Source organism: Thunnus albacares, chromosome 3 (genome assembly GCF_914725855.1).
Source record: "Thunnus albacares chromosome 3, fThuAlb1.1, whole genome shotgun sequence".
In the NCBI taxonomy this organism is placed as follows: Eukaryota; Metazoa; Chordata; class Actinopteri; order Scombriformes; family Scombridae; genus Thunnus; species Thunnus albacares.
Genome location: NC_058108.1, coordinates 4,643,744 through 4,704,691, shown reverse-complemented (window position 1 = coordinate 4,704,691; position 60,948 = coordinate 4,643,744). Strand labels below are relative to the sequence as shown.

At 38.4% G+C, this 60,948-nt stretch overlaps 3 protein-coding genes across 4 annotated transcripts; 2 read left to right on the top strand and 1 right to left on the bottom strand.

Moving 5' to 3' along the window:
* Positions 1-6,558: 6,558 nt before the first annotated feature.
* cusr (Copper-only SOD repeat protein) lies at positions 6,559-20,776 on the top strand. The gene is made up of 10 exons (XM_044345714.1): positions 6,559-6,773; positions 11,679-13,758; positions 14,386-14,485; positions 15,573-15,650; positions 16,380-16,484; positions 17,349-17,481; positions 17,711-17,825; positions 18,398-18,522; positions 19,809-19,889; positions 20,323-20,776. The coding sequence occupies exons 1-10, from the start codon at positions 6,734-6,736 to the stop codon at positions 20,412-20,414; spliced, it is 2,949 nt and encodes a 982-aa protein (XP_044201649.1). The 5' UTR covers positions 6,559-6,733; the 3' UTR covers positions 20,415-20,776.
* A 993-nt stretch (positions 20,777-21,769) lies between these two features.
* xpnpep1 (X-prolyl aminopeptidase (aminopeptidase P) 1, soluble) lies at positions 21,770-33,129 on the top strand. Of its 2 annotated transcripts, XM_044345950.1 has the most exons (21): positions 21,770-21,900; positions 22,591-22,705; positions 23,009-23,133; positions 23,525-23,588; positions 24,097-24,201; positions 24,634-24,726; positions 25,030-25,173; positions 25,456-25,551; positions 26,665-26,746; positions 27,157-27,367; positions 27,815-27,904; positions 28,011-28,061; positions 28,424-28,482; positions 28,727-28,804; positions 28,915-28,986; positions 29,268-29,328; positions 29,485-29,554; positions 31,579-31,752; positions 32,233-32,309; positions 32,410-32,508; positions 32,840-33,129. In XM_044345950.1, the coding sequence occupies exons 2-21, from the start codon at positions 22,687-22,689 to the stop codon at positions 32,957-32,959; spliced, it is 1,890 nt and encodes a 629-aa protein (XP_044201885.1). In that variant the 5' UTR covers positions 21,770-21,900; positions 22,591-22,686; the 3' UTR covers positions 32,960-33,129. The 2 variants fall into 2 exon arrangements, with proteins under 2 accessions (XP_044201885.1, XP_044201887.1); XM_044345952.1 differs by lacking the exon at positions 22,591-22,705.
* A 398-nt stretch (positions 33,130-33,527) lies between these two features.
* On the bottom strand, positions 33,528-35,120 carry si:dkey-246e1.3. The gene is made up of 3 exons (XM_044345953.1): positions 34,887-35,120; positions 34,576-34,672; positions 33,528-34,393 (listed from the first exon to the last, which is right to left on the bottom strand). The coding sequence occupies exons 1-3, from the start codon at positions 35,074-35,076 to the stop codon at positions 34,078-34,080; spliced, it is 603 nt and encodes a 200-aa protein (XP_044201888.1). The 5' UTR covers positions 35,077-35,120; the 3' UTR covers positions 33,528-34,077.
* Positions 35,121-60,948: the final 25,828 nt, after the last annotated feature.

Below are 60,948 nucleotides of genomic sequence, written 5' to 3'. Positions count from 1 at the left end.
GGAATGTTTGTTTGGGTTATCATAATATTTTCATATATATAGTGTATTTAACAGTCATATTTACAATGTGCATTATTGTCTTTTATGAACAAATCTGGAGACAGCTTTTACATCAAAAGACTACTGGAAAACACTATATAATTCATAATTTCACCTGAAAAAATCCATATATGGTTCTTATATGTCACATGCTGCATCATGTTGGATTACTGGAACACACTGAAGGACAAGTTCACAATTTTTCAAGTCTGTCCAAGAACAATATTCAGGTGCCAAAATGAACATTGACACATGTTTTTCTTCCTGTAATCATTCTTCCTGTTCAAGACTGACTGTGCCGCAATGTATTTAAAAGTTTATCTGAAGCTAATATGAAGCTTCAGGCGTCCAAATTTGTCAAATCAAGTCAACGTTTTTCAAAGTTAGTCTTTTTAGTGCAAAATTCCCTCTTTTTGTTGCTTTAATTTTACTGCAGATGAACAGGAAAACACTCTGTCCAGACACAAAGGGTTTTTTTTTTTTTTGCTAAACTATATTTAACTAACTCAGACGGCTGAAGCCTCATATTATCTTCAAATAAACTTTTTAAATATATTTTTGCTCAAAACGGGGACTGTGCATTTTGTCCTCAATCACTTACATTGTAAACATAGTTGGAGGTTATCTTCTCCAGTATGAACAGTATGTTCTTACAGTATGTTTAGTATGATCAGAAGGAATGATTACAGCAAGAAAAACCGGGTTGACTGTTCATATGGGCACCTGAGTGTTGTTTCATAAAACATAAATGACATTGAACTTGTCTTGAAAACAGGAAAACCGAAATGAAGCAAATTGTATTTGTGAACCAATATTATTGTAAAGAACCCCTCATACAGACTGTGTGGTGAATAAAACAGACTACGTGTTGAGTCTCTTCATACTGCAGTGTAATGAACACAAATAAATAGTTCCTACAAGGTAATAGACATTAAAAAATGATGGTTTGCAAAACAACAACAAAAAAACTGTTCGTGATATCATCAGGCTGCAAAATGTGTATTTCCTTATTATTCGTAATGACTTAACTGGTGAGCATTGTGTATTATGCATCATTTAAGGACTCTGTTGTGTTAACGCTGTTTTTATTATGTTATTATCAGCCCTTGTTGTTAATAGCTGCATATAAATCAGTTGCTACAGATAAAGGACATGTGCGTTATTATCAATAAAGACAATGAGGTCAACATGACTGAATCATTGTTGTTGACTTATATTTGGGTCAGATGCAAAAGCAAAGACAAAAGAAACAAAAGACAAGAAATCAACATGGAGCACTAGATGAATGGGACATATGATAGGGTCAGGGGTTAGTCTCTACTTCTCTAGCAGGAACAGACGCTAAGCTATCCACAGTCTGACCTACAGGCTGCTAGTTTCTGTGTTTACTTCCATTCAGAGTCAGAAAATTTCTTTTTGGAGCAATTCATGTAAAAATCACGTTTATATGGAAAGATATAGATCTCTATAATGGAGCTGGAGAGAGTAAAATTAGCATGACACATAGAGCCACAATGGCCATATTAACAGGAAATACATCAGGTTCAAATGAACCGAAATATTCCTTTAAGCTGACTCATGATTAATTGTCTCTGTTCTCTGGAATTTTTTATTGTTTTAGGTGACACCTACCCAACTGTTATTATTCATTATTTTTGTTTTGTTTTCATGCTTCGCGGAAATATGATAAAGCACCGACTAAAAGGAAAGCCATAACAGGACTCAGTGTAGATGATTGATTGGGTCTTGTGACAGCTTGAATTGAGTCAATAAGGCTTATAAGTAATTGGATGGGTTTCCTGCTCTTCCTCCTCGTGACTCTGAGGAAAGGACAAACTGGTCCTGAGTGCAGGATGTATGGAGACTATTCACACAGAGTATGTGTCATGTACTGTGAGAACCTTTATTATTCTATGGTATTTTTATCATATGAAATGCCCAGTATTCCAGTTTCCTCATTTAATTAAACCACTTATTATGGCATGTGATGTATTGATGAAATTAAATATGATCACCATTGATTACTGAGTATTTTTTTTTTTTTTTTCAAAGCCAGCAAGATTAATTGTTCTGTGAAACATCTGAACTATGCTGTTTGAGGACAAAGGATGCAAATTTATGTTTGTCATTTCCGTGTTTATAAGCACTGGCTGAAAAAAAATAATTGGATAATACAGTAAATTGTATATTTGTAAGTATGATATGCATGCAGAGACATTTTCTAAATTTCTTTTGAGTGTATACTGTTTACACTAATGTGGTCATCTGCAAAAAGCAACAACAACAACAACAAGAAAAAACAACATTTGTTGTAGATCAGAGGTTTTCAAAATGAGAGGCGGGCCTCAACAGGGGGGCTCCAAACAGTTTCAGGGGAGGCTCAGTGAATGGAACTGAAAAAATATTACATTAGTTATCAAAATGAGATCACATAGAATAGCCTAAATGTGTGTAATCTGGTTAAAGAGATAGTTAAGAGATACAATAGTTTAGGGGAATTTTTCTGTTTTTCCCACTTTCCCAGAGTCAGAAACAAATCATCATTTTTTCTCTACGACTGATTGCAATAATTGTTTTGTGGACAAAGTCATTGATATCAGAGCAAATATTCCCCCATACCATAATCAAACCAACATACCGTTGGTGTTTCCTGCTCCACAATCCTGAACTCATTTTCTCCTGATTCCTTAGAGGGCTGTTTTTCTATATTGCTGCACAAAATTAAACCTTCATCTGGTCCACTAGACATTCTTCCCTCATCCTTGTTTGAGCCATGATCAGTCTTTCCCTTTCAACTGGCTCTGTCCCTAGCCAGTTTAAACATGCTATAGTTTAGCCTTTGCTGAAAAAAACTAATTTAGACCCCACCCTTCCAATGAATTATAGGCCTTTATCCAAGCTGCCACTTAGATCCAAACTGCTGGAAAAAGTTGTCGCCCAGCAGCCAATGCTTGTTTCTAAAACACATAGCCTGTATGACTCATTTCAAACAGGTTTTTGTTAACTACATTCAACAGAAACGGCTCTTCTTAAAGTTAGTAATGACATTATGATGGCTGCAGCTGATGGCAAATGCTCATTATTGGTGTTATTTGACCTCAGCTCATGGTATTCTATTAAATAGGCTAAACTAGTTAGTGGGTATTTCCAGGTCTGCTTTGGATTGGTTCTCCTCCTACCTTGCTGTCATGCAGTGTCCCATAGGGTTCTGTCCTGGGTACTCTGTTTTTCTCTTTATATATACTGCCTCTTGGACAGATTATTAGCCATTATAGCGGCATCTCTTATCGTTTCTATGCCGATGATATTTCAGTTGATGAGAGCAACAGATTGTCCATTTTAAATGAATGTTTGGATGCCGTCAAGATTTGAATGGCTGACATCTGCTATCAGTTAAATGCATATCAGACAGAAGCTCTTATAATTGCTCCTGAAAACTTTATTCCAAACATCAAACAGCATATGGGGTCATTAAATGCTTGTGTTCAGCATAACCATCTTTGACCAGTCCCTGTCCTTTGATGATCATGTCAGTCAGCTTATGCGGTCATGCTTTTCCAGTTAAGCTAAATTAAGATTTGTGGTTACCAAGGTTGAGCTGGAGATGATTGTTCATGCTTTTATTTCTTCTTGTTTAGATTATGGTAATGCTTTTTTTCCCCCCCTGTCTCTCTGAACCGTCTCCAAACTGTCCAAAATGCAGCGGCTCAGCTTTTAACTAGAAATAACAAGCGCTAGCTCCCAATTAAATTTCACATCCATTTTAAAATACTGGTGCTAACCTATAGAGCCTTGCATGGTCAAACACCCCAGTATATTGCTGACCTCCTCCTCCCTTATTCGCCCAGTCAGGCTCTTAGGCCTGCTGAACAAAAATGACTGGCTGTCCCTCAAACCTGCTATAAAACCTGAGGTGACCATGCTTTTCAAGTTATGTGATGCTCTCCCCTTATCGCTGCAATCACTAGACTCCTGTAACTCCTGTGACATAATGTGACATCAAGCCTTTCTGAATAGTTGTTCCACATCTTTTTTGCCTTATTTCCTGGTTTGTGTTTTGGAACTTTTGTACTTCTTTATGTTTATCTTATCTCATTTGTTTTTTATCTGTGAAAGGTGCTATACAAATAAACTTTACTTACTTACTTACTAAATGTGACCTTACCAATAGACAACGGTGTCAATGGGTAATTTTTAATTTCCGTCATATTAGTCATTCTTGTTATATCTGCATCTCTGTCAAACACTTTTGACAACTTTGACGCATTTCCCAATGCTTCCATGACTTCACGATTGAATCCATTGTGATCTCAGCATGGTATGAAAATGATGATGGCATGAAATGATTTTTTTCAATGTTTATGTTTACACTGTTGTCACCTGTAATAACCCCGGATGTTTTTTAACAAGATATGAGTCAGTGGAGTACAAAATCACATTTCCTCATTCACAGAGAACTTAACCACCAGGTGCGACAAGATAAATTTGGTCTTATTAATCATTATTATTATATTAATATGTCACATCATATGTAAGTATACCACCCTCACCATTTCACCAGCAAAACTCTATTTTTTGGACATGTTTGAGTGTAGAAAACATCACATCCGCCCACAAGATTTCATACATTTTTTTGCACATTCTCTAGTAAATGCTTTCAACTTGAAATGCTGCCCACACCAAAACAAGTCATAAAACAATAATTCTGCATGCTTATCTGTTAAATTCCTTGAACTGTGATCTTACTGATTATCTTATCTCACCTACCGCAGATTGTTACTGGAAAGTCGAACATGCATGTCAAACATGCTCTCATGAGACAGTGGGGTTTTTTTTTATTCCTGTATAATTCAAAATGCACAGCGATACAACTATTGGTGTTGATGAAAGGGTGCAGAACATCTTTATTCTGGTGCTTCAGGTGCTTAATTATATTCACAACGTCACTTTATAAAACTGGTGTTAGTATTCCATACATTTTGAGACACTAGATGCTAAAAACACTCCCACATTCATCCTTTATAACACTGTGGTGGGGATCACCTCATTGAGAAAACTACCACTGTAGTGACTCTGCTCTTTCCAATTTCCTCTAGTCCTCTGCTGTCAGTGTGTATTTTCTGCATGTGTGTGTGCAAATAGCAAACCCTTGTGTACACACAGGGACGCAGACACGGTCAGGTCACAATTGCAGCTTCGCAATCAGTGATCTAAACAAGCCAAGTGAAGGACCTGACCCACTTCACAGGCTCTCTAAAATGTGTAAATAGCTGCGTGGCCTACCCCAAACAGCTCACAATGATGGGCCATCGGGCTGCTATTCTTAGAAACAAGTTACTATTTTCTCTTCGTCTTTTTTCCTTAACCCTGTTACAAGGACAGCTGAGAAATATTATGTGAGAAGAAAGAGGAAGAAGCAGAAAAAGGGTCTAAAAGAGGAAAGAAAACTATTGACCCTGGTACCACAAGAAATTTCAAAGAGCCACAGCAACAAAAAAAACCCTAAACTAAAAACATTACATTTTGATGTTCCTCTAGAAACTGGATTCTGACACCTTATACTTAATTATTCCTGTAAAGCAAACCCATGTATAATATGTATGCTCTCAATAATATTGATTACTTTGTTTTGCTTAACTACATAGAATAAAGCAATTTGGCTGGAAGGCTGAACCTTTTAATGTTATACAGATATTTGCACACCTGCACTTAATTAGAACTGCACTTCATTTGGCTCTATATTTGGCATTGGTCCTAATCTTAGATCTTACAATATTATTTTTTATAAACATATTTTTTGTTGTTTTTATGTCTTTGGCTATATGGTTGCTGTTGCCAACACTGTGTTCCTGTGACCTGTGTGTTTAATGCCTGTCTGTTTGCTTGCATTTATTAAGAAATTATTGAAACAATTGAACAACGACCAAAACAAGTAAAACTGAGAGATATTTTAGCAACACTTCGCAGCAGATAAGTATTTGAATTGTATAGTACAAAGTATTTCAGTGTAATCTTCTTTGACAAAGCAAATAGCCTTTGCTTGTAAAACTTGTAGAGAATTACTTCACTTTCAGTTCAACCAGATGAGGTCTGAAGTTGATTGAAGTTCACATTTACTAAATGAATGAAAGCTTGAACAAAGGATTGATATCTTGCTATATTTATACATTGTCAGAAAGTGTGCTCCGTGTCCAACTACTAAAGCTTTTCTTTGTGTTTTGAATTGATTGACATAGACTGTACTATGAACCCTTGAACACACGAACAATAGAATCAACAATACAATACAATCTTCTACCCACATTTTTTTCTCAAGCTGAGCATGACAACCTCCACCCATCCAGGCTCCAAATTATTCTTTTTCCCTCCCCTACCTCCATACATGAGACACTGTCACCCAGCTGGCCAATCACAGGCTGACACAGACAGACCGCGGCTGAAAAAGAAGCACAAGAGAGGCTGCACACTTCTGCAAACCAGTCATATATGACACAATCTTAGAGAACACATGATACACACACACACACACACACTCCATCATTTTGCAGTCACTAAACTTCTCATGCTGTAACTGAGCTGTTTTTTCCTTCTCATCTACACCTTCAGTGAGGATTTGCATGACTTCAGTTTTATTAAAGATAATTTTCTTTTATAAATTTTCTCTTCGCTGTCTGTCTTGCACACATCTCCCAACATGGGCCCTCTGACAGCTGCCCTGCTGTTTTCGTTACTTGGTGAGTACTTTGTAATTTTTAACTTTTGAATAAAGTGGATCTCATAGATGAGTCTAATGTTACTATGTGTCATGTAGGCGGAGAGGTTTTCTTCAACAACAGCTGGTAATTTCAGTGATTAGTTTCTCTTCTTTGGTTGATGTTGTATTTTTATGTGAAATCATCCCTTTCCCTTGGTTGGTAGTAAAACCTGCAGGCTCTCAATTACTCATAAGCATGTAGCTAATGATTCCTGGGTTAATCTTTCTTTATCATGTTTTACTTGTTCTGAAACCAGTTGTGCAGTAGTTTTACCAGCAGCTCAGTTTTATTGATATGAGCTTCTCAGGTTGCATCTCCCCCCTGAGAATCCCACGATGTTGTGGAAAGGCTTGAAACGATGTAAATGATAAAATTAGAAACATCTGATATTAGTAAGCACTCTAAGTGAATCCCAAACATTTGCAATTTGCTGAAAATATAAGAAACTGACAATGCAACCAACTGATGCCTGTAATGTATAACCTTTCAAACAGTCTGCTTTTTTATTGATCATTTTGTATTTCCCAGAGTTCAATAGGATTCAAAGAATCCTTAGTTTTATCTTGCACAGGCAATGAGATATTTTACCAGACATTTAGTACATCAGGGTGGTGAGGAGGATTACCAAATTAGTGGGATTAGTGTGATGTGTTACATTGAAATTCTGAGAAATCCAGGATTTTCTTTTCCCAAAAAATGGGGCTCACAGAAAAGGCTTTGATCCAGAATTCAGGTTTACTCAAAGTCTGTGTCTCAGAGGCAGATGATGCCCTGATACTAACCTGCTATATTAAATATTGGTCGTAGTCCAAGAAAACTTCTGAAGTTCCTTCTCTCAACAATCGAGATTGATCCATGTTACAACTTTCTGACTAGACCAAAACAGTGTTTTTTCCAAAGGTCTGCCTCACTAGTCCTTCATCTCATTTATACAATGGCCAGAGAATAATTTCTATTTGTCCTATTTATATATTTTAATAGAATTAAAATTGCAACTAAAATAGAGCTAATGATTTTACACCAGAACTGTGATCACATTGTGAAAGTAGCATTTCCACTATTGATTCTCACTTCAAGTGCCATACAGGCTGAATAACTTTACAGAAATGAAAGCGTCTACTATATTTAACTTCTTACTAATAGAAACCTGAGAGGGGTTACAAAGAAATTTAGATTTAGATGTATTTCCACCTGATGGTGGCTATTGTGCCACTTAACAACTTAATCTAACAACATATTTAAAGTATCTTGCCTAACAAAAGAATTGTTCAGAGTTATAGGTTATTTGAAACAACATTATGTGTAACTTAGTCAAGTAATATGTGTGATGTTTCTGTGATATAGCAGTTGTGTGTCTGGAATTTACAAATTCAAGTCTTTAAATAGGGACAACTGCAGGCTGACTTGTGACAGCTGTCTCATATGAAGAGGTCAGCGTGGTCAGTAGACCAGCACACCAACATCATGCAGGCTTCTCCTGTATAAAAATGATATAATTCTCAAAAACAATAAACAGATAAAAGTACATGTCAAATCATGTGCCTTTAATTGTCTCAACTTTCTCTCCCATCGGTGTGCTGCCACTGATGTGGCACCTAAGGCTGCATTAATAAACCAGTATCGCCAAATAAACAGATGACATGTTGAAACAGGTTTCATAAGTGTGCTCGCTTCAGGAATGCACTCTAAAACTATCTTTATATCTTTATTATTATTATTCCATTCCTTCTTTTGAACACTTTTTTTGAGATGCTCTAACTTCCTTATACAGACATTCTATTCACACGTCAACACATTTTCATATCATTCATACTTTTCACAATACAACTTTTTTGCATAATGAAATGAATGTTATTAATAAAAACTCCACTCAACTTTAAACCCTTTCAACTCCTCTTTTAACCCTTCATACTCACTCATACTTTCATTTAAAAACTTGATTCAGACTTTAAAGCAGTCTCCACCCTTTGTACTTTACTGTATTAGTTTAACATTTCCATCCCTTATATAGTTTTTCGTTAAACCCATTTCCAGGTTTATACTTATTTCACACCTTTTCCGATTTGTATGTTGAGAATGTTGAAACAGTGTGTGTGACATCATGTCACCTCAACTTTAACCACAACCTTTTTTCAGTATTTTAACTCTTTCAAATGTTTCAATGACAAAGTTTTAGCAGTGAGCATACATACATTCTCTTCATAAATGTTCTAGTTTGAAAGAATGTTGGCAGTAGCCCAAAAATTAGTTCACACCTGTGAGTTAGAGCTTGGTATGAATATCTCCGACAGAATGAGCATTAGGTTGTGAGGTGGTAGATATGTGAACTAGAGGTAAAAAGTTTGCAAGTAAGTGGATACCTCGATACCTGTGTGGGTATTACTGTGCAAATGAGGGCTGTGCACCTCATTGTGATAGTTAATCCTCACTGGCTCACAAGAATGCACATACTGTATATCATTTGAATTTATGATGTAGCTGTAAATAGAGATTGGGATTAAAAGTACTTAAATGTTTAACATAAAATGAGATTAAACTTCAAATTACCCTGAGAGGAAAGAAGATCACTGCGCAGTGGTATCCAGGACATTTTGACTGGGGTGGTCAAGATGGGACACAGAACTACAGTGTGGGGTAGCCATAGCATAGAAAACCATAATGAAGGGCTGGTGATCAAAATGTGTAAATACAGGTGTTCAATGCATCACATTGCTTCAACCTATAGACAGGTAAATCATAATTGAATTCCAAAACTTATGTTAGCATCCATTGTAATGTTTGTACTCAAGGCCAGGTTGTTGTTTTTGCATTTTATAATACAGCATTAAATTAAAGGTGCCATGCTGACCACTCACAACAACTAAAGTTCATATTACAACCAAGAACAGCACTAAGATGCAGCTACCATTCTATTCAGTTTTCTATTCCATGTACATCACATTTTCCATTTCCACATATCCCAGTCTCTGGGAAGCAGTGGTTATTTAAACATGTCTATTTTCAGTCAGTAATTATGTTCAGGATAGACTACACAAGAGCTGTTTCCCTGTAGTAGAGTTAATATGTTATATATTACAGGTTAAGAATGAAGCTCTCGGTCCAAACTGGTGAAACACATTTATTCACAGGGGTAACCCATGCAAAACATATTTAAAACAGTTGTCTGCAATGTTATTTATATCATTGTGGCATTAGCTCAGCTTGCATCAGCTCTACTATCTTTGAACTGTGAACTTTAACTTTAGCTTACAGTCCTGCTTTACAGTTCTCTTCATGTGTAAACTGCACCTTAACATTTGCATGAATAAAACTCTCTTATGTTCCATAGTTACCTCTTACTCAGTTTACCTTATTGAAAACATCACATTATACCTTTTACTGTCTTTACTGAATGACCTAAGCAGTCTAACAATGGTTGGGAAATACAATAAACCTCACTTTCCAGTTTACATCTCTACAGGCTCACAGGTTTACCTTGGCTGGCTAACTGTCTGTATTTTAGCAATATTCTCACTCTTACACACTCTAAGCACAGATAACATTACCTACATGAAAAATGCTATTAAACAAAACTGAACAAACTACAGTTGTGGGTGTACATAAACTAAATACGGGCTTTATTTTATCACAGTGGCTGTTAATGCTATCTATTAACACACATTAGACTGTAAATTTCATGTCAATCACTAATGCTAATCACTAGCGTGAGGTGCTAATGCTTGCAGCATATACACATATCCCGGCCCCACATGTACATTCAAATTCACATTGTATGCGACCCCAAACCAATGTCCACAACACTAACAGGAGCTAACTCTATTTTGCCACCTAAACAGTCCCATTATACTTTTCTTACCTGTGCAAAACATATATAAAGTAGTTGTCAGCACATTATTCATATCATCATGGCATTAGCTCAGTTTTTGGTCACTGTAACCAGAGTCCTGAGTCCTGGGCACGTGGATGCAGCCGTTTGCATGTTCCAGTACTTTCAATTTTGAGACCTGCTTTTTTGTGACTCATGGAGAAAAGTCCACTGACTAAAGATTGGCTGTCATGGCTTCAGTCCTACAATTACTATAGTAGTTGGAAATGGTAAACTGCCCTATATCAGCTAATCAGTTGTCATCATTGATTGACCAATGACCTATCAGATCTGGGTTGACCACTAGGGTGGCCAATGAGATTTCCTAAAATTGTCTCTGCAGCAGAAAAAGCCTCAACTTAACAAAGGGCACTCACAAGATGGGAAGTTAACAAAGGGAAGTCATGGACAGGAGATTGATACAGATCAACAAAAAAGGCAGATATCAACACATTGTAAGTTATGACACACTATTTCATAGGAAATGAAAAGACTTCCTTAAATATGTGGTACTCTATGTGTGTGTGTGTTCCTGTTGGAGCAAAAACTTCTCTAAAGAGATTAAGTTTATATTGGATGATACGTCAGCAAACGATTAATATTCAATGCCAATGGAGGGAAACATCTCTGTAGTGTGGGAAAAAGTAAGGGTGTGGAGGGTGTGGTGATAGTGGTGGATGCATGTATAAAGGATTCAGTTTTGAGCTGGAGACCAGAGTTCATGTTATGGACTCAAACCATTAATTTTGGATTTCTTTATCCATGATGGGAATCTTTCCCCAACATTAACTAACTGTTTTAATTGCCTAACATCAACCATACTGTAAATTGCAGAGATTATAGGAATGTTATTTTAACAACACATTGGCAATTGAACATTCAAAAACATCACTGAACACAAGTCAAGGTTTTGCAGGGTCATCCATTATCAGCCCTGTATTTGTTGGGGTGGGTTGTGCAAGAACAATTTGCAGGAACCCAGAATACTACCATCACCTCCTCCTTGTCGTCCTTTTCAGATTCCATCTCCTGCATTCAGTTTCTGGCACCTGTAAACATGGGAGGAGTCACAGGGCAGGTGCAGTTTGACTCTGCCTCCCAGCTGGCCACTGTCAACATATCCGGTGCTGGATCCTGTGGTTCCCTTAACTTTTCCGTCAACGAGTTTCCCGTCATGTACGGCCACTTTGATCAGCCCTGTTCTGAAGCAAACATTGGCTCTAGTGTCTTTACCTTCACAGCTGATTCCGTCTCAGACTCCATCAATGTGTCACACCTGTTTGAACAGAGATCAAACTTGGATGACTTCTCGCTGACTTTGCAGACCTGTAACAGCACCAAAGTATGCACAGTTGTAAGTCGAGGTCAAACGCTCTTGACACGTCAGGCCAGGTTCACCGGACCCATTGCGGGTAATGTTTATGTCCGCCTGAACACAGACCAGACCAACCCCAGGCTTCTTGCAGACCTAGTTACAATCGGTCAGGTCAATGCCTCCAAAACAAACATCACCATCTTTGGCTCAGTGAACACTGCTGCAAACTGTGATGTTCTTCTTGGAATATTAGATCCCTCAGCTTTGATCCGTCTGGGAGTCATAAAGGTTGGAACCCCTTTACAACCTGAGAAGTCCCGTCTGGACCTCACTAGCTTCAATATCAACACTGCCTTTCTTCTCCTCCCTATGGGGTCAAGTTACATGTGTGCTCAGATCTATAATGTGCCAGAGAAACAGGTGAGAGCCGTTGTGAATATGAGAGGGATCAAAGGATACTTCAGTTTCCATCAGGCTTCCCCGTTTGATGTGACAGAGTTGAGGGTGAACCTGAGTAACTTAGAGAGCAGAGTTGGCCCTTACCATGTCCACAATTTCCCTGTCCCTTCAGTCAGGTCACATCCCTCAAGCTTGTGCTCAAATGATAATGTGGGTGGTCACTGGAATCCATTTGGTGTCAGCCAAAGTGACCCAACATACCCCAAAGTGCCTGGATCAACACATGACAAGTATGAGATCGGTGACCTCAGCAACAAGCATATGTCCCTTGCAGGTAAAAACAATTCGGACATGGTGTTCACGGACTTCAATCTCCCTTTGTTTGGACAAAACTCCATTGTAGGTCGGTCAGTTGTGATTCACCAAACAGATGGTGCAAGGTATGTTTGCGCCAGCATTGGCTATCCTGGTGAAGTGACTGTTGCCAGAGCTAGATTCCAGAGCCCTGTGATTGGTGAGATCTGGTTCACCCAACTGAACGAATACCCTCTGTCTGATGTATCCATATTCATGGATTTATCATATGGAAACCCCACAATGAGTGAAACCAGAAACCACAACTGGCACATTCACACCTACCCCATCAGCTCAGAGAGGGATGATGATACTAGGCGCTGCAGCACGACAGGAGGTCACTGGAACCCCATGAACATTACCACAGGAGACAGCAGTTATGCCCTCCATTGTGGCTCCTCCAGTCCCTTGTCCTGCGAAGTGGGAGACCTCTCCAGCAAACACAGCACGATCAACCTTGACTCCAGAGTGGGTGGAGTGGAAGGAAAAAACTTCTTCACTGATGTAACTTCCTGGTTGCCAGGGTCAGGCATTATTGGTCGTTCTGTGGTAATCCATCAAGCAGAAAGAGGAGGGCAAAGGATTGCTTGTGCCAACGTTACAATGGTGCGGGTCCCAAAAGCAAGCTCAGGTACTTGGTTTGGCCCTGGGATATCCAGTGGGCAGGTTCGGTTCTCCCAGTCCATCCCACAAGGCCCCACACAGATAAACATATCCCTAATGAACCTGAACGCCTTAGCTGGGGGTTACCATGTTCACATACTGCCCATTGAATCTGACAGCGTGGAGCCCTGCTCGGGAGCAAACATTATGGGCCACTTCAATCCACTGGCCTGGAACGCATCAAACTCCCCTGCACCTGGAGATGGCACCTTTGACCAGTATGAGATTGGAGACATTAGTGGGAAGTTTGGGATGCTGAATGGCCTTGACCAGTCTCAGGATGTATACATGGATGCAACCTTACCATTAACGGGGCCCTATAGCATTGTGGGGAGGTCCCTGGTTGTTCATTACAGCAACGGATCAAGGTGAGAACCTGTGTGCAAAAATGCATGTCTTTGTTTTAGTGGTAGAATGCTTATTAGATGGAGAGAAAAAATCAGAGAGAGTGAAAATGAAAGAGAGACAGGAGATATAGTATGAGAAAATACTCATAGGATGGCCACAGCTTCCTATATCTAAAGAAGAAATGGTGAGCATTGTAACCACCGATCTGTAAACCCCAACTTTTTTCATAGACCATGATCCTATTTGTCATTTCATGTGCATATTATATGATACAATACATATCATAGTGTACTATATAAATACTATATGATATATAGCAGTTTGAGTAGTCATTGATGATTTTGCAGCATGTGTAGACATCCAAGCTTTACTACTCTGAGCTGCTCTCTGGCACAATAACAGATTTAAACAGGCTACTGAGGACAATTACAGGTGTAGGATGTCATAGACACTGTGCCGTATCCTCCTCATGTTTTTTATTATAACACACAGATAATCTTCTTCATTCATTGAGAGTGACTCAACAAAATATTGTGAAGGAGAAAATCCTAAAGGTTATCCCTGCAGGATTTGGATATGTTTTGCTCATCTTGTTTGTGTTTTTGTGTCTTCCTATACATGTCCATGCATGTTTGTATTCTCTACAGAATGCGGTGTGCGGACATTTCTGCTGACAGAGATCCAGATGGACAATGGACTATTGCCAAGGCTGTTTTCAGTGGCACCTTGACTGGGACAGTCAGACTGGTAAAAACAGCAGCCAAAGTCTTCCATCCATTCAATTCATTGTTTCCACTAATGCCAATTTATTTGAAACACTTACATTACAATGTACATCTGTATATAGTTTTATTTATTTTATGAATTGTGCAAAATTGTGCAAGAACTAACAATGCAAAATACAAAGTTTAATTTATTTGTTGCAGTGATACTAAATGAAATACTGGCTCTTCTCATCTCATACACCGCCTTTAAAAGATTGCATTTTTGTCTGGTGGATCACAGCTATAACTACTAACTATAGTAATCTGATGAGCACATAGCTACCCACTTTTTATTGCACAAGTTCAAGTTGCTAAACTATGCAGCGGTGGAACATTTCAAAACATTTCATTAGTGATTACAATCCATTTTTAGCATCATGAAATGGATTTTGAGTATTTCTCAAATTATTCTGAAGAAAATAGTTTTACCTAGGAGGAGTTACAAGATTTCCACATAGAAACAGAAAAAGATTTCAACAGAACATATGCAAGATATTTTTCTTGCGAATTTATTAGGAACCAAGCTGCCACAAAAACATGACAGGGTATTTCTGCTGTGCTGGACAGACAGTGAATTAATTATGCCTGTGGTGGGTTGTATCAGGGAGGTATGGGAAGCTGGGGCAAGATCATTAGCTTAGCTTAGCATCCGTCTGCTGGCTAGTAGAACCTACAGGCTCCCTGATCTAGGAAGCTCACTGAGGGAACAGCTGTGTCTGTCAGCTGCCCTCCAGAGACCCCATACTGAGCTCTGCTGCACCACATCTATGGATAAGAGGTAGTAATACAGCATCTCCTAAGAGGCAATATTAGCAAAGAAAAAAAATGGAAATGACAGTCTGGGGAATATATGTGTCCCTTTAACTTCAATCTGCTAGTTTTGTTCAGGCAGATTGAGCACAAAGTCACAGAATGGCATAACAATGCTGTATGTATGCCATATCCACAAATCCCCACTGGTGTCCATTTGAACTGCCTATGTATTTTAGAAAAGACAATCTGGTTGAAGATCAATTCAGTCCTTTTACATGTTCACTGATATTGGATATTTTGGTTTTCCTCTCTTCCAGCACCAGCAGATGTTTCCTGATGGGAGTAGCAGCGATACCACACTGGAGGTGAACCTTCAATCTGCAAAAAGGCAAAATGTAAGCATGTAACATAGGGACACACACTTTTAAACACTAATGCACCTTCAATTATTTATATAGATTTATAACAGTTCTCAAAGAACGTCTTCATGAGGAGGAAACAAGGAAACAAAAATTCAATGGAAGGTGACAATCAATGACAAACATGAGTGCATATACATATTGTGCCAACGCCCTGAAAACCTTTCAGCATACTATGAAAAACTTACAAGGAAATCGTGCATAATAGGTGAGACACCTGAATGGCTTAGTGTGCAACTGTTCCCAGAGTAGTAAAATGGACAATAACATGGAAAATGATCATGAAATAAGAGTGCACTCATGCACAATGCCAAGTAGAAACAGGTAGAAATACTGTGTAAGGGGTGGGACTCACCTAGCACCCACAACTGCTGCCATGTATAAGTCAGTGACCAGTGTCTGAGAGGGAGGAAATACTTGCAACACACAGATCCAAATTGGCAGTCCCTGTAATTTGAGGACATGAGGTTGTGTGGTCAGACACCATGGATAAATAACATGGTGCAAGCCGATTTAAGTTCCCAGACACTTATTGTTATTCAGTAAGTTAATTTCTTTGCCTTTGGTTGCAGCAGGATTTGAAAGAGATTGTAAATGTGTATCTGAAATATGTGTTCAGTGTTAACATGTATGTGTGTTACTTTGTATTTTTGTGTGATTGTGACTAATTAAAATCAAACTCTCACACTTCCATTTACTTCTCAGACTACTGAGGCATCCTTGTTCATCACAAACGACCGCGCGGGTGCCAACAACAGACAGTGCAATGGTGTTGGAGAGACGTATAATCCTTTCAACATGACATCAATGGTGAGACTGCACTGTCAACAGTTCATCAACTGATTCGGTTCATTATTATGCTGGCACTACTACATTTTTAGTTTCTTGCTTTTTCAGAATTTATAATAGCACTTATAAATCTACCTCCTGAGCCACGACCACCACGTTCAGATTCTCTACTCAGATTTTTGTTGATTTTAAGGATGGAAGATAATCTGAAACAAATTTCAGTGAACACAAGGTGCTAAAAACTTCATACTGGCTTGTTACATTTTTAAAGTTCCTCTGATACTATATGGTCATGTTCTGTATGATTTACATGTTCTGTGAGGTACTGTATGTACTTTGTATAAAAGACAAAAACCAAGAGTCAAGATAACCAACATGTTGTCCTCTACAAATACAACAGCTACAGTTGGAAATTTCAACTTTTTTATCAAATTACTTTTATTAGGCCAGTAATTTATTTATTTTGTAATTACTAGAAAAAATTGCAAAAAGATGTAAATTCTCCAAGATTGTGCTCCAAATGTGCTGTAATTAAATTTGAGCTTTAATTATACTACCATAATCAGCCTAGTCAGTGTAATTTGCAAAACTAGGCCATTTATATGTTTAAAGTTAGAAAGTTTGAGATTTTAAGATATTCTGTGCAAAGGTTTTTGTTATTAATTAATGCACTATGATGTTTCAATGACAATTGTATTCACGTCAATTAAGCATTCAATTGTAAATTCAAGCAATGATCCTTTTTCCTTTTTTTCTTTTTCACTTAACAGAAAACATGACCATTAAAGGTCAAAACATTTGCATAAACAGCTGCAATTATAGTGTCAAAATCGTGCTTGTGTGGTTCATGTGAAATGCACTTCCTTCTTTCTCTTCCTCCTTCAGACTTCCAGCTGTTCACTCGAAAACCCTCTGAGCTGTGTGGTGGGAGAGTTCTCCGCAAGAAATGGCCCAATCAGCCTGACTGTGAGACAGCTCTACACTGATAGCATCATTCAGCTCTCTGGAGACAACACAGGTACCCCCATACATGGTTCTAATAGTTACAGTCACAGTCATAAATTTGTAATTCTCTCATTTTCTATTGAAATGAGGGAAAATGTGTTTTTATTTAGAAAAGGTAAAAATCAAATAATTAAATCAAACTTACAAGTACCCGTTAATGCTAGTTCAGGATAGCTTTAGTTGAGTGCCATAACGGAAAAAAAGAACATGTGGTTTATGTTTTCTATTTTCTGTGTTTATAGTGGTCCACAGATCTCTAGTACTGAAGAATGGAGACAGTATCATCGCATGTGCTGAGATCCTCCCAGAATCTCCTTCAGCAGATCAGACCTTTCCCACTGTGACCACCTTCAGCAGGTTGAGTGTGAAAAAGAAAACCTCATACAGCATGATTCATAACCTGTCATTTGAATTTTACCTTTATCTTCTTGGCAAACTTTGATTACTCATGAACAGACGCTGTTGTTGTATGAGTGCTACCATGGTTTACGTGGTTCTTAAATTGGTCGGTGTCTTTGAGTGGACAGAATAGTTTTCAGACGTGTGGGGTCCCCGCTTGCCAGCTGAGTCAGACTCATCACAACTAAATGTCTGAAAATAATCTTTTGGTCTGAGCTCCAGTTTGCAGGATTTGTTTTGACATTGGGCCAATGTTGGCACTTTGTTTTAGTACAGTTAGGCTGACTCTGAAATGCCATTTATGACAAATCTGGCATCAATCATGTTGTGCCTACCTGGATGATTCCTACACTCGGGGGAGTAAATTCATTCATATTTCAAATGATTTCTTATTCATTTTTGAAGGAAACACTTTAACTGCATCAGTTACCTTAGTTTGCTAATATCTGTGATTGATTATAGGAATTACACTGAAAAAAATCTGAGTATCGAGCTACTATAAAGTCGATGTTTTATGTCTGTTTTTTCAGATATGACTTCCGTAGGAGGGTTGCTGATGTCCTTCAGTTGGAAGTAGCAAGAGTCACCATCCTGCCCAGATCTCCCATGTCTGCAGCTGAAGGAAGGTGCCAGAAAGTCAACTTCATGGTGTCTGGTATGCACTCCAGCTCTTAATGCTTTCCCTGAAACACCCTCTCAAAGAGAATATTCCCCTAACGATACAACAACCGAACAGTAACGCTTGAAACATGAGGAAAGATGATTTGAGGGTGTGAGTGAGTGAATGTTCTCTCTCTTTATTAATTACTTTAAGTAATTAATCATGTTAGGTAAATAAGAAGTAGACATTTCAGTGTAAACATGACTCATGTTCAATTCTTAGAAGAGGTGTTGTCCCAGTGGTATGTGAGACCATAAATTATAATGACTATAACTATGGCAACACCCAAGTTTGATCTGACACCGCAACAATTAAAATCAGCAGGTTGCAGACACACATCACCTGGTTCAGTGATGCGAGTATGAAAATATTGGTTGAATCATGTAACCTCCTCAAGGAAGCTGTCGGTATTGTTTAAATGAGGGTTGTATCACAGTTTAAGTTCACACTTCACTTCACTTCACAGTTAAGAAGCAATTATGTGCCTTCAGAGAATGTAAACTTTCTCTGGAAATGAAAAAACAACATGGGAGTGCCAAGGAGGGGAAAACCATCAGTCTCATTTGAATATTTATCTATAAACATCAAAAGAGAATCTGTACATAATAAAAGGAGGAATTAAACATTGGAAAAGCAGATTTAGCAGCACACAGGACAATGCCTTAAATAATAGGTTTTATATCTACAAACATGGCTTTGCTAGTGAAATTAGGTTTGTCTGTGTGATATCAGACTGCATGTACAACATGTAAGTCTATACAGTAAATACATAAATCAAACACATGGCTCAGATTCTTCCTCTCTAGGAGGAGATTTTTTTTTTTTTACAGCCGTGCAGGGCCTAGCTGGGCAAGCTGTGTGCCCAGGCTGTGTTCATCAGGACAATGAACAATTACGGGCATTGAAAATCTTTAGAAAACCTGAAAAATTGCTCAGTAACCTGATGCTGCAGTTGAGTGTCCGTGTGTCTCCTTTTCAGTCCCTTCCTCTGTCCCAGGGGGGAACAGAGAGGTATCTGTAGAGAGGTTTCACACAGTATAGCACAGGATGGGCATTTATGCCCTCAGACATATCCCACAAGCTAGAAAGTTTACTATGCAATCATCATCAAAAGTTGATGTAATAGAAGTTACTATTTCTGGAACATTAGAAATACACTGTAACAAGTCCATATCTGCCTTTAGACTCAAATACAGTAATTATCAAGTATAAGAAACAGTAATTGTGGCTTGGACAGTCTATTTGTAATTAAGCATTGCCACATTGTCTGTATCTTAAAGGGGATGTCAACGCAGAACTTCTGAAGTCTGTCAAAACCAGTGAGAAGATGGGCAACTTCAAAGAGTCTGACCGATGTTCCAGTAAGTATGCTGCTTACTGTAATCATTGTCTTCACTGCACCTTAGGTGCATAACTGGAAGAAATGAATGAATAACTGGAAATTGTTCATACCCTTCATTAAAGGGAGAATGGCATTCAGAACTACTACATTCTTGGAACACTTGTATTTGTATATATGAGCAGCTCTCTATAATTAACATTTCTTGTTCAACCATACACTGACATGAGATGTGTGATGTTTACAACCTGGAGAGCATGGAAGTCGTGCCAACCACTGATAAAATAAACAATTCAACTAAAACATTAATTTCATACCCAGGGCCATGCTTTTAAAGATTACTAATTTACACAATGTTAGGTTACTGTTTCAGAGTGTAAAAATAGCATATTTTAACAGAGTTTCATTTCTCATTTGAATAACCTATGGAAACATTTCTGGTCTGATGCCTTCAGGGAATAAAGGTGTGCTGCTGGTGCCGGGAAGCTTTCTTCTTGGCTTGATGTCTGTTGCTGCATACCTGCTGCCTTCTACAACCCACGTATAGTTCAGAGATTCAGCCACACCATGCATCATAACTGGGTATACATGGATCCTCAAACTGTGAACATGATTATGAAATGTAGCCCACCAAGTGATATAATGGTCATCTGATTTACTATCCAGCAAAATAATAACTGTGTCTCTTTGTACAACTTTTGTCAACCAATAAAGATCTTTCTATTTTACTATTTGATTTTTTGCAAATACCATATTAAATGCTCAATGTAGCCTTTAGAAACTTATTTTTTTCCACAACAAATATTGCTCATATTTCATTCATTTGAAATGTTAAATGGTTGGGTGAAGTCAATGCTGTACTTTTTCAGATCTCCAGATGTTTGCCTTTATGTATGCACTATCAATTTCCTTGTCAACTTTTGTGTAAAAATTGTGAATAAAATGCGATATTTGTATGCTGTGTGCCAGTAATTATTGAGATTTACACAATGACTGTGGGAGATGCTATTCAAATACCGAAATGATTAAATAATAGGCTATTCATATACTAATTCGGTACCACTTTCTAAAAAAGGCACCCTTTATGAGAGGCATGTAATTGTAATTACTTTATTAATGGTTTCAAATTGACTAGCTAATTCTTCATAGATCAGTTACAAGCCTTTAATATGAGCAAATTTTGGGTTGCCTGGTGTTTATCCTCCTCCTTTTTTTTTAGTTTTTGAGTTCTTTAGTATTGCTTCAGAGCATATGAACGAAAATGAATTTATTAACTTATTAACATTTACAACTAAGGACAAGGACTTCATGGATAGTTGTAAAAACACTTTATTATTAACTGGTAGATAACTGACCTATAAAGTATTAGTTAAAGCATAAGCTATCAATTATAAATTATAAAGCCTTTTCAGGGTTCTTCATTAGACAGTGGTACATTTTGGCAAACAAGGAGCCACAAATGTAACAAAAGGCAGTAAAAGGTTATCAGATAAAAAATTATAACAGATTACATTACTAAATAAAACTGTTAATAATTAAAATGGAGTGCAAAAAAGAAAGCCAGTGGCGGTAACTTTTATCAACAGACATTAGATGCTTTTTGCATTTATTATAAACCGATTGGAGGTTAATGGAAACGTTTAAATGTTTTATTTAAATTTATTTAACACTCCATTTGAATGATTTATTAACGGTGGTAGCTGATGGGATCACTTGTATTTTTGACTTTCCTGTGGGCGCCGTATGATCACTAATGTCGGGTTGATGCACTCGAGCACAGTGACTTGATTAATATGTGTATATTTAGTGAATGTATTCATGTGTTCATACAGGCTGAAGCGAGTGTATGTATGGATTAATAACAGGGAAAGAGGCGAGTCTGGATCCCTCTGCGTCTACTGGAAGAAACTGCAGTCATGTGACCGCAAACGTCAACATCGAAATGGCAGCCTCGTGTTGAGGTGCGAGCTGTTAACGTGAAACGCTTTGTTTTCTCAACGCAAGACTCACATTTACGAGGCGAAACGACCCGGGTATGTCTCCAGCATTTCATTGGCTGCATGTGGGGAAACTTCACTGTTAGACTGAGGAGCGTCGAGACGTTGACTGTGTTTCAACTGAAGGAAACGGTTGTGTCTGTTAGCGCATTGTCTGTGACAGAAACTGAGGCCGAAACATTTGTTCTCCCAGTTGTGAAATTGGTTAAATTGGCAAGCAACTGCAAACATCCTCCTGACGCGCTACCGTTTGCTACCACATCCACTGCCAAACAGCAACGGCGACACAATGAATGAAGCAGTTATTGTATGTTATGGTTGGCCTGTTGATAACGATGTATGAAATACAAAAAAAAGACTCCCGACCACACAGCTAAACTCTGTCTCCGTCGTAGTGTCTTTTCATAATACCGGAAGCATTTTTGCTGTAGCTAGTAGCTAGCTAGTCGGTTAAGATATTGAACCAATGGATACCAAATTGTAAACAACAATCGCATGCGGAGCGGTTAGCCAATGAGAGAGCTCCTCGATGAAGAAGACTGCAACCTGATTGGTCGGTTGGTTTCACATCGAGTTAAATTGCACTACTATTATAGGAACACTACAGCACATAAAAGTCACTTGTGTTTTGAATTTACTGCGGTGTAAATAGGTCACAGACCTGCCTGCCAATTAAGCTATTCCATTAATATTTAACCGAGACTCCTGTGACATTTGCTCTGTCAGCATGTTACAGAGGGTTAAAGATCCAGGTGTGGACTGTGACTTTGAGCTCCACGTTAATAGTCAGTCACTGTCCTGCTCCAGCCACCTGAAGTCAACATGGCTTCCCAAAAGTCAGGTAATCATAGTGTGGGTTTTAGAATTATAATGAATAAGGGAAACTCATAAGTGTCTTTTTTTTTTGCCTAAACGCTTGTGTTTTCTTTTATTGCAGTTACTATTTTTGGGAGATTTAACCAATTATTTTCATGCAATAAATGCTGAGACACTGTCTGCACTTTGCAAACGTCAACAGCTTTCATCTCAGCTTTTTTAGATGAAACTCATCTGTTGTTTGACTGCGTATTGAGTGCACTGTAGCTCTGTTGCATCAAGTAAATTTAAGTCTTTATTAACTATTTCATGTTCTTTCTCCATTCAGACCAAGCCATGTCTCCAAAGATCACAGGAGAGTTGCTCAGGCAGCTTCGCCAGGTGATGAAGAATTGCAAATACTTTACTGAGCCTATACAAGCCTACATCATCCCTTCTGGAGACGCACACCAGGTAAGTGAGATCTCTCACACGCATGGAACAACATATTTTCTGCATTTATACATGAGGGCTTTAATATAGTCATTATTAAACATAAACTAAGACACACATGTACATGCTCACAGTAGTACAGCTGCTACTCCTTTCTTTCTTTCTTTCTCTGCGTGTGTTTGTCTTGACTCCTCACTTCTGATCGTCTCGTCTGACCTTCGTAATTAATTGTAGCCCTTTGCCCACGGCCCCTCCCTTTTCCCCTCTCCATGTAAAGCCATGATGTGAGAAGAGCAGCAAAGGTGGCATTTAAAATGTCTGACTGGTTTATGGCCTCTTTGCGCTGATTGTTAATGAAGCTGATCTCTCCCTTTTGTCTGTCTTTCTCTTTCTGTCCCCGTGCGTGTTGTAGAGTGAATACATCGCACCGTGTGACTGCAGGCGTGAATTTATCTGTGGATTCAATGGCTCTGCAGGTATGTTGTGTGTGTATTTTAAAAGCAAGAGGTCAAATCTTAATGCTTAGAAGCTTATGTATAAATCTTATGTACAGGAAAAAAAGGGCAGAGACATCTGACTTGTATTGTCTTGTTGCTCTATTCATGATATGCCAGATCCTGACGTATCTCGTTTCGTTAGTGCACCGGATGACCTCGTGATAGTGACTTTCATTAAATACATAGCATTTCCTGTGTGAAATATCACCTCTACTCTTTCTACTTGACCTACAAATTAAACATTGAATTACAGAGGCTTGTCCTGTATATCCTGCTTCTTAGAACTGACCTAACAGCTTTTTCCCTCCCCCCCCCCGTGTCTCACTGTACAAACACAACTGACACATTAGATGTGTAGCAAACAGACAGTAATAGACTAGTGTGTCACTTTTCTGATATCAGTTTACTTGCATACCTTCTGTCTGTTATACAGACTTGATCCGACAGAGTCTGCATCTGCTTTGTGTGTATGATTTGTGATGTACAGGTACAGCCATTGTCACAGAGCAGTATGCTGCAATGTGGACCGATGGGCGTTATTTCCTCCAGGCCAGCCAGCAGATGGACAACAACTGGACCCTGATGAAGATGGGTAATTTCCAACTTGATGTGTTTGTTGATGACAGTAAACAACTGCCTCTTTATAATGTTATAAAAGCTCTAAACAAAAGTACTGAGAGTTAAGCTCCAGTTTAGTTGTTTTTCTTAAGTGATATAAGTTTAGGATTTGCAGCTTCGGATTCTGTAGTGAAATAAGGTACCCTCAGGATCAAACTGGTGAGAAGACATGACTTACAGCTTGACTCTACCAGAATGTTTTGACCTAATTTTAGAATAAAAAAAAAACATGTCTCCAATTCCCTGTTTTGGCAAGCAAGGTATTCTGGTTTATGTCTGCACTTTGACCTGAGACAAAAATAAATCTTTAAAGATGTTCAACAGTGGTATCAGTCAGGCACACTTTACTCCCCTCTGTCTTCAGTGTTTAATGTATCTTGTTTTTTTTTTTTCTAATCTTATATAGGACTGAAGGAGACACCTTCTCAGGAGGACTGGCTGATCAGTGTCCTGCCAGAGAACTCCAAAGTGGGAGTGGATCCTTGGATTATTGCTGCTGGTACATTATGGTTCCATTTTCCTCTTTAGTGTAAAAGGGCTCAAGCAGTGTGAACGCTGCATTCTTACAAGTGTATAGCAAGAAATATGCTCCAGTTAACAAAAATCCTACAATTGACTTTAAAGTGTACAATACAAAAAAAATTTAAATCCTAAATCCTGTTTTTGCATCCTGCAGAGCCTCTTTATCGAACCCTAAACACCCAGACGTTTTTTTGTTGTTAATATGTTAAAATATTGTTTTGTTTTTTTAACCACTTTTTGTGCATCTTAACTGAAACCTTTCTGATGTTGTATATCTCAGACCAGTGGAAAAACATGTCCAAGGCGTTGATTGGTGCAGGCCACTCTCTGGTGGCGGTGCAGCACAACCTGATTGATGCCGTGTGGCCCGACCGCCCAGCGAGACCCAGCACACAGCTCCGTACTATGGGACTGGAATACACTGGTCAGTGTGACGCTGGATTAACACACAGAGATCCGTAGTTATGAAATTCTACCAGAATTTATATTTGACAGCTAGAACGTCAACATCATTTTATTCTTGTAGAATAAATGAATTATTTACAGTATTGCCCTTTATTTGAATCACGCTGTAGGTGTAGTTGCACCATTTTTAGATGTTGTTTTTAAGTTTGACAAAATAGTTTCTGTTCACTTTTACTAGATATACAGGTTTTTGAGGAAAGTTTAATAAGCATCATGCCATGTTGATGCTATCTTCCTGTAGGTATGTCCTGGCAAGACAAGATCACAGCACTGAGAGGCAAGATGACGGAGAGGAAAATCACTTGGTTCGTTGCCACGGCGCTGGACGAGATTGCATGTATGACTAATATTTCGGAAAGTACAAATTAGTATAATTACCTCTGCCAAGGAGGTAAATGAAGACAGTCATGAGGTGTTTATGAACTATATTAAACCAACAATGTGTAGAATTTTAAAAATTTTTGCCTCCTTTTGTGATAGGATTAAAAAATATCACTGTTGTAGACAGCCTTGCACATCACTGAAGATTTATAAAGCATAAAGTAAAAAGATAAATATATTGAAGTACATTTACTAGGAAAGTCACAGTTGCATTTAAGCACAGTTCTTGAGTTACTATCTGACTAGGTCAACAATCAGATGTGCAACGACAGATAGAAATCTCAGCACCACTGTACGAGAGTAGTGTTTGTCAAGCTCAGAGCTGTGGGCGGAAATATGTCATGCAAAAACATTTTAGCCTCAGGCTAACATGTTTTTGCATGTACATGTAACTACAACTGATCACAGAGTGAAAAGCCTATTTGAGATCTTTCATGTTCATGTAAAGTTAGTTTTCAGTTCTCGCTGTAAAACACAAGCAGCAGCCGTACCCGATTTCATTTCTGTTACGTAAGTCCGTTTTGATACACGATCACGATCCAAGGACCCAGGGATGCACAGGTGTCCCTCTAGATGTCTGTTTGAGCACCTTGTTAACCGTGCCTAATGAGCTCTTGTTTCTGATTGTTTGGTCTGAGAGTTTCTGTTAATTAGAGCGAAGCTGATTTTGATTGTCATCAGGTAGAATTTAGACTCTCAAAGAGTCTCGATGGGCGTTAAATTGAAGGGGATTTGTTCAGGCATCCACAGAGGATGACTGACAGTCTTTAACAACTCGTTTATACGAGGTTTCAAAGACATAATTCATATCAGGGTATCTTAAATGGATATTTAAGGATTAGTATACTATTTTGTATATTAACCTATCAAATGAGTGACTGAGTGAGTGGAAGTTACTCTCATAAAGAGACGTCACATATGAAGCTCTGCTTGCAGAAGATAATTCGGGAAATTTTAAGCAATCTTTACACAGATTTACTGCCGATGCTAGCAGTTATTTTGGCAGAGAAATTTTAGTCTTTAATGTTTTTTTTTTTAATTATAAAATGTAATTGTTTCCTTTTCTCAGGGCTTTTCAACCTCCGTGGTGCAGACATCGAGTACAACCCAGTGTTCTTCGTGTATACGATTGTGGGCATGAACACAATAAGGTAATGAAATATGACACGCAGCATATTGGTTTGATCGGTGTCCTATTAATTAATACATTAATTTTTAATCAGATAATCAGCAGTACTTAGACTTCCAAAATACAATACAGATAAGTCCTTTGACACTTGCACTCCACCACAGTACGTACAAAGTCCAGTAACAATATAATAATGGAAAAAAATACCCCATTACTCCATATTGAAACATTTAAAGCAAGTAAATCAGTATTAGCAATATGATGATGAACTGTGATTTACTTCCCCTATCAGATACCAGTAATATACAATCATTTTGGAGATATTTACTAAACTTCACAGTATCCTCGTCCATCCTAATCAGCGCATCGGCACCTTGAACTCCTGGAGGAACAGACAATATTCCCTCACTGAACTAAACTTCCTCTCTGCAGGCTTTTCGTGGACCTAAAGCGTCTTTCCGATCCTGCGTTAAGAGACCACCTGCAGCTGGACTCTCCCAGCAAGCCCGAGCTGAGTATCCAGACGTTCCCGTACGAGTCGGTTTACACCGAGCTCCAGGCCATCTGCGCTGCACTCGGCCCAAAGGACAAAGTGTGGATCTGTGACAAGGCCAGCTGTGCTCTCACACAGGTCATCCCCAAGGTGAGAGAGCGCTGCCTAGCACGCCGAACATTCGAAAAAGATAGTTAATCAGAGTACATTGTGTTTTTTTTCTCCGTTTCCTGGTGTCTATCAGATGTCATCATCCGTGTCCTTACACCCATCACATGATGTATTTTTAAATGTTTCCTTGTAATTCGATTGATGCACAGTGTCACTCAACAAACATGTGTTGCGGTTTTGTTTGTGGAAGGACAGAGACTTAGTCATCATGTGGTACAATCTTAAAATTGTATGATTGCATTTATTTCATCTACTTAAACCAGTAGAACACAACATTTAAGCTGTTTTAATAGCATCAATTCTCTTGCCTTTGACAGTTGGATTAATACTTTACTTGAAATATTTCAGATTTAGAAATTGAAACCTGTTTTATTGTAACATTTATTTGAAGGTAACATCAGCTACTTTCCTCCTGATCTGTTTCAGACCCACAGGACTCCAATTCCCTACACTCCGCTCTGCCTCTCCAAGGCTGTGAAGAACACCACGGAGATTCAAGGCATGAGAATGGCTCATGTAAGAAGCTTTCACTCGTTGTAAAATCTTTTATGACATCTTCATAAACCGTCTGTCTGATTTCCCTCGTTTAAAACGTTATGTTAACGGGCGATTTTCCCGACAGATCAAGGATGCAGTCGCCCTTTGTGAACTCTTCGTTTGGTTGGAAAAGGAGGTATTTCAATTCTGCTTTTCAGGTCGTACATGTTTAGATCTATAAGAGAAAAGAACAGATTCCTCCAGTCTGTGTCACTGTGTCACTGGGTTTCCACTCGCTTCTCTATTCTTACTTAAATACTTTTGTGCTGATTAAACCCCTGATATGGATATTTTCATTGTTATAGAAACTGTTTAGAAATTAGTATTTTACCATCTGTTATTATTATTATTTGTTATTTTGGCCTGAAACACACCAATTATATATTCTTGAGTTCCAAGAAACAATATCAGTATTAGTGGAAATAATGTGTTCAGGCGGAGGATTTCACATAACTTGGCTTTGTTTTTCTTTCTGTTTCTGCGGTGATTGTTTTATAGATTCCAAAAGGCACCGTGACCGAGATCTCCGCGTCTGATAAGGCTGAGGAATTACGCAGGTGTCTCTTTTTGTTTTTTCCACGGATGATTTGCAAACCACTTTGGTGTTTCCTTGTTTGGTTAACAAGTTCATCCAGTTTAACTTCTTGTCAGCTTTACATTCTGTGGAAAGATGAAAGACGAAGACTTTGACAGATGTGTGCATATGAAGAACGCTTTGATAAAGACCATTCTGAACTTCTGTCCCCCTCTACTGGATATGGAAGTGAAACAAAAATGTTGACTAGAATGTGTCTTTTTCAGTCAACAGAAACATTTCGTCGGCCTCAGTTTCCCCACCATCTCCAGCGTCGGTCCAAATGGAGCGATCATACATTACAGGTCAGTTGGTGGATGAAACAGGCTCATGTGTGAGGTATTTGTGTAACTATGTGTTTTTAATGGAAACGGTTTTCTTGTTCCTTAATACAACTTTTTTTTCCCTTCTACAGACCGCTGCCTGAAACCAACAGAACGCTAACCATGAATGAAGTTTACCTGATAGACTCTGGAGCTCAATACATGTAAACAAAATCTATTAATCTCAAAACGGTTTCATTTAGACGAACCAATCACGTCCAGGTTTGGTGTGACTTGCATGTTTCAATTCAGACAATCATCACCTTCCTGCCCGGTGATGCTAGGACACAGACGACACAGGGATAGCTACGTATTTTGTCCATTACATCCTTTTTTTCTGCATCTACCAACCAACAAGTTGGTAAATAAGTAGTAGTAACTAGTAAATAAGTGATAGAACATTGCTGATAATCTGATATTAAATCACGTTCATGTTCTTTGGCAGCGATGGAACCACAGACGTCACACGCACCATGCACTTTGGGACACCATCTGCTTTTGAGAAGGTACGTTCTATATTTGAGAAGGCAGTCTATCCAATTTCTTATTCTATATAAAATATTCTTATATTGAATGTGCAAAAAAACTTCCAGTTCCATTTTGCATTGACTAAATTTATCCCAGCCCTGATATTTATTATGTTTTTCTTTTTATTCCTCTAGGAATGCTTTACCTACGTACTGAAGGGACACATAGCTGTCAGCGCTGCCGTTTTCCCCAACGGAACCAAAGGTGCTGCCCTCCGCTCTCATATTACCTCATTAAAAAAATAATAATCATAAATGTTCAGCATTCACAAACAGTAAGACTGAAATGATTCCTTTAGATACAAGTATTTCTTTAATCTCAGACAATAACAAGTTGTGTTTGTCTCTCAAAAATACTGCTGTTGACCTTTTGGCAAATCAGTAACTCCTCTTGTGTCGTCACGCTCATGCAGCTCTGGAAAAATCCAAGCAGGAACAGAATTTAGAGAAAAGAGACTTTGGGCCAATGTAATTACTCTACAGAGAACTTAATCTTTAACTATAACGTTCCCATCGGGCCAATCGGTGGAAATATCTAACCGATGGTGTCTGAGATATCACATCACAACGCAGGGACCCAACGCAGGGACCCAGCCCGGTTCATAGCTGTTCCCTCACTGGCGCAGAGAAATTTCCAATGTCAGAATAAAATCATGAGCGTTTTGCTGGAGTTGGTGTTGGTGATCAAAAAAACTTAGTCCGAGCTTAAGTCTTAAGTCGGTCGGATGAAATCAAACATATTTAATATTATCGTAAGTCTTCAGTCTCGGCTCATGCAAATAGTGAAGTTCAGTGACGTGAACATTGTCAACGACCAATAGGTGCACTCTCTCCAGCAGCAAACAGGAAGCAGCAAACCTGGTAGTTACTGTAACGGCTGAAAAAAAAAAACTCCTCAAATACCATCACACACACACACGATAGACAGTGAACGTCTCGGCTTGGTAGCAAGTTGAGACGACAAAATCCAAAATATTAAGTAATACAGTTTATCTTTATGGATTATATTGATGCTGAATTGACAAGAAGACTGTCGACATATGACGCTGCTAATATGTATATTTTTTAACGTTTTGTCACCACTACAGCAACACCAAATAAAATGCTATATTATGATAAGGTTATTGGTTTGATTAATGGTTTACAGCCTCTGGGACACACTGGATGCTGCGTCTATAATATGTGTTTATATGATTACTGTCGATGGCTGATTGTACTCAGTTTCTAATGGTGGTACGCAGTAAATGGATGCTCTTTGTGTGTGTGTGTGTGTGTGTGTGTGTGTGTGTTTTCCAACTACTTTCCTGATGAAACATGATGCAATAGTGTTATTAATGACTCCTGAAAAAACTTGAAAGCTCATCATTCTTGTTGCCCTTTAGCCTCCCTTTTTATAAGTCACATTAACATTAATTCACTCACCCGAAAAAAGCGAATATTTCTCTTTATAGTGTGACCTCTTCTTTCTGTCGGCTGCTGCGTGTCTGCAGTGGATTTACTTATTATTCACAGGAATTGAGTTCAACTGTGTTAAACTGTGACTTTGTGCGGTTGAATAATTATCCAGGCTGCTGCTGTTTCTTCTGTATTTCATGCAGTTTGTGGGTTTCCAAACAGAAACACTCCAACATCCAGCAGCTGAAAGCGTCCAGATAGTTACTAGTTGAAGGTGGTTTCTGTGGGCAGCTGTATGCTGTGTAGCTGTTTTAAAGTTGTAAAAATACAAGTACAGGCCTTTTGAAATGTGATTAGCTGATATGATCTAAGAAATGTTAACCCAAAAAAATGAAAATGAGTTAATAATAGGAGCAATCAGTGTGTAGTGTCTGTTTCTCTTCACAGTTGTTGTTCAATTACAACTGAATTAATTAATTTAAGTTTTCTTTGGCTGGTTTTTCAGGACAAACCACTGCACACAAAGAGCAGCTTGTTCCTGCTCCATTGTTCCATTAGGAGCACGATGGGAAATAATCTCAAAAGGAGTCTAGTTGTAGTCTCACAAACAGTGATGCTGCAAGATCCTCAGACTTTGCAAATTATTCGTCTGTGACTAAAAACTCAGTGATTGACTGAGACACGTTGTCTTTACATGTGAGAGGGTGTCAAATCTTTTCAAAGTCTACTAATGTATGATATGTTTCATTAGAAATGTACGAAAACCAAAAGATGACTTTTCAGGTTTATATACAAAGTGTAATCGGTACGTTCAAACCTCCGTTAACTCTCCAGGCCACCTGTTGGATTCGTTTGCCCGGGCCGCCCTGTGGGACTCCGGGCTGGACTACCTCCATGGTACGGGTCACGGTGTGGGCTGCTTCCTCAACGTCCATGAAGGGCCCTGCGGCATCAGCTACAAGACGTTCGCCGATGAACCTCTGGAGGCCGGCATGATTGTCAGCGACGGTATGGATACAGATCATTTTATCACACATCTCGTTATGAAAAGCGTTGCACACTGTATTGTATTTTCACCTTTTTAAAAGCAACAACATCTGACCAGCAGTATAGTTCTTAATATAAACAGACTGATTTAGGCGTAACCTAAATGTCACCAGCACCACAAGAGCAGCCCATAATTAAACAAACTAATCTTCACAGGTGTCATAAATTGGCTTCAGATTGCACTGCAGGAATGAGCGATAGATTGCATCTGTTTCTTTTCTTCCTCAAAACAGTACAACCAAAAAACGGATGCAGCTACACAAACATAACATAGTCATCATAAAAGATTCCTCTCTGGAAGTAGAAAGATTGTGTTTTGATCAGCATTGAAGTTGTTTGTCATTCTCGGAAACTGAGAGGAACCTGTTTCTTTGCAGAAGTTCTTTGCAGAAGTTTGTTTATGTTGTAAATCATCTCATTTCTGGTCTTTTTTTTTTCTAGAGCCCGGCTACTATGAAGATGGATCTTTTGGCATTCGTATTGAAAACGTGGTCCTTGTCGTACCGGCCAAGACCAAAGTAGGTCCTTTAACTGAGAACCAAATCAAATGTAAAATCAAAACTTTAACTCAAATCAAATAAAACTGATGAGTTGTTGTTCTCTCGTCTGTGTTTCCAGCACAACTACAGAAACAGAGGCAGCCTGACATTTGAGCCCATCACTCTGGTTCCTATCCAAGTCAAGATGATGAACACAGAGATGCTCACTCAGAAGGAGGTAAAGAATATCCAGTATGATTATGTTTAATAGTGTAATTTAACAAAGACAAATTCACCGTCGTGTATTTAAAAATGAATCTCAAAAGGCTTTTATTGGACATATTATTATTAACACATTGCTTCAAATACAACAGCTACTAGCCTACTGTCCATTCTGTAAGAGATTATGAGAAAAGTGAGAAATGGTTTAGCAGTTTAGCTTCATATGATCTAATATTACAATCATAAAATATACATATATTCCTATTACATTATCCACTACTTTTTAAACTTGTCGAGGAGTCTGTTTAGGTTTCGCAGCCCTTGACGCTCTCTTCTCTTTCCCGCAGCGGGACTGGGTAAACGAGTACCACAGGAGTTGTCGGGAGGTGATCGGAGCCGAGCTGGAGAGGCAGGGCAGGAAGGAAGCACTGGAGTGGCTGATGAGAGAGACCCAGCCGATCGTCTGAGGCCTGACTTTTGTGCAATCCAATCATTTTTGCCCTCAAGTACTGTATGATCAATCGCTCTACAGTGAGAATTGTTTGTATTTTTCTCATCTTTCTCTGTGTCTCACACTCGGCTTCTTTTGTAAAACACTGTGTATCAGCCGTTTTATTAAAGATCATTCAAAATCAAATGAGAACTCTCCTGTCGTGTACTTTTTGTCTCAAAAATTATTTCAGCTTTTAAGTCTCACATTCAAACAATCAGACAATCTATTTAGGTTACCCACTGGGATTTTGTAAGTGCTTTGTAACCCAAATGCTGTGGAATTTTCTTAAGATGTACATAGTCTTTTATGTGAGGTGTGTATGACAGCATCACTATATAGTAGTTCAGCACTATCCTAATAAAAATTCAAAGAATACATCTACAGCTTAATTTTAGCATCTTTCAAGTTAAGATCTTCATCCACCTCTTGGGGATGTTACACTTTAAACCATGCTGCACTTCTGTCCAGTGATGTATGGTTGGTGGATAGTATAATATCATTACAAATCTTTGTTTGCAGTTGTTCCCTCTCACATTTTTTTAATTTTTCTTTTGGATTTGGCAGAAAAAGTCTTAAAAAAAAACTCTTATTCTGAAGTTGAAACTCTGCAGTTAGTTAGTTGTTATGCATGAAGAGATTTTTAAGACTTAAAGGGGTACTCCAGTGATTTTTGTATATTTGATTAGAAGAAGAACTGCAGAGGCAGAGGCCAAGATATCCTGATTTTTAATCTCTTAATATGGGTCAAGCTGCAAAATTGGATTGGATTCTACAGTTCCCATAATGCAACTCAGTGTCTTTCGTTAGACCTTCCTTACCTGGTGAACACCTGCGTCTTTTTTCCAGGTTGAAGGCTTTCTGTTATAAATTTGTAGTCTATGCTGATATAAGCCTGATGACATCACTATTTTTTTTAAAGACTGAGTACTCGCCTTGACAAGTAAACTGAATTTCCTGTGTAAAACTGGCCCTAAGTGCTCCTTTAATGACGTGTACACGGTGACATCACTTTTGTTCAATGCAGCTGCACGGGTCAGACCTTTCAGATTCAGGACAAGTCTCTCAAGTCTCTCCCTCCCACCTCACCGCCCTCTAAAGCTGCATGTAAAAAATCGGAGGGTCCAGGATGACGCCGCTGTTGGGATCATTGGCGTACTCTTGAAACGACAGCGGCAGCGACAGCGCGGTTTTCTCCTCTACTTCGTCTTCTTCCTCCTTCACTCCTACAGGCAACGGGTTACTGTAGATGTAATAGATCCTGGAGTTGTCCTTCGCCGCCTCTGGTCTCCTGAAGAAGGCGAGAGGGTTGATAAAACTGGTCGACCTCTTCACTGCTTTGACCGCGACGGGGTTCACTGGCTCGCCTCGGGTCACTGCGCTCTCATACACGTGGGCTCTCTTTGACTGCCTGATGAAGAAGACGGCACTAATTGTATTAATGACTTTAATGTCATTTTACATGGCATTGTACTGAATTTACAGTAATCAGTAAAGACTAAAATTACAAGTAGACAGGATATGATGCTATTAAACTAGGTGTAAAAAGCGGATACACAACTATTCACAGTAGTAATGATATTCGATCGTCACCTGGTGCGATTGTAGCAAACCGTGATGCAGTACAGGCCGGTGATAGTGAGGATACACAAGGCCAGGGCAATCATGACAATGTTAAACACTTTGAACTCTGCAGAGGATAAAAACACAAGAGTTCCACTTAGTAGGAACACTGAACGATCATTCAGTTCAATTTTGTTAAGAATTATTAAGATCAGTCCTGTTTTGTTATGTAGAAAAAAAAATAGGTTGGTCAAGAGACTGCAAATGATAGATCTTGTTTAAACCACTTGCAAAAAATACTGTGAAATGTCAATAACTGATATAAAAAGAGTATAACACACCAAACAGGGCTGTGTTCATCTCCTCATCCTGCAGTCCCAAAGCTGCAGTCTCGTTCAGATGGAGGCCGTCCGCCGTCATCGCTCCGTTCGCTTGGGCTCCACTCATGTCGCTGCCATTGGCTTCCAAAACATGGACTAAAAGGCTGAGCTTCAATCCTCTCTCACTGGTTTCAATAGAAACCCGGGCCATGTGACTCAACCAGCTTGACTCAGTCGCTGTGGAGACACCCCCTCTTTTGTCACCCCTGCGGTCCAACTTGGATACCCCCTTCTCCCTCTCTGCTACTCCTCTTGTTTACTGCTCATTATTCTGTTCAGCGTTTTTTTTGGGGGGGGGGGGGAGACGCTGAGGGGAGGGAGATGTTGGGCCTTTTATACTGTTTGTAATAAGCTGAGTGGTGACCCAAAACGTTCAGCTTGCAAAGACTACCACTGGAAATGTGTGAGAGGACGCAAAGAGGAGTTTAACTAAAGCTGACGGGGTTTTCTCATGAGTTCTTTCTCTTTAAAAGCAACTTACATCCTTTTCATGTCTGACGTCTTGTCGCCCTCCATACTTGTGATCAACATGCTGTAATTTGTGCGCTACTGTATGTCTTAAACTTTCAAAAAGATTGTGTCAAATCTCACAACACATCAGTAAATCATCAAAACCCCTCTCCTTTAGAATAACAACAGATTTTACGTCCATGTCTGCCATGTTTTCACACTTGTTACCTTTAATGTTCATTAATTAATTCATTTTAAATAAATAAAGCATTTATCTATTTATGTATCTATCTATCATTGCTGCTTCTTTGGTGTGTTTTTTGGGGACAAGAGTAAAGTACATCAAATCACTCAAATCAGCTGCAAGAGCCAAAAAAAATCAGCAAAAAAGGGAAACAAAGACAGCATTCTCCTTTTGCCTTATGCTTCACTTCACCCCGCAGCCCCATGGGAGATATTATGCAATTAGTTGAACATCTAATTAAAGAGGGTTTTGTTTCCCTGTTTGACAAGACCAGCTGCTGTGTAGAGTGAACATGAAGAGAATTTGACCTCTTTGAGTGACCTTTGCGTTAACCTGCTTGGTGGATTATGCATCAGATGATACACAATGTGTGCTGTAAGCTAAAAATATGACCAGAATGTTATTTGTAACTCCTTTTAGTGTACTTTTCTGACAACTTGGCACAAACAAAGTATTTATTTACTGCATAAGTGACTGGAAAGAGATGGATCCATGCATACACAGCTGCTGGAATGCACTGTAGTTGAGTTTTCAGGCACAGGCTGTCATCAAGGCAATGATGTCCGATACTGGCACATACTCTGACTTCTAGATGTTAATATCAGTAGAATGGATTTGACTAATGATAGTATAAAGTTAGCAGTAGATGATCAGTTAAAAGTACCAAATAAATGTTAGAGCTGTTGGTCAAACGTCTTGGAAATGAAAACATCTTTCTGATATCTTCCCAGATATTTTCTCTCTCTTGCTATTTTTGTCTGATTTTTCATTTCTATGTCTATTTCTGTTTCCTGAGTTTGAGACTAAATAGATGTTTGTATATGTCTGGATACAATATTACCCTAAACCTCCCAAAACTGCTTATTTGAGCTATTGCATCCAAGACTTAACCACCTGGAAAAACAGTCTCAAGCTTTTTTTATTTTATTTTTTTACTTCTCATGCATCACTTAAACAGTATCAGTTATATAACATAGAGACTATCAGGTAAATCTATGAAAACAAAGTACTTAGTAACTGCAGCACGCAACTACAAATCAGACAACTAAATCTGATTTCTTTTTCCTATTATGGGAATGTCCATTATGTTTAACGAATCGTCCACTAGGTGTCAGACCTCGCTTGTATGATTCAACATCAGTCTGGCGTCGACATAGCTCAGTAAAAGGACAGCTCCGTGATATTTATCAGTCTGGCAATTTGGGGTTGAGTGACGGCGGCGTCCTTTGTATTCCGAGTCAGCGTACAGTAAAGAAAAACAGATGGAGAGAGATTGACTGATTAGGAAATAAGTCGTGACACAGAGGCTGAAATATCTGTTTATTCGCCTCCTAAACTACTTTAAAGCCTGTTTAATTTTCACATCCATCCTGGTTCACTGCAGAGTTAAGATGTTATGATTTAAAGGGGCATGTGGGTGGCATTACGTTGGTATGGTTTATTTGAGTGAGCCCAGTATGCATAAACCAACTCTGTCTGTGGCTGCTACCATGGGAATGAGTGTTTTCTCCGTTTCACCCAGAACTAATGTATTAACACTGAGGAGGAAATGACTTTATTTATCATGATGGCTAATCAGTAGCTGGGCTGAGAAAACGACAATAATGACATTTACTCCTTTAACTGGAGTTGTACTTGTTTGCAAGAGTAATTTGAACCCATGTATAGTCTTTGTTGCTGCAGATGTAATGAGATTTACTTACAATTAATACCCATAATAATACATTGTAATTCAGGAAGATTTGAGTGTTAAATCTCCATTTTAAATCTTGCACACTCTCTTGATCACGGGAGGGAGTTTTTACAGTCAAGTGATTAGGAATGACCAAGTTTTTCAATGTTTCACAGTCACTTGGTTGAATGTCAGCAGGGGAAAAAAAAGGGAATCGCTGTATCTCGAGCTCCGCTCTGTGTGCTTCGTTTGTCTTTGTGTTGGAAAACCTCATAAACTAACAATGGTCAGTTAATAAAAATAGCTGAGAGTCATCTGGATTTGCTTTGTGAACTTTTATTTCACTTGGTTTCCAATTAAAATACTCTCTAGCCTCTTTTTCTTTTTCGTCCTTTGAGAGGTGCATGGAAAACATTACATCCATCATCCGGTAACAATGTTTTCCTTTCTGAAATGTTTTCTGTAACTGTTACAGACAAATTTCAAATTAGCAAATTTTTTTGCTTCTACTCTAGCGGATTTTTACAACAGTGCTTTTTGTAAAATATCATAACATTATTCATATGTAGATAACTTTATTTAACCAAAGACCTCACTGAAATTGAATTGTCAGGAGTGTCCGGGCCAAATATCAGTACCAGATGTAATATTGAACAGAAAGATGACGTAACATTAGATAGAACAGCAATAAATTTACTATGACAGGGAATATAAAAAGAGATGCGGAGCAGATTAAAATCCTTAAAAATAAATATATAAAAACAATGTATCTTAATATTCCAACTAAACACTCACAGCTAGAGCAATTTGTCTGTAATTCAGTGAGAATAGTTTTAAAAGAATGCAAAGAGATTCTCATTTCATGTGTGAAGGACATAGCACATACTATATATCACTCGTGTTAGTGCGCTACCTTACACAACCGCAGCCGTTGCCACATCTGGCAGCTGCTAATGCAGGGTGCTTGCATTTAGGGAGGGGTGGGTGGGCAGAAATTAAGTACTGAGGAGGGAAAGTATTTATACTGTTTATATAACATAAACCATCTTGATGTGCTGCCAGTTTAAATAAGAAGTGTATCTGTGGGCATGTCAGCTTTAGGAAACACAGTGAGTAAAATATTTAACGTCAGTGTTAATGCATGCTCTTAGTTTCGCAGCACATCCACACCCAGCACCTCACTTATCAGCATAACAGACTGTTAATATACGGCCTCGTTACTTCCACTATAGGTCTCACATACACACCAGAGGTCCCTTATCAGGCGGCAATAGCACTTTATGTTTTACATTTAGATTTCAGGCATTTTTTTATGATGTTTCTATACATACCAGCTTTCCATTACTGAGAGGGTGATATTTCATAATCTTGCTCAATGACTGCTGATTATTAGACATAATGGCTCGTAACCCTTCAAACTCACTTCTTCTCAGTCTTCTCTGTTCTCTCTCTTCCTTCCGAGCCTGTGTTTATTTTCTATTTGATTCAAAATGTGATTTCTTTATTTGAAATAGGTGGCATCTGCTCCCTATTGCCCTAAAATGGAACACAGTTTTGGCTTCATGTGATGTTATCATAAGGCCTTGTTTGCCCATATGAGTGCATTTACAGAGTGGATCCGCTGAGGGTCAAGCTGAGTGAATGGAGTCCTTTATTTCATATTTTCTTATATTTTCTTTATATCATAAAATGCAGTAAAGTCAATCAATCATCTCTCTTATAATTCTTCCTACTCTCTGCGAGTGGCCAGTGAATTCCTGACCATCCCTCATCAGCCTGCCTCACCCTGCCTCACCCCCCTCTTCACCTGCCCTCACCCTCTCGTCCACGCCGCTCTTCTGCCTCCCCCCTCTCTGTGTTTATACAGAGGCTGGTGGGGAATTAGCGTTCTGGCGTGATCCATTTGTTCTGATTTGGTTCAGCTGGAAGGTCCTGCCTTGATTTATTACACTTGTCAGTTAAACTTCTGGAGGTAACTTTTTTAATACACAGACTGGGTACCGCATGCTGCTCCTGTTCTCTGATTTTGATTGGTATTTGTATCAGTGATCATACCGCAGAGTATCACTGACTTCATGGTGAAAGACTCACTGTTGATGGAACTTTAATATAAACAGTATGTAGAAAATATGAGAAAGGAAATTGCAAAATTATTATTACAAGGGCCCGTATTGTAAAGTTTGCTAGATTTATTTTTTCAAATACACAGTCATGCAGCAGGAGAAATTTTCTTTTTCTTGTAGTTTAGATGAAAGGGTATTTATACAATAAAACTGCATGCTGAGATCTGACAGACAGAACAGTAAGTACTGTGCCAAAGTGAAAAAAGTAAACTGTGACTGAATATTATAAACGTCTAAATTGTCTTAATTTGTACAGTAAAATGTATGTACATAAGTAGAGGAAAATATGAATTAATGTGACTGTGATCTATTAAACACCATAAACTGCTAACTTTTTTCTAGAAAAAAAGCATTAATTTATTTGAATTGCAAGAATTTTCAGCTTTTCTGTGTTTTATATCATTTTAAATTTAATATCTTTGTGTTTTGAACTGCAACCGAACTGTGACCGATCAGACATTTCATAAACCAAACAATTGATTAATTGAGTAGAGCATCTTATGAAGATGAATCCATAATGAATAATCATTATTACTAAGAAAATGTACAATGTAAGTTATTTATGAGACATGGATGTCTGACTTAGTGCCTCATTTATAACCACAAAAACAAGTTATTTGTTCTCACACCTGATCATTGCAATCACAAATATTCAGTGTTCACCTACTGTGTGTATTCAGAGAGCCACGTGGCACTTCAGATTCATCAGATTATGCACATAATGTAAATGATAGGAATCAACTTAAAGTGGACATTACACTTGCGTAATCTCTATCAATTTCTTTTCATTTCACTATAACCTGGAGAATCCACTCAGTATCAATACTGCTGGTTATATACATCAAAAACAATCAGCAAAGAATTGCCATATCAAACAGTAATTACATGTGGTGTGTGGTGTCAATATATCAATTTCTAGAAAAATCCTTCAGTAACAACTAGGATTATTTCACTCCACTGGCCGATTTCTACTCGTTCTGTAAAAAGTCTTTAAGCTTTGAGACTAAATGACTTATCCTGATGGATGTTCGAATGATCCGTTCTCTTGGCAGCATGAAGGTAAAATCTATTTTGGCAGCTAGGAGACTAGAAAAAAGACCAGCGTTGGATATTTAATGTCAGAAACAGGAGACACCAAAGAGCCGTGAGAAGTCAGACGTTGCGTTTACGTGTGATTTAATGATCCCTGCTGTCATCGCTACTTTGTCTAATTAGAACCGAACACATGATATTGTGGCCCTCGGTGGACGCCTGTGAAACTTTACCAAGCAGTATCAGAAAAGAGGCTATGCATGGTGCGTGACCCATAAAACATGCTAATGTGCTACTTCCGCCACCCTGTCTGACCCCTGGACTCCTCACTGTACTACATGGGAAATGTACTCTGAGGCAAATCAAGCTTAGTTTATTTAGATTGCAGCTAACAAACAGTTCAAGGCAACAAGGAAAACTGAGGCCTATACAGACGAATAACGAGAAGAAACACATTCTTTGTGTGTGTTTTAAGTGTGTCCAGTGTAGCAAAGGACATTAATATAGTCTGTTTACACTTTATGTTCTCCCAGCACCGACCTAAAGATTTACAGTGGAGATTTACTCTTCATCATTTCTTCTCTCTTTTATAAAAACAAGCAATTTTCATAAACAGTATAGCCTATATGTAATCTCTTAATATATATCCGAAAATCTCCCGTTTCAATTCAGGGATTCGCTGCTCCCAAGCCTGTGCTGATCCTAGTGCAGTCAAAAGACACAGGAACTCCTCAGGCTGTGTTTTATGTTGTGCCAGTATAAGTATACAATATTCGTCTCAGATATGAAAAACTAAGTGTCTACATGTTTCAAGCAACTCTTTAAAAATATGTAACATTATATGCAGATTGACATCTCTTCAAAATCTTGAATTTTTTAATTGAACAATAGGTTGTAGCTTGTTTTAAAGGTCTTAAACTTGCATTAATCGATATTTTAATAATATAATAATAATAATAATATATAGAGGCACACCCACACAGGTGTTTTCAATTAATCTGACTAATTAGATATCTGCTGAGGCTGAATGGAGCTATGTTGGGAATCACATTAGTCAGTGCGCCAACAGAATGATAAAGATGTAAGGTTCTAATCAGGAAGGTAAGTGAAAACATCTGTGTGTGTGTGTAGATGAAACGATTTAACACGATTCTTATTTTAGCTCATTGTTTTTCCGTTTTACTCACATTTATTGTAGTCTCTTGCATTTATCCTCACACCAAACAAACTCTTGTGAACCCACTGTACACCACCTGCTGCTATAGCTACAAAAGTCAGACAAAGTTAGCAACTAGCAAGTGAAGAAACTCAACATCTAGCAGCTAGACTCTGAGACCCAAAATAGACCTAAAAGGAGAGTTATCACTGATATTACAATGATTAAGTGGACAGCCACATGGAGATGTAGAGATTACTGTTTATATATTTGCTTAATGTTTTGATATTTCTCTGCCAAAACAAGATTCCTGCAAAAGAACAGAAAACATTTCAACATTTTGAGAAACATTTGTTGTCTTATTCGAAGTCAAAAGTTCATTTTCAGTACAGAGATAGGACTGAAGTGTGTTAGTCTAAAGACTGGAAGCACAGAGAAACAAGTAGCCTATAAGTGACAAAGACAAACAGTCTCATTTGCCCACCGCACCTTAATAGCTGACTGCAGTAGCGAGGTAGCCGCAGTCACCTGTTTTTTTTTTCATGGTAGAATTACTACAAAGCTGTCAAGCGTACAGTGAGGACATGAACTTTGTGTGCAGTAATGAGCCCAGCTGTTGTAAATTCAGTAATAGCTCATAGCAGGTCTTAAATCTGCATTGTTTTTACAATTCTGTTAGAAGGCGCAGGCTGCTGCTTCACCATAATACCAGCGTTTGATTTACATCGCCACGTTGTTTGTGTATTTCAATAAACAACATTTAACAAATGGAGCATTTGACTGAATCAGGGAAAAAAAAAACTCACTTAATTTTGTATACTGTCCAAATATGACAGCATCTGTGTGTGGTAAGCTGGCCACTTGATTTTTATTTGAGATTTCTTTGCTGGGAACTAAACCTCTTGAAATATCTCTGTAATCCCACGGGAGTGCCCTATCTGCTCAACTACCACCTGCATTTCACATCTATCTCTCAAATCATGAACTTTCACCACCTCAGTACCGCAAGCATGATGGTTCATCCCCCACACCTCTGTGCTCAGTCTCAGCCCAGCTCCGTGCGCTTGTTGGCCGGCCACCAAGAGCCTGCTGCATCCCTGAAGTTATCCAGGCCTAATCCTCTTCTTGCCAGTAGAAAATACTGTACAAATGGGCTCGGAGGCTATGTGTGGGAACTGCACGCTAGACGAAAAGTAACACACCGGCTGTGGCTTTTTGACCTCTCTGGACAAATTCTGCAAGAGATTGTTGGAGGGGTCTGCATGCATACGGAGTTACGTTTGTGTCTTTATTATGAAATCAAACAGAATAGTTTTGTGATCAAAAAATAGATTTGAGAGCAAAACTATTGATACTGCAATCAAAAAATGTTTTATTGCAAGTAAAATAAATTACCTGCGCATTGATTATCTGTTGGACTTCAAAACTCCCTCTCTCATTTACTAACTGTAGATGTTGCCAAGCTGTCACTCAATAGATACATATCTTACATCTTTCAGCGCAGCCTCCCGCCCACGAAATTCAGCTCAACAGCAAGCAACACTTTTGGATTCTCAAACAAACATTTTTGATTCATATTTTAATCACAAATTTATTTTACTTGCAATAAAACATTTTTTGATTGCAGTGTCAAATAGTGTTGCTCTCAAATCTTTTTTTTGATTGCAAACCTTTAGCATTGATGCTAAAGTAGCTCCATATATGTCCACAAGGAGGAAATACAAAAACATGACAGAAGATTTGCACCGATAGGCTGTTTTTGGAGTGAATTAATTTAAATATTTGTCACTTTGGGCGATGAAAAGGTCAGTTCTAAATGTTTGTATGCGAACAAAAGAAGGAATAACCAGCTGGCAAAAGTTATATTACACCTGAATAAGCTATGGGCTAGTATGGACTAGCCAGACAAGAGCAGATTTCTTCAGGGTGCATAAAAACCAAACTAACAACCAGGACTCAAAGGTGTGTGGCAGGTACTTGTGCCAATTCAATTAGACTGTTCAGAGTACCTTTTTTATAATGTGCTTGATATTTTGCTTCAAAACTCAATCCATATGATAAATGAAATAAAATAGCATTTAGCGATACTGTAATAGACAGGTATTTAAAAAGTAATGCAACACAATAGCAATATCATTAGACATCAACTTTACATTATAAAGTGTAGTTTATGTAGTGCATTTGTAACGGTGCATATAGTTTATATTTCTATTCAATGTAAAAACTGAAATGATATTATATGATATGAATCCAAAAGCTGCACAGAGTCAGTAATTCAGATTCAAATAGGGGTGAAATAGTAATGACAACTTGATTTATACTTCTGCGTTGAGGGGTTGCACTGTATCTACAGCAGCTTCATGCACAGGTTTCAAAGCTGTTGTGCACCTCCGCAAAAATGTAACTACATGTTGCGACTACTGCAGCTATGGAGATACTGTAGGGGGGGGCCACAAGAACTGTGATTGATCAGCATTGTTCACATCCAGCAAAACCATTTCCACTGAAAACCTTTGGCTCACCTTGGCCCCTGCTCACTATCACACTGAATGGAACAACATACTTACATACATAATGAGACAAAGCAAAACTTTCCACCTGTGGGGTATTTAATGAAAGCACAATACCGCCTGATCACTGATATACCCGTTTAGTGTTGTGTTGGTGATATCAACAAGTGAAATCTGAGGCTTTACTACAATCAGACTCCCATTAAGCCCTCGTATCAAGTATAAATCCAGCTTTAGTTGCAGGTCTCCAGAAAATGTCAATTCCATCCAGCACATCAACTCACTATAAACTCTGACAAATGCTTAATGACAGCCTGTTGGACTATAACTGAGGAGCAGGACAGACGTCATGCCAATCATTGCACTGCAAATGAGCAAAAACAGAAAAAGTTCCCATGAACCAAGACCACCTACTGTCTCTGTCTCACTACCACACAGCAGTGGTAGGATTGCAAGATCGCTTCACTTCAAAAACAACACTGCAATATAAATATCCTGTCAGCTTAACAGACTGAGGTTAAAGGTGACAAGATGACTGATGATCACAGTTGTTGGGTCACTTAATTGTTTTATTTTTAATTTCATAAAATATAAAACAAATGCATGCAACTAGACAAAAATGTCTTAATGTCTTAACTACTGCTCTGTGCCTGCAGTCGCTGGATGTTGCCATATTTGGAAAAAGGCGATTACCTGTATCCTTAATTAGAGCTCCATGGGTAGCCCTGCAGAAACTTCAGTGTTTCAGTAAAAACATTCAATGCATTCTTTGCTATTTAAGTTATTTTTAAGTATTACAGTGACAATTTAATGACTTTATCCATACATACAATATATGGCATGTTTGTAAAGTTAAGGGTTCATAGTTTATGTTCCAGATAAACCTTCAATTCAATGAAAGAAATAGAGTGATATACCGAATACGTACCACGTGTGTGCTCTTGTGTATATGTCTCTTATAGAGCACAGCACACACTCACATACTTGCATGTGTATGTGTGGACCCTAGGGTTCCAGTGTTATCTAAAAAAGCCCATCAGATGTATATTTATCTTGGTCTGTGTGACAAAGCAGACTGGGGAGTCTTAGTTAAACAGTTTCTGCAAAACAAACTCCTTCTGCCAAAGCTGCTGTTGGCCAGAAGAAGTCTGAACTGGGGCGGCTCGAGAGAGGAACTGAGGCCAAAGAGCCGTTCTCTGGAGAAGAAAGGAGTAAAGAAACAACGTCACGGAAATATTTAACTACTCTTTGCTCGTGTTGGTAGAGTTTATTTTGTGTTTGTATGTTGCAGAAAAGTACATATGCCATATGGGAGAGAGAGGACAGTGACACTTCCTGTTTATGACATTTCTCTCCTCTTACTTATATTTCTTTTTTATTACTTTTTTTTTTCTCTTGTTGCTGCACTTTTTAAATTCCTCTTTTCCTCTTTTCTCCTCATCATTTATAGTATTTGACAGCAGCCTAATTATACTGCCTGTGCAGGGGAAGCCTCTGTCTTGATCATCTACTTCCAATATTGTTAGAGTAACCTCTGGATGTGATAACACAGCTACTTTCTGCAATCCATCAAGTCAAACTGGGTTACCCATTCTGAACTCTTTTCTTTCTGAGCTCCCAGATAAGATAAGGCACTTTTTTGGAAAACGTACAGTGATGGTGTCACTCGATGAAGTAACAATCTAAATAACATTAGTGTAAATTATATTTAGATTAATGAATCATTCATCATGGATCTGAAGAAAGATAAATGTGTGTTGCCTTATGTGAGGCGATATGTCGTTAGCTGAACTTCACAGTTGACCTTTCAGCAACCTGTTTAATGTCTAAGAAAGAAAAAATCTCCTTGCAAAGTTGAATAAAATGTTGCCCCAAATAATACATTTAGGCTGTACTTTTGTGTTATCTAATGATCTTAAAACCATTACCAGTTTTTTTTACGAAAGTTATTTTACCTGTCTGCAAATACAGATCTGAAAAACTATAAACGGGGATTCATTAACACTCAACCACATCTTAATAGAAGTTGTGGTAAATTCCTTCTGGTCCTTGATTTAAGATCAAATACTTTTCCTAAAGAATAATTTTCAATTGAAGGTCTTTTAAAACCTATAAGAGTACAATTTTAATGGTCTACTTAAAGGATTTGTGTACTTCTCTCATTGGCAGTTATTAATGTAAAGCCTGACATATGTAGTGTGTCAGAGTGTGCCATGTTCAGGATTATACATTAGTAGCGCATTACAGGAACACTTATCCTCGCCCTCCCACCTCCCTGTGATGGATCAGTGTAATGTCAAACTGTGTTTGGTGACATAGTGGCAGTACTGTAGTCCAGACCCCCTTTGTTGAGTCTGACTTTGGGGGAAAATCCACCCTTAAACTGTCATTAGTCTGTAATGTTCAGTGCATTACAGGAACCCGCCTCCTTCTGCGTAGTATAAAATCTGTTTCGAGACCCAAGAGGAAGCGATAGAAATTAAAATAAAACGTATCTGTATGTACATATAAATGAGCATCACATCCTCAAAATGCAACATGTCTTCTCACTGTGTTTCGCTGTGATTTGTTGAGGCTGTTTTCAGCAGAGAAATCTGTCTATCAGCCTTTGTCTCTGAAGGATTTCTCTCAAGTGGCATCCACAATGTCTGAAAGAAGGTGCCACAGCGAGCAGATGCAGTTCCTCTAATGGTTGCTGGATGTTGGCTCCTAAATTAAACTCTGAAGTGACTGGAAAACCCCCAAATCCTCTGAACAAATACAAAGTACTACATCAGAGTCAATAATTTAACTGACAGGTCTGTCAGCTTTCAACACTCAGCGCAGGTCAATGCCACTTGACCCACCTAAGCTCCATTCAGGTTTCTACCCGTTGACCAAATGTGGACTTTGTGGCTCCAGTTAACTGATGGACATCTCGTTTGCATCCTATGGGTTTAATCAAGAAAAATAAGCTCTTGCTTTTTGATTCTGTGGGAATGACGACACAACTTTTTTTTTACATTTGTTTATATTGTAATTTGATGTCACATCATCAGTATTTGGCCAGTTATTCCTGGTTAAAACACCACTAAACAAGCATGTGGATTAAAAGAAAGCAAGGTAGATCGACAGCAGTTCTTTTCTTCATATGAGAGTGGACCTAATGTTGTTATGCATTCATGTAAAAAACATTGACAGACATATGGGGAGGGTATGGGTACTAGGATGATGAAAAAAGTCATGGCTGAATTATTATGAAGGACTTTTGAAATAAATTAACTACACACTTCGCATAGCAACAAGACACAAATACTGACTGAGGGGAGAAAAATATATTTCAGAATGATGGCAAAGCATCACAGTCAACTTGCAAAGGTGCATGTGGGAAGATAAGTATACTAGCTTGTGGCCATTTTTAGGTTTTCTGCAGAGCGACTGATGGCTCCTGGAGGAATCAACATTAACATTCCTTGTTCCTCACTCTATCATGGCGCTGCAAACCACGGGACATACACAGACGAGCTGGGATCACTCTACTGTCTGCAAGCGAAGACTGCGGTGATTAGAGGAAAGAAACCTCTATAAAATGATGTATTAGAGTAAACTGGATTATTCCATCAAATCAAATTGTTTCCATGTTGCCTTATACAGTGCAGTGCAGTTCTGTCCGCCATGACTCTCACGCTTCATGGATTCAAAATCAGGACCTCCAGCCTTGTCAGGCCTAAAGGCTCAAACTGTCTAAAGAAGCTATTACAATTAGATTTAATGGCACGGTTGAATGAAGGAAGGAATTCTTACTGTAGATACCTATGTTCAAAATGATGAAACGAGATTCATTGCAGCATATATTTTTCATTGGATAGTCTGTGTTTTGCAATTCAAATGCCCATCTATCGAATTATTGCAGTATATTGTGCAACGTGATTGATTGTTTTTTGGATCAAAAAGTCATTTTCTGCTCCTGACTGTTGCCCCCTTGTTGATAAATGACTGGACGTGAATAATGCGCCAGCAAGCTGAAACCACATTTACACTCAGATGTTTCAGTGTGTCATACAATGCAGTCATTACTCTTCCTTGTGCAATGGCTTACTCATCTGAAAACAATTTCTCATGTATACATTTAATCATCGCTGCAGAGATGATCACACCTAGCAACGGGTTGGCTTTTGAGGCTAATGACAGTCAATCAACAAAGCTAAGTCTCTTTAAGTTTCAGTAGGTCTATATTGTCATTTTAACAAACAAATCCATATATGGCTGACTTTTTCCGCTGACAAAATGTTGAATATAAAAGCTTTAAAATCTCTCTCAGTCACTTGCCAACTAAATGTCAGTTCCCTTTTTAGTTTTGCGCAACAGATTTTCTTACTGGAACTTGGCATCATGTTCCTTTGCAGATAGATACAGTGAGGAAAAATGACTGCTGTCTCGTTGTCAAGCTCTGAAACATCCAAGTTGAAAATGATGCATAGATCTGTCAGCCAAGCAGCAGAGAAAATGTAGATTACACCCTGACCGTTAACCTGAAACCCTATATTTTAATGGAAGAAAGTGGACAGTCGGTTTGATCAGCCTCATGTTGTTTATGTGTTTGGTCAGTCCGTTGTTCCGCTCAATGATTTGATAATCTTTACAACTGTGAAAGACGGAGCACACGCCTGTTTCTAAGTGCTCTTAAAACGGAGTCGGGTCTTCACTTATCCAGCCAAGAAATTAGATTTTGGCTGCCGTACCAAAAATGATGAAAACATGAACTATCATGGCGCAACTCAGATGGCTTTTCTCAGCGCTTCAGGGAGCTTCACCTCATCTTGTATTTGTAGGTACAGTAAGAGGAGGGCTCTAAGCCCGAGCTAAATGTAAGCATTACACCTTTTATCAGATGTTATATCTGTAACGGCATGCAATACTCCTAAAACAATATGTCAGATTCAACTTAAAGTGACCTCTCAATTTGAAAAAATATGCCGATTGCATATATTTCTGAGTGACTGGGTCTTTTCTTTTCCCCTGCTATTAATTAATGACGACAGATAAGCACAATACTCTGCTGTTGAGTTCTTTCGATGCTTTGACTGTAATGAAATGTCGGCTAGTGTTTGTTCTGTCTTTGCTTATTCTTGTTCTCACGTCATTTGTTATCTGCAGTTACTGCTTTATCCTCTCTCAGCATCTCTTCTCTCTCTCTTTCTTTCTCTCTCTGTCTATCTTTGAGTCTTGTCTCTTGTGTGGAGTCTCTTCTCCTTCCAGCTCTTTGTCCTACCGTTCCTCTGCAGCACCTGGAAGTTTTTTCTGATCTATATTCTTCATATGCAGTATGTTTATTTATTCAAATATTGTCACTCTGTTTCTCCATAGTATCTAAGTTACTTTTTGGCTGTATAAATAAAATTGACTTTGACTCAACTGGCAACAAATCTCTCAACAGCAGAGGTCTCAAAATCCCTTCTGATCAAACAGAAATCTGCATGACTAAATACCTCTGGGGAACGTGGGAAATATGCTTATTTCTCTGTGATGTGGATGAACTGACCCTTTAATATAACTTTCCTGTAATGCAAAACATGCAAAGTTTTCCTCCAAACTTACTTTTCATAAACTGTGGAAATCATTGACTCTATAATGGTTTGTGAAACAACACTGAGCTACTGCTACTGATACAATTTGTCACTTTTTTTTTGGAAAACAGTGGAACATTTTGTTAGAGAGGATCCAGACCATGTTGCATTCTGGGAGACTTTCCACCATCGTCCTCTGGAGAGGATGCACACCAAACCATCTGATCTCAAATCAAAATTATTCAATCTGACATGTTTATTTGGGGCAGTGGAAATCTAATACAAGCCAAGAACTCATGTTATTACTGTATGTAAAATATCTGATGCTGATGTAATAAGTAAAACAGTAAACCTTGGTTGTGCCCTATTATAGGCTCAATATTGACATACATGTCTAATCTATGAGTTAGATGCCAAAACCTATTCATTTATGCTGGCATAGGCAAATAAATCTGTATTTCTGTTGTTTTTCTCACCATGTTGCCCACTTCTAAAGGGCAAACCTTGTTTCTGGGAACTGCATACTTGATGTGTAAGTGCCTACATGACAAATAAAGATAACCCAAGACGCATGTATACATAGATCTCTGGGAAAAAGATATCGCCAGACACTCCAGGGGGAATCATGCATGTGTGGGATGCAGGAGCTGTACCCAAAAATAGATACAGACTTCTTGTGTGGAGATGGTTAGAGGAATGCTGCCCCCCACCCTCCTCCCCCCCATTAATTAGTTTTCACAGGATGGACACGGGAAAGAGACAAAGATCCTGCTGGAAACACCAACCACAATAATCTCAACATTCATATTAAGTTTGGTAAATTTGGGAATTTTCTACAGGCCTCGTCCCGGGAGAGGCAAAGTATTTCGGCTTTTAGCAACCAGCAATCACACTGGAAACAAATACACTATTTACTAAAAATGCAGAAATTGATCCAAGAATTAGATATCTGCTTTACAAATAAGCTTTATGCTGAAATTTTGTGCAATAAAATGTCACATATTTGATGCATGCTGGCTCACTCATACTGGTTTACTGTAACACTTCAGTAGAACTGAGCTCAGTGTCATTAGTAACATCCTGGTTCCCCTACAATGAGAAGTAAAAACGTCTCTTCATAGACTGTAAAAACAGTCTATGAAAGGAAGCATCTGCGGCTGTAGTGCTCTTTTAATAAACCAGAAAGCCGAACAATTGACAACCTAACATGATGGCATTTCAAGTATTTATTAGAAAACATTGCATGGTATGCCCAATAATTACAAATCATGTAAGATCAATAATGTCTCAAAGATTTCCTGCTTCCCATGTGGCCACTGATTTCTGTTCAGGCCAGTTTCCCAGTACTGTGAAAATCAATTTACAAAGACTTGGACAATATAAATACTCCATGACTGTTTTTTTGTCATTATTCATCCTGTGGTAATTCAGGTGCTAGCAGAGACTGTTTTGGAGATCCTCCCTGTTCTTCTGTTCAAGGACATTCATCTGAGATTTGAGAGTCAGCTACCACAAAGTGTTGCCTATATAAGCAATAATGTTTTCAGAAAGTCAAGCCCAGAGGAAATGAGCTGTAAAAGAGGATAATTTAATTTTGGTCGTTTATTAAATAAAAGGTTGCTGTTTGGCTGGTGACTGTGAAAATTGGAGTTCAAGTGTGCTTGAACATACTAAGAGGGAGATTGTTATATATATATATAAGCTACTTTTCATATCTTTACAAGTTCATTTTCAAAATGCAGTGAAATGAATGCCTTCTAATTAATATCATGATTTGAAAAAGCAAGCAGTGGTATGAAGTTTACACAATTTGTAGTAAAGTGACTAAAACATGCTACATGATACCAACTATGTTGCTTTGAAATTTAAACTTAAATCCCTAAAAAACTAAGGTATCCTATGGAAGACAGATGATGTTTTCCTCCCTTGTTTATAAGAAGCTCATTTTAAAACACTGGAAAAAAAACAGAGGCCCCTACAGATTTGGAGAGAACTGACGAGATATTCTTTGACCATAGAAAAGACATTGTCTGACGATAACAATAAAATGAAGCAATTCAATGAAGTATGGAAGTACATTTATGATGCCCTATAAGACTTAAAAAAGAACTTGGCAACATGGCATTGCTGGGAAGGGAAGGGAGGCTCAAGGGGAGAACAAGGAACAGAGAAATGTGAGGTGTGTGTGTGTAACCTTATGGATATGACCTCAGTGTCTGAATTCAGCTGTGAACATCAAAAACATAAGCAACACATGACATAACACTACTGAAATGCCTCAGCACAAAGGTGATTGTCATGAATTATGTTCCTATTGTAACAGAAAGGACAATGCACAGCTCGACTGAACCAAACAGGGGGATTTTTCAAATACCTCTTCTGCGATACCTGTCTTTTCCCTCACAGCCTGCTCTTTAAGATGATTTTGGTCCAGGCTGCCAACCCAAACAGTGTAATCACATACTGTGCGACTCATGGTACAGTGAGCGCACTCGTCCGAGCGTGGAGAGAAAGGATGGAGGGAGGTATTAGGTTCGCTTCCCCAGAGATCAGACACACTGGAGGCGCTACGCTTGTACGGCCTCGGCCAGCTGACCTGGCCCGGTGTGATGGAGCTCTTTCGCTCCTGAGGTCCTGCTGACACCTGAAACACTGAGGGGGGGCCTTTTCAAATCAGGCTAAATGTTCATTTAGTAATTCAATTAGTCTAATTCCAAAATTAGATATCCACCACATCCAGATCTTTTGGCCAGCACAAACAACAAATTAAGTGTAACAATATGTTGTACATTATTGTGTAATTCTATAATGTATTATGGTATCATAATGCATGTATGTATTATTGTAAAATCTCAACAGCATATATATGCAGTACTGTAAACTGAAATGTTGTCACTATTGCATGAAGGACCAGTGAAAACCAAAAGGGACAATGAACCAAAAATACTTAAATGTAAATAATATTATTGTTAACATATTCTATATTGTTTTCGTTCTCAGCCTTATATCTTCGTCTATTATTTTAACAAAGATGGAGGCGGTTCTAGCCTTCTTATACAGTATCCGCTGTGGGAACGCTCACATTTTACTTGATGGTTGATTTGTTATAAGGCACAATTATACTATCCTTCCTTTTGGTCCAGCTGCAGATTGTCACAGTGTGACATTTGGCCGATGATGACGAATTACACTGTCGACTGGTATAAGTGAAGATGTCACATCTCCTATTGATTTATGGATATTTTTCTCAGTGGGAAGAAAAAAAATCACTTAGGACCTAAAGATCACTTCAACAATTATATACACAGTCATTCACTCAGTTATTATATATCATTTTCATCATTAAGGGCCTTTAACAAGGTGACTAAAGCTTTGTTAGTGACAGTTTTATCAGCGACACATGTTTCACTGCATGTTTCACAAACGTTCCTAATGATCACAGAACTTTAACAAGGCACTTACGATAAGCCTTAAATCCCTACTTGTACATCAGTGTCACTGTTATCATACCGCTTTCCAAGTGTGTCATCTGATCACAATCAGTGATGATGAATCGCTGCAGCTGATGTCGCTGTTGAGTTCATAGTCTTCATGGAAAATTTAGCTCTGATCTGAATCTTCACAGAGATGATGAAGGTTTCTGAAGCTTTAACAAGTGTTATACTGAAATATAAAGAACTGTAGTTGTTATTATGATGTGTCTTAGTATTAAAAAAAAAAAAAAGACAGATTCTTTACATGCATCGAGAGCTACTGCTTTATCTTTTATGTAGCAGCAGTGGTAGAGGAGTTACTGATATCATTCACATAAGTAAAAATGGTAATACCTCAACATAAACATGCTCCATTGCAAATGAAAGGACATAATAGGGATGCATTAACATAAAATGATTAATAAGGATTTTCAAGACTAAGCTCATTTTACATATTGTTATATTACGAGTTTTGTATGTAAAATCGTAATCTACAAAGTAACTTAACTGTCAAATAAATGTACTGCATTAAAAGGTACTATATTTCCCTCTGAAGTATACATTGGTTAAATTAAAAAATGTAAAGAAACATAAGCTCATAAGGTCAAAATACCTCAAAATTGTACATAAAGGGGACATATCCAGCTTGACATATGGTCAAGGCTCCAAAACTTGAGGTGAACGTATGTAGAAATGCTCCCTGCGAGTCAAAAGCTCAGGCTGCAACCTGCTCTGAACGCATCGTTTGCAATGTTACCTGTACTTCCTCTTTGTGATGACGTCAGATTGTTTAGACTGTCTGTTCCACAGCCTTGGTCGTTAATGTAATGCACTTGGCGTGTGTCGCCACATTCGACACACCAACAACTGAATACCTTAATGTTTCACTGTAGTGCATTATTGTTTATTTTTCCTGTCTTATTTCCTTTTCCTTAGAACAATAACCTTGCATATGTTCTTTCATTTACAGCACTACACTTTCCATTTTGTTACAGGAGTCATTGAATTTGTAGACATCTTGAGTATTGAAACAAAATTTCACCCACAACCAGGACCAATTAAAACTTGAAATGATACGAAATTCCTATAATTGACTAATTTATAGTATATTATATTTATAGTATTTTCACAGAAAGCCTAAATTATTCAATATGGGAACCAGATTTAGCTAGGGCAATTAAGTTCAGACCCATCTTGGAACAGAAACAGTCTGTACTCTTCATAGAAATAACCGAGGTAACATGAAATCAGTCTTTATGTTTGTTCAACTCTATTTTATGATTTTTTTGAGTGCCCTCAAGTTCCTACCACCACACTTGGCAAGGAAAACTGGCTCCCAAGAGGATGAGGATGATGAAGGAGTTGGAAGCTGATGAGTAATGGAGATGCAGACTCTGAAGATTATGATGGCAGTGAAGAGCCAGTGAGCAGCGAGAAGATCGTGATAATGGAGATGGAGACCAGGAGGCACAGTTCTGTCTGTAGTATAGTCTCAACAAAAAAACAAAAAAAAAAACAAAAAAACAGGCCAAATGTTTGATATACACGCTGTTTGGACGGGGTTAGCAGCTCCGTCACATAACTTCTCTTTCAGCTTCCAAGAACCTTTCCTCATTTATCTTTATTTTAATATCATAACATTGAAAGCATAATAAAAACAAAAACTGGATTTTTACGCCTATTTCCACTCTTCTTCGAGTACAAATACAAATATAAATAATTTTGCTGCCTCAACAAATAGATACAAATACAAATACTGAGTAGTTATTCTAATATTGTCATACCCGTCTGATGACTTTGATTTTATAATGACTGCTCAGACTACCTGGCTACACTAAGGCTGTGAATAAGGTAGTTGCTAAGGTTGTTTCAGGTTGTTCAGATTGTCCATTCGCATTTTCTGATCGGATTCAGGTTTGAACATGTACAGATGTATTTGAGAAATTGACATTTCGAGTAAAGAACAAGAAAAAGAAGTGAAATCCTACTACTTCTCTTTACGTTGCCTTTGGAGCCATCAGAAGTCTGCTGAGGGGCAGCTCCTGGGAGCCAATCAGAGCAGAGTTAGGGAAATGTGCATGAGATGTGTCCTTTAAGGACAGTAGTTGAGCAAATACACCTACTATAGTTTCCAACTATGAGCACAAAAAACTTCCAAACATTATTTATGACTTGGGGGTAACAGTATATATTCAAGTATATGAGTTTATACTCTATCATTTTATTATGTGTATTATTTATGTGTGTGTGTGTATATATGTAATATATACGTGTATCCTGCTATCTGGCCTACAGCCATTCTAAAGTTCCGAATATAATTGCCGATTGTAAACAGTGTATATACCAATAGGAAGTCAAAGACTGAAGCCAGTTAACTTTGCCAAGATGTTAAACAACAAGTTTAATGTGGCTATAGAAATGCTTTATGATGGTCATTGTTTGAAAAGGAGAAACAGTCAGTATACAGTAAGATCACTTGGCCTGTGTTATTGCTAAATGGTTTCTGCACATTAAACTGATTTATCTGTGGTTGATATAATCGTAAATTTCCAGCCTCAGTTACGGTGGTTTGGTTTGTTCATTACTACTTTCCTTTCACACCTTCACACTGAAACAACACGTTTAGAGCTGCTGCAGACCCAAAAGATGACTAACTGCACTCAGAGTATTTGTTTTTAAAAGCTAAGGTCAAACATGTGGTTGTACAGGTTAAATTCCACCACAAGTTCATGGCTGTACCGGCCAAACATCATATTTGATAATAAAGCTCAGACATGACTCTATGTCACTATATTGTCAAAGGAGATGAGGAGTACGTCTATAAAATGTGTCTTGGCAACATACAAATGGCTCTAGACAGAAAGAAAGCTTGACGAAACATGATTCATTCTGGTCAAGTGAGCCATCACATGGATCCTCACCTCTCCTGAATACAATGAGGCCTACACAAGCAGGTTTGGGTGAACATAAAACAGAAATGACCCTCTGCCTTTGAGGGCTTCACTCCCACCACATCTTTCAGACACAGATGCAGATTCACACCGCGTTCACGGTGCACTCGTGCACTGGGAAAACAAGGACTCTCTTCATAGCTCTCCGAGAGTCCCGTCATGGTACACCTCAGAAGTGCAAAGAGTTACCCCAAACATTTTTTCTATGCCGCACTCAATGCCGCAATCAGCTCGTCAGTGTGGAGACCCTGGGCGGTGTTAGCTTTACCGCACCTCCCCCTCGACCAAAGTTGTGAACCTGAACAGAGTTTATTATTTCTACTCAATTAGAGCTTAACCCGATACTCCGATGGGCCTGATTTTAGCTTCACACCTAAATATGAAAATGGATTCGATTCAGGGGGAACGCAAAGTGGCTCATTAATTATTTTCTTATCAGTGTAATTGGGGATGGCATTGGAGGGACAGTTGGCGTGGTGAGCTATTAGCAAGCTCTCGCTGGGGAACATACATCCACAAGGTGGGCTGCTGCTGAAACATGTTGTCTCCATAGTAACACACACCAGTGAATCACAACATGAAAAATCATCTCCAGTTTATTGTGGAAGTGGAGAACATCTTGAATCTCTCCAGAAGTGCAATATCCCAGTTCCCATAAGGCCTTTTATCATCTTGTATTCGTCATTAGAGGAAAAGCAACATGAGCATTAACTATCATGGTCTTCGGACATAAGGTATTGATTTCTTTGTGCTCTGCAGCCTTTTGTGTTTAAAGACAAAACCATGATGACAAAAAAAAAAAAAAAAAAAAATGGAAACCAGCTGAGCCCCTGCACAACTGGCACTTTTAAAGCTCACATAAACCTTTTGGTGCTGCTAATAAATTGAGCAGCAGTGATTATTGTAGAGATGTAATTGTCATCTGTGGGTCCTCAGAGAGAACAATTAACGAAGCCGAGGCCTTGATAAAAGCTGGAAATAGAGCTGAAATTACACTTATGAGACCACAAGGTATTTCTAAGCCTCTGAAAAAATACTTGGGCTACTTGAAATGCAACTCATCCTGACTGGTGATTCTTAATGAGCTCTTTGAGACAGTTAAACAAACAGCTGGTTCTGGTACCAGTGTCAACCTTGAAACATGAGTTAAGTTAGTTTGAGAGTATTAAAATTCCCATTTAAAAGAGCAAGGCTCTTTCTAGAAATATCTGAATAAGGTGACGACTCTTAAACAACCTAACTATCATGGTTTATATACCATTAAGGCCTTGTAGGACAAAAGTCCTGAATTAAGTCAAACACAGACTTCAGACCGGCATTTGAAAAAAGAAACCTAAGCTACAACCACCATAGCAATTTTGGTGATAAACTGAAGTTAATCTAACATGATGGAGATGTGCAGACAGTTAATGTCCAAGCACCAAGATGCTGATCAGGTGCATCATGCGGGGCAGGAGTATGAGGGTGTGAGGGTAGATTAGTTTCCATTTACCAAAAACAGTCATACTGGTGCAGGCAGACAATGGATGCGTTGATAGAAGGAAGGAAATTTAGCCTCTTATGATGGTCAGGCTGGAGCTGTAGGTGCTCCTTTGCTTTCTGTCTTTCCATTTATCTTCTGTCTTTCTCTTACTTTCTTGATTCAGGCTCACAAAATCCATATAAATTTAGCTATATAAATTTAACATACCTGTAAAGTTGCAGTTCCATATTTTTGTCTTTTTTAAGTTGTGTGACAGGATTACATGACATCAAAATAAGGCTGAGATGAAAGTGAGTCACTTGAGTCTGATGAAGAGCAGTAGTGCTCGAAACGTCATCTTGGTGCAATAAATTATAAGCGGACACTGGAGCTGTGTATACGTTTATTCAACATTTGCTCACTTTGAGCCCAGCACCTATCCCTCTTTAGCTTGGATGTGCGTGCATACTCCTAGCCTGAGATGAAAGTGAGAAAATTGGTTGAGACATTGAAATAAGCCACAAGGCTTCTCTTATTGCTGTGCTTAAATTACCTGCAGTGTTAACGACACTAGATAAACTAGCCCCAGTGTTTGTCCTACCTACCTCATTCTACTACTACCACTGCTCGTAGGGACCACATGCACACAGTATATATCCCACACAGTAATGCAGTAATGAAATAAAACATCCAGCGAATCACACTGGTCCAGAAGTATTAATTTGATTGAGTCGATAAACATTTTTAAGCGCTGAACGAGGACCCGGCGGACCCTGCTCCGGAGGAAGGTTGCTCTTTAGGGCCAGTTGGTTTCCATCTCAGTCCTCTCCAGGATGCAACACACTGTGTTCCAACTGCTAGTGAGTGATGATCAAATTTGCAGACCGCTTGATTTTCTTTTGTTGCTCCTTTTAAATATCAGTCTTTCTGTTAGAGCAACATAACCCAGAGGCCTCCTCTTCAACCTCGGGATACGACATCCTGATGTTTTTGCCCTTTTGATAAATGACTGTCTGGAGCAGGTTCCCTCTCTGCAGTCTGTCCTCTTGATTACCGCCCAACTGCTCAGCAGCTGGCTATCAACATACCAATTCTGGTTTACAAAAATCCACTGTATTGTTTTTTTTTTCCCCCTCTTGGTTAATTATTGCAAAAAGAATGATCAACATGTGAGTACATCTCAACAGTCAAGTCCATCTTTGGCAGAAAATCTTTGCTTGTGCACAAATATTGTCTTAATAAACATTCAAACAAGAACCAGCTACACTGGATGAGATACCAGCAAATATTTGAAAGTGCAACTGAGGTTTGGCTGTACATTTATCCTGTTAAGTTAAATTCAATTTAAATTGCATTAAGTTTAAATAAATAGTCTGACCATTCGGATTGCTGTGAGAAGACGATGCCCTTTTTAGCCTCCTTATTTAAAATAAGGAAAAAAAAACATCTTTGGATGCATACATTATTAGATATAAAGAATTAACATTTAAAACTTACCAAGAGTTATTTTGTGGTTTCTTTTCTTTTTTGTTTGTTTGTGTGTTAGTGTGTAACCACTGTCCATTTGTCTCTGTGCCCAGACTGCATGCCATTGCATCTTTGCCCTCGATCCCTTGCTCTCCCTCGACCCCATTCAAAACTCTATTCCCAATGCTGTGAAAGGACCATTTAGTACAGACCAATACTGTAACATTGGTAGCAGTAAAGAGCAAGGCAGTGATGAACATTAAATACAATGTGGTCCTCTTTTTTAAAAGAGAAATGACAGCCCTCCACACCCTTGTTGTCAGTCTCTATTTGTGGTTTTCATTCTGCTGTCGGCTTCTGAGAATACCAAGAGTGACATCTCACTCTGGTGTGTAGTTTTTATTCTATTCTGCTTGTAGCTCTGTTTTAGGATACATGAAGAGAAAATGTGGACGACTGGCAGAAGGCCTGCTTACAACATTTCACTCCACACGCTCACAGAGTACAAATAATACTGCTGCTACTGATTATTTGTGCTTAGAATTCAAACATGTCTGCACAATATTTCAAAGGCTCTAATGGCTCCAAAAAACAGACCAACTGCTGTACTGCACTAAGGTGTTGATCCTCAGGATGCACACATGTGGAGCAATTATTCATCCTCACTAAATAATCATTAGCTGGAAAAATGTACAAGCTTTACACACTAGAAAAGTTGGGCTGAGACATTTTACATGGTAAATAAATAAAGGCACATATTCCATATATGATTTTATGAATCGTAGTTTATGCTGTTTGCTGTTGGATCAAATCAGCTGAAAACATATTTGGAAATCAGCATCATACCAACATAGGATGAACAACCATATCCTGTACAGTACAAGTAAACACTGAGTTTATATATGTAAGCATCTTGTGACATTTTATTCTACTAATTATGTGTAAACTCTATGTACATTTTCTGTATGAACACAAACAGCTGTTCACTTCAGTCTGCTGTTTAGCATGTCTTTGGTGTTTTAATATGAGTCTTGTAAGGATTATCACAGATATGTTGTTTTTATTCTTTAATTCTGGCGGATAAAGCTCTTATTTTAATGATATACAATAGGTTTACAGTAATATACAATATAAAATGAGTGTTGGAACATTTGATTTTTGATTTAACTCTACAGGAACCCCATGCACCTGCACCTGGCTGTAGAATAATAATAAAAAAAACCCAAACATCTATACTGACAAAGCAAACAGATTGAAATCTGCAGCTGAGCGAGAGAGAGAGAGTCGAGTGCCAAAAGCGATAAACACTTGACCACAAGGATTACAGAGGGGAGCAGCTCTCACCACAACACAGCACTTTGCGGCAGACAAGATAAATCTACACCCACATAAAACTAGGAGAAACGGACGACGACCAGCAGAGGTGGAGCTCCCCATCTGCTCAGTGAAAATAGACAAATCTGAACTTTAAAGGTTTAATCTATGAATTATGTAAATGCAAAACCTACAGATTGTAATCTTATGTGTATCTATCCCTCTGATCAGTATTTTCTCTCTATCTCTGTGTATTTTTGTTGGTCTGGTAGCAATAATGACATTATGGATCAAAGACTACAGTAAGTAAAAAGGTCTGATCAAATGTGATCTATTTTAGTCAAAAAATCTGGCTTTTTTTAGTTTGATCAAATAAGTTAAACCAATAATCACATTATTTTGGGTTTTTTTTTTAATCTCTTGATATTTCAAACATATGGTGCAGTCAAGGTTAATAGGAAAGAATTTCTAATGTAAATGCAGTGTTTTAATTCTTTACATATTTCAGCCAATAAAAGGAGGATAATCAGAGTTCTCAATTACTTAATGGCAGCATTTTGTTCACTTAGTAGCCATTTCCAAGACTTTAATCTGATCTCTACCAGTTTAAATGTCCTACGAAT

What these genes read in the sequence shown, in the direction of transcription:
- cusr (XM_044345714.1), top strand. Translation starts at nt 6,734, where the DNA reads ATGGGCCCTCTGACAGCTGCCCTGCTGTTTTCGTTACTTG. An exon ending in CTTTCAACATGACATCAATG is followed by an intron (nt 16,485 to 17,348) that starts GTGAGACTGCAC and finishes TTCCTCCTTCAG; the next exon opens with ACTTCCAGCTGTTCACTCGA. An exon ending in AGTCAACTTCATGGTGTCTG is followed by an intron (nt 18,523 to 19,808) that starts GTATGCACTCCA and finishes TGTATCTTAAAG; the next exon opens with GGGATGTCAACGCAGAACTT.
- xpnpep1 (XM_044345950.1), top strand. An exon ending in GACTCTGGAGCTCAATACAT is followed by an intron (nt 28,987 to 29,267) that starts GTAAACAAAATC and finishes GTTCTTTGGCAG; the next exon opens with CGATGGAACCACAGACGTCA. An exon ending in TTTCCCCAACGGAACCAAAG is followed by an intron (nt 29,555 to 31,578) that starts GTGCTGCCCTCC and finishes TTAACTCTCCAG; the next exon opens with GCCACCTGTTGGATTCGTTT.
- si:dkey-246e1.3 (XM_044345953.1), bottom strand. Translation starts at nt 35,076, where the DNA reads ATGGCCCGGGTTTCTATTGAAACCAGTGAGAGAGGATTGAAGCTCAGC. An exon ending in GATGAACACAGCCCTGTTTG is followed by an intron (nt 34,673 to 34,886) that starts GTGTGTTATACT and finishes TATCCTCTGCAG; the next exon opens with AGTTCAAAGTGTTTAACATT. An exon ending in GTTTGCTACAATCGCACCAG is followed by an intron (nt 34,394 to 34,575) that starts GTGACGATCGAA and finishes CTTCTTCATCAG; the next exon opens with GCAGTCAAAGAGAGCCCACG.